Raw genomic sequence first — 72,089 nt, forward strand, 5'->3', positions numbered from 1 at the left:
TTATCCCCGTAACACTCATACGGTACCTTTAACTATCCCGACTCTTGTTTGAATATATCTCAATATTATAATGATATTCTTTGAGGTTGAATTCTCCATGTTGGGTTCTACTATGTTTATCTTACACAATCTGAAGACTCGTCTGTAACTTCCTGTTTAACCATAACTGATATCTTCCTGACCAATTACTAACTACTCATTGGCCCATTCTCATATCGATATTTCTTGTAATCTTTCTTGGGTTATTTCCTTTGTCTTAACTTACATCTCACACTGGCTCCTTATTTATCAAAAATATCCCGGGTAGGAACCCTTACTTTCTTTTCTTGATGTCGTGCTTACATAATATTCTGGAATCATAGCATATCTGTAACATTTGAATAAGTACAATTTCATGCCTTTCTCATTCTTATCGCGTTCTTCCTTTATCATTCCATAGTCAATAGAACCACTTAATTCTGACTTAATGTCACATCACTCCATATTCCCCCTTTAGGGTTGTACTAAAAGTTGAAGCCACGAGCATCTACGTATAGATGTTTTACCTCTTCATTTTTGGCGTCGTTTCTCAACATCAATGATCCTTACTCGCTTTGCGGTAATCCTTCTGTACCAAGGATGATAAATTCCCTTACTCGCGAGGGTGACACTTAGCGTAACTGGCACATACAGTCTCTTAAGCTTAACTTTGCTCACATTGCTTGCTCTAGGAAAGCATCTCCCTGAATGACCATTCTGTGAATTCATCGTGAATCTTCTTATGTAGTCCATTCTATTACTGCCGGAACAGAATCTAAAATTACCATGATGTTGAGTATTTTCCAATCATTCAGTCCCTAATTCATATTTAGTTTATCTTATTTACCAGTCCATATTGATCTCTGTTACTCTGAGGATTAACTCTCCCCTATGGTAGTCGTGTTGGAGTCGCGAACTTATTTCTCGAAATGAGGATATAACCTTATGGTCTATACTCTTTTGGTATCTTAAGGCCCATCATCTTTCGTCTCTTCCTTCATTTGACTATAGGTTCTGTAACACTCTATTGTTTTCATCCATGTATCACACCTTATTCATAATGCTTCTTTAACTCTCTTCTTATCTTCCACTAATTATCTATGTCTACTGCTTTATTCTAAAAACTCAAACAAAACATTCTTTTGCCTTTGGCTCCCCTTGCTCCATCCCTTGGCTCTTTCAATTGCCTAACATTCTTTCTTTACTAGGGCGGGAGCCACACTAATGTAATATTTATTCCTTCAAGGCTTCCAATGCTCTTATCTAACTTTAATATCTTAGGGTGCACTATCTAGGTGTCTCACGAGGAGATAGCACACTTGCAATATCTTTTGGAAATGTCATCTAACACAAACAATCCATTCACCATAGGGTCCTGATTTTCCTTCCTTTTCTTAAACTACACTTGTTAGCCCTCCCCAGGGCACAACGAAGGTGGGTATGGCCAATTGTACATATCTATGTTACTGTTGAGGATAACTCTTAATGCTTATATTTTTCTATTGGAACTGTAATACCGTTAATCTTCATTAACTGGGTGCATCGTACCCTTTTTCACCTTGTTTCTTTTGCTTTTTAAAAGCATTGTCTTTTACCATAAAGGTGAATAAATATTCTTGCCTTAAGGTCCTTTATCAAGAGGCTTACACCTTTAAATACATCTATGATTTGCTAAAGATCTCACTTTTACTTATCATAAGCAAGATGCAAAATCGAGTTCCTCTAAATCAATAATCCCACAGCTGTTGTGAGCACGTGATTTTTGCCCTATGAGAACTACTCCTAAAAAATTTAAAAAAATAAAATGGTGTTGTGTTATTTGTGATTTATTTGTATTTTGTCTGTGCATGTTTATTTCTACTTTAATTAAGAAAAATACAAAAAATATATGTTGCATGCACATTTAAGATTTAATTGTGCACTTAGGAATTAATTGAACCATGTTTTGTTTTTAAGAGAAAGAAAATCACAAAATAATGTATTTTTGCATTTTTAGCATTTCATGTCCAAGTTATGTGATTTTATTTGATTGTGTGTGTTAATTGTTATTAAAAGTTAGTTAGTACTTTTATAAATTAATCTAGTCCTATAAGTTAATTTAGGATTTTTGGAATTTTTAGTTTTATTAGTTTAAGAAAAGAAAGGCAAAATAAAAGAGTGTTAAGTCATATTTAGGCCAAATCAATTTAAAGTCCATCATCCCAAATAATTTTTCCTCCCCTTTGAAATTGAAACTCAGATACCCAGCTCATACCCCATCCCCGACCCGGTCTGCCCCATAGCCCAAACGACCACCCCCCCTTCTTCCATTTTTCATTTCTTATTTCCAACCCCTAACAACAAACCCTAAACCACCCGCCCCCTCTCCTCTTCATCTTCTCCAAACAGCTCATCCAGCTCCCATGACCACGTCCATGGCTGCCCTCCGTCTTCTTCTTCTCCAAACGACCCCTCCAGCTCCCACGACCACCCCCATGGCTGCCCTCTTCTCTTCATCTTCTCCAAACGACCCCTCCAGCTCCAAACGACCTCCATGGCTGCCCTCCTTCTTCTTTTTCTAACCAACGACCCCTCCTTCTCCCTCGACATCCATGGCAGCCTTCTCCATCAGCTCGTTCGACCACCTGAAATAGCCCGCCTCACCTTCTCCATAGCCACCCTGCAGTCCAAAACGAGACCAACCATCCGAGGTCGTGCTCAGTCGTACGTCGAGGCAGTGCGTTGAGGTTCCGTTCGGGTCCGTGTTTGTTAGTCAAGCGTCGAAACAGGGTTGTGAACGAAGCTGTGTTTCATCGGAAGTTTAGCATTGTTCGACGTCGGATCGTTAGCATAAAGGTCAGCCATAGCTCGTTCACGGATTTTTGCTTTTTCTTTGGAGTTTCGTTTTCACTGTGCGTAACGGAGCAAGAAAGTGCAGTAGTAAAGGTCATATCTCTTACCTCGAATCTATGTTATTCACGGATCTATTTGTGGTTTCGTTTTAATGTGGGTTCATTTTGATAAAGTTTTCGCATGAAGTATCCTACTGCATATTCGTTGAAATTATATGTGTATGCGTTTTGACGACTTTCCTACTGTTTTGAGTTCAATTGATGATTGTGTTTAGTGATTTGGATATACTTGTTTGTTCTGTTAAGTTTGTTCTGATATGAATCTGGCCTTGTTGAATTGTCCTAATGTTGTTGATTGGGAGTTAGTTTCATGTGTTTAATTAGTCAATTGTTAGGATTTCTCAATTAAGATTGGTTATAGCTGCTATAGTTTGGTTAATTGATTAGGAGGATTGGATATAGCTGATGGGGTAGAATGGTAATTTCGATAGTTTCAGGGGTATTTTGGGATTTAAAGTTTTAAAAATGATTAATTTGAGTGCTCTGTCCACTAAGTACTAATAATATTAAAATAAGGCATTGTTTAATACATATTAGGGGACAAGACATTTGCTAGTGGGGAACAAGACATTTGCTAGTGGGGAACAAGGCATGCAAGTGTGGGGAACAAGGCATGCAAGTGTGGGGAACAAAACATAATGGTATGAAAAGCTTAAAAAGGATTGATTAAAATATGTTGCCCATACCTGTTTTTGGGTTATAAAGAGGGTCATTTCAAGACAGAAAGGGGGTTGGTTTTTGGAAGGAAAAAGGATAGTTCTCTTTCAGTCTTTTTTCAGAGAGTTTAGGCTGGATTTTTAACATTTAAAAGTTCAATAATTTGAGAGTAAAAAACAGGCTGGTTTTTAATCCTAAAAGGTTTAGTGTTTGGAGAGCTAAGAAACTGAAAAGTGAGTCTTTTCTTTTACTGCTGAATATCAGAACTAGTACTGTTGTTGTTTCATTGGTGTTGTTGTTTGGTATTTCTTGGGTTTCAATTGATTCTTCATGAGTTTGATATTGGTTATTGGCTACTGTTTTCATTGGGTGTTGATGGAATTCTGTTGGTTCCTTCCTTTTTAATCTGTCACAGGGTTATTTTGTCACTGCGTTGCTGTGTTATTACTGTTGCTGACTGCTCCTTCATCTTCTTGTATTTCCGTTATCCAGGTACACGTTCTAAAGCTCTCAAATTTAAGGGAAAGAAAGTAAAGAGTTGTTGGAATGGGTTCTGAATTTCCCCTGTTTTTTTGTGTTTAATTTGATGTATAAGCAGTAGTTCACTTGATATTTCATAGTATGTATTGGAATGACTTTGGAATACATAAAATGGACTGATTGAATCTATTTCTACAAACATGGAATATCAATTGTAATTAATCTTAGTTGGTGATTACTAGTTATGAAATATACTGTATTTAATTCTTTTTTCAGTAGTTGTGAAATAGTTTCAAATAGTTTATGTCACAAAACAGGTTCAAATAGTTTATGGAAATCAGCATGTTGGTTTAATAGGTCTAATTCTGAAATTGTGAGTTCACTTGAGTAAATAACATCATTTTAAATAGCAACGTAAATAATGTTAGTAACTAATGTTAGTTCTCAAATGTTAGTGATTAATGTTAGCTTGATGACAGTTTTTAAGCATTGATGCATTTTTCAGCAAATCGTAAAAAGAGCTCAAAAAATGGCTTTGTATTCCACATAGTTAATTCCAATAGTCCAATTCATATAATAAAGCTAAAGTTGAACTGAATCGAAATGGTAACTAGTTTGTCAATATTTACAACGGCAGGCGGCGGATCTTAAGTTAGGTAGCGGGTTTAAACTAGAAGGTGTTTCCTTTTGTTTGGACCCGAACTTGAACTTGAAGCCCGAACTTTTAATGCTAATTGATTAGGATTTTTCTTTATTCTTAGAGACAAATAAATAGAAAATCATAGTCGTTTTAGGATATCCTTGAATAAAAATGAGATGAGCCTCGCCGAATAAAAAATACAAAATTATGGGGCCCTCAATAAATATTTGTTTTAAAATACTTAGATTTAGGGACGGGCCGTTTAGCGAATTTCACGGCCTTCCCCAAAAGATAATAACGTGCAAGTCACTTCCGGCGCGCTTTTAATAATTTACTTTCTTAAACTCGGGTGCACATTTATGTGACCCAAATCCAAATTTCAACAGAGTTGAAATGTGTCAATAACCACGGGTGCATTGATGTGACGTGGTTCAAGGTGTATTTTCACGACGTTGCAATTCTCGTTAAAAATAATAATAATAAAAGCGGTAAACAGTTAAAATTTGCACATATGTTCAACATGTATTAAAATCAGATAAATAAACTGAATATGACAGTTGAGCGACCGTGCTAGAACCACGGAACTCGGGAATGCCTAACACCTTCTCCCGGGTTAACAGAATTTCTTACTCGGATTTCTGGTTCACGGACTGTAATACAGAGTCAATCTTTTCCTTGATTCGGGATTCAACCGGTGACTTGGGACACCATAAATCTCCCAAGTGGCGACTCTGAATTAAAAAATAAATTCCGTTTCGATTGTCCTTTAATTGGAAAAACTCCCTCTGCACCCTTGCGGGTGTAGGTGAAAAAGGAGGTGTGATAGCTGTATCTCTTTATCAGTCGTCTTTCTGAATATAGATCGTATTATTAGGAATAGAAGTTCGGGACTCGAATTCTTATAAGTGAGATCTACCACATGATCTAGAGTAAGAAGAAAGAGTGACAGTCCTAAATGCCCTATAGCCTCCTGCTTATAAGTGTGGTGCATGACACACCCATAAACAAGACTCTACTAGACACGACTTATAGACTCCCTAGGACAGAACTGCTCTGATACCACTTTTGTCACGATCCAAACTGATGGACCGCGATGGGCACCCGGTACCTTACTCAACCGAGTACTAACGTAATGTATATTTCTTATTACATCATCATATACACGTGACATACGGGCCTAATAAGCCAACATAATCATTTATAAACTCAAAACATAGGCCGACAAGGTCGTACAATCTTTCACGTACACGACATATGTCTACAAGCCTCTAAGTATACATAAATATCATAAAGGTCGAAACAGAGTCTCGTCATACCAAACAATATACGTCTAACTCATACTAACCAAACAAGCAACCCCGAAGCAAATGGAGCGCACCAACATCTTCCGCTAAGCTGATAGCCTACTTGGAGGGCTCTCGACCTGTCTATCGGGACCTGCAGGCATGAAACGCAATGTTCCCAGGCAAAAGGGACGTCAGTACGAATAATGTATCGAGTATGTAAGGAACATAAATAAATACATAAGAGACATGGAAGACATATAGAGCACATGACTCAACCTGTAAGTCTAAATAACTTTGTAACTCATAAATTACTTTTAGTGCCATGCATATGCGTATGAATGTCATGTCGTGTATAGGTACATATTTCATAACATCATCAGCCTCTGAGGGTCCCATCATATCATATCGGCCACTATGGGTAAAATCATCATCATATACCAGCTGATCAGGTGGTGGTGCATATATAACGCCATAACCTTTCTCATATCCCATATACATATATATATACATACATATATACGCGTATATAACGTCGTTTGAATCATATTTACATATATACGTGTATATAATGTCGTTTGAATCATATTTCAGCCATTGTGGGCAATATCATCATCATATACCAGCTGATCAGGTGGTGGTGTGTATATAACGCCGTAACCTTTTCCATATCTCATATACATATATTTACATATATACGTATATATAACGTCATCTGGTCATGGGTCAATGCACATGTATGAAATGCATGAAAAATATGTAATAATCTCAATATTCCTTCCGGATAAATTTTTTCAATTGCGTATTATTCTGAGACCCATGAATAGGAAATAATAATATTTTTCATGGGGAATCAAGAAAATAAACACCCCTAATAATTCTATGAATAGAGCAATTTATGAAAACTGTGTATTTGCTCGTTTCTTCAATATAATTTGGACTATGCCAAAAAAAAGGGATAACCTTAACATACCTGGACCGATTTTCTTTTACGGAAACACGTAACGGCGGATCCTGTAGCATTTCTCTGTTCTGATTAATCTTTATGATCTTAGTAGACTCAGCTTCACTGGTTTATAAACTTTTCTGAAATAGCCAAGTCACTGTTGTCTTCTGTGAAAGGTAATTCGTGGTACCATATTTTGTTTAATTTGGACCTCTTATTTTAGTTGTGAAGGAATGACCTTCAATTACTATCTTAATGTCAAAATTGGCAAAATAGAGATTTTTCTCCACGATTTGGATGTTTTTTGATTGTTTGCATACGGTTTGCTTACTGATAACAAAAGCAAAATTTTGATAGTTATTCAAAAGACTTTGTAGATAGCATGCGGTATGCATTTTTCCAATAAAGTGACCGGGTAATTTTTATGTGAGAGACCAAGCAATATTTACGTGTAAACAGGTCATTACTTTGTCTAGTGACTCACTTTGTGTAATTTGCCACCTTGGCTAAGCTTATGCCATGTGGCAATTCCAAAAAGACTCTTATCCACTTAATACCCTAATTATCTTCACCATTAATCAATTAACTAGATAATGTCCCATTATCCAATAATTAAATATTATTTCAACTTACTTAAAATACTACTCTCTTTTAACATACCTTATACACCTTATGGTCATATAGTACCTTGTATGACACTAGACCATAAATACCGGGTATTTTAGCTTGGGCCGTATTTTACCCCAAAATGCCAAACTTTGACGAAAATTCATTTTCTTTGACTTGCTTCCCCTTTCACCTTCACGACTTTACTCATCACTTGTAAAATAGCATAATCCTTATAATCTCCAAATAATCTTTTACTTGGACTAGTGTCAATTACCTTACGATAAATTCAACGTACAATACTATATGGTGCAACATCGTCGTAATTTAATACTGCTAAGCGTAACATCACCATAATGTAATACTGCAAGGCATAACATCGTCGTAATATTGCGGGATGTAACAGTGTTAGAGTTTGAAATCACCATGAACTGTTCTACGATAGAAGAGTAGTAGTTAAATCCCAGTCAAACTCTAATTACTAACATATTAAATGTCAGTGTTGTTCTCTTTTACGAGTAATGCACATAAGCAGAAGTTAAACTTAAATTGAGAGCAAAAGAGCAAGGCGATTTTGCAAGCAATTTAGGTGTGATTTGAGTGTGCAATCCTGAAGCTACTTGAACGAGATAGAAGAACCAGTTCCATGTGTCTATCTTTTATTCTAGTTCAACTATAGTAGGTGATTTTACATTGTACCTTTCAGCTTTCATAGAAACAATTGTATTAAGTACCTAGAGTGTTCAAGTTAGAGTTAACTTGAAGTTGTCGCAACAATTGAGGCTGTGTGCCACAACGGGATTAGAGTTAATCCTTAGGTTTACAAAGAGTTTTGTAAATGCTGTTTTGGCTAAGTGATTTTAGTGGAAGTTTGGAAAAATCCTACTGAGTAGTAGGTCGTGGTTTTTTCACCTTTAAGCCAAGTGTTTTTCACGTAAAAATCTTTGTGTTCTTTATTTTCTGTATTTATTATTCCGCAAACAGTAGTAGTTGGAACACCTAGAAGAACTAGGTTTTTCTATAGTTAAGTTAAGCGAAAATTGGCTACCACACAAATCACCCTCCTCCCCTCTTGTGTGGTATTGACGCTTAAAACATCAATTGGTATCAGAGCGGGTTATCCTTGAAGAGGTTAACACCTTAGGAAAAGATCAAGATGAGTGCACCACCTAGAAACTGGGAAGGGAAATCCACTACTAGACCTCCACTCTTTAATGGTCAGTATTATTCTTGGTGGAAGAACAGGATGAGAGATCACATTATAGGAGAAGACTGTGAACTCTGGGACATAGTCACTGATGGTCCCCTAGCGACTACAAAGAAAAATGTTGGACGTGCCAAAGACAAGAGCTGACTGCATTGCTGAAGACTTGAAGAAATGGGAGAATAATTCCAAAGCCAAGAAATGGCTTGTGTGTGGACTGGGTCCAGGCGAGTACAACAAGATTCAAAGTTGTACCACTGCCAAGGAGATATGGGACACCTTACAAGTGGCTCATGAAGGAACTCCTCAAGTAAAGAGATCAACAAGAACACTATTATATTCTCAATATGAGAATTTCACTATGAAGGAAGGAGAAACTATCCAGGAGATGTACACAAGGTTCACAATACTAACAAATGAACTTAAATCTCTTGGGAGAATTACCCTTGAAGAAGACTAGGTTGAGAAAATCTTGACAAGAGTCTTACCGGTGACTTGGGAAAGAAAAATCACTGCTATTCAGGAATCAAAGAACATTGCTACTCTCAAGCTGGATGAACTAAAGGTGTTTAACGGGCCGGGTTGACCCGTAACCGGACTGGCCCAGACCGGTTAAAACCGGAACCGGACCGGCCCGGTACATAGGGGGCCGGGTGGGCTGGGTAGGAGGGGTAGAAGGGGTTGGTTCGTTTAAATTTTGGTAACGGTTAACCGGACCGGTCAAACCCGATCCACGTGAACAGTACCGTGTACAGGTTAAACCGGCCCGGCCCGGCCCGGTACAATTTTTTTTTTTTAAATTTTTTGAATTAAGTGGGGCCCACTAACCGTTGGCAACGGTAAGACCTGGCAGGGATCCGTTGCCCAACGGGTTAATTGCATTAATAGCCTCTTTTTCTTTAAAATTTAACATTTTTTCAATTTACAAAATTAATCTTCTCTAAAACTATAAATACACCCCCTCTTCTTCATTTCTTCACTCAACTCTCATTTCTCAATCTCAATTTCTCTCATTCTCCAATTTTCAAGATTTCAAGACTCAATCTCAAATTCTCAATTCTCAAATCTCAATTCAATTTAAATCATGCCTCGTACTTCTAGAGTGCGCTCATATGTTTGGCAACACTTTGAGGTGGTAGAAGAAAATGAAGAAGGTCAGAAAGTAAAGTGCAAGAACTGTGGTCAAGTCTTAAATTTTCGTTCAAAGTCTGGCACAGGCAGTTTAAGGAGGCATATCAAGTATTGTCTTGAGCGTCCTCCGGAAATTCGTATTTAAGATTTTAAGATAATTTGTGTTATTTTAAAATTATTAGACGTATTTATGCTTAATGTTTTAGTTTGTTAGATTAATTTAAAGTATTGTTAATTTATTATGCATGAAAATTTTGTTTTACTATTTTTTGTTAATTTACTTTTTAAATGCAAACTTTAATTTTGAATTTTAAAATAAATGTAGCACTTGCAATTTATATTAATACTTTTGTATTAATATAACTTGTAATCTTTTAATTAATACAAAGTATTAATATAACTTATAATAGTTATACAAAATACAAAAAAAATAAAAAATACACTAAATCCGGCCCGGCCCGGCCCCCTCAACCCGTAACCCGTACGGTTCAATTTTTATCCGGATGAACCCGAACCCGTTAAACCCGTTAATCCCCAACTCGTAACCGGCCCGGACCGTAACCCGTACGGGTCCAAAAAAATAGCAACCCAGCCCGGCCCGGCCCGGCCCACCCGTTTAACACCTTTAGGATGAACTGATTAGAAACCTCACTGCATATGAACTGAGAAGGCAAACCATGAAAATGGATGCACCCAAAAAGGAAAGGAGTTTGGCTCTCAAAATAGCTGAAAGTTGATCACACACATCTCACCTTAGAAGAAAACTTAGGAAAAATGAAGGATGAGTTATACAGGAAAGATGAGTAGATAAGAGTCTTAAAAGAAGACCTAGGGAAGGTAAAGCATGAACTAGACAGAACTTGCAAATGGAATAAGGCTTCTGATGCACTTTTCTGGCTTCAAGAACATCACAGTAGCAACAAGAGAGGACTTGGCTATAGGGCTCAAGCACCTAAGTGGGACCCTAAAAGCAAGTACCTCACTCTTCCTGACGAAATTTGCACACACTGTGGCAAGACTAGTCATTACAAAAATGAATGTAATGCAAAAGAAAAGGTCAGTTAAAAGAACAAAGCCTTTGTTCAAGAGAAAAAAAGGTTGCTTGGGTGGGATAAAAGGAATTTGATTTACCCCTTTGCCTATAGAAAGGGATCCAAACTAGTCCGGGTTCCTAAGACTAACCCCTGATTTCTTTTTGCAGGTCTAAGTGAAAGAAAGTAGCCAAATATGGTACATGGATAGTGGTTGCTCAAAACATATGACTGGAAGCAAGAACCAGTTCATTTCACTTGAGGACTTGAAAGGAGGTAATGTCTCTTTTGGAAATGGGAAGAAATGTGAAATTATTGGGGTTGGAAAGGTAGGTAAGACAGACTCACACTCCATTGAGAATGTCTACTTGATAGATGGCTTTAAATATAGTCTAATCGGTGTATCACAACTTTGTGATAGAGGTAACCTTGTAGCATTTACCTATACCAAATGCTTTGTGATTAATCTTACCACTGACAAGATTGTTTTGCAGGGAAAAAGAGTTAACAATATTTACATTGTAGATTTGTCTACTCTTTCAGAAAACGAACTCACTTGCTTGAGTGTGTTAGTCAATGATCCCCTCCTGTAGCACAACAGACTTGGTCATGCAAGTCTGAATCAACTCAACAAATTAGTCTCCAAGGACTTGGTGATAGGGTTACCTAACATCAATTTCAAGGAAGACAAAGTTTGTGAGGCTTGTGCAAGGGGGAAGCAGGTAAAATCATCTTTCAAAAGCAAGAAAATGGTAAGCACAACCAGGACGTTGGAACTGGTTTATATGGATATTTGTGGTCCAATAAGAACATTGAGCAGAGGTGGTAAGAAATATGTGATGGTACTTGTTGATGATTATTCTAGGTTTACCTGGGTACTATTCTTAACATCCAAGGATGAAGCTTTTGACATGTTTATTGCCTTTGTTAGAAAGACTCAAAAACAACTAGGTAATCAACTTGCATCCATCAGGTCTGATCATGGAACTGAATTTGAAAATGCTAAGTTTACTAAATTTTGTGATGAGCATGGTATAGATCATAACTTCTCTGCCCCTAGGACTCCTCAACAAAATAGAGTAATTGAAAGAAAGAACATGACTCTTGAATATATGGCTAGGACTATGTTTCTTTCTAGTAAACTGCCCCACAGCTTCTGGGCAGAGGCTGTAAACACTGCATGTTATATCATAAATAGATGCATGACTAGACCTATTGTAGAGAAGACTCCCTATGAGTTACTTAATGGGAGAAAGCCAAATATATCTCATCTTAGGGAATTTGGATACAAGTGCTTTGTGTACAGTAATGGTAAGGACTCCCTAGGTAAGTTTGATCCCAGAAGTGATAAGGGAGTATTCTTGGGATATTCTTCACATAGCAAAGCATATAAAGTGCTCAATAAAAGAAATTTATGTGTAGAAGAAAGTATGCATGTAGTGTTTGATGAAACTAACATTCTTTTTGAGATACAGGAACATGAAGATGAATCTATTGGGCTGGTAAAAGATTTGACTGAAGTCTCAGCTCAAGCTAAAGTGGCACCAAAAGAAGGAACAAGTGATGGAACATGTTCTTCTATCCAGGGCAACCTAACAGGGGGAACTAATCAAAGAGGAACTGAAACCAATCCTCTAAAGGAACCTGTTCATAACCCTATTCCTCACAACAGAACATGGGAGAAACATCAAGCAGAAATTAGTTGGTTGTGAAACCTCACAAGTATCAAAGTTCTCATCCTATTGATAACATAAGTACTGATCCAACCTCTGGAGTCAAAACTAGATCATAATTAAAGAATATGTATGCCTTTGATGGTTTCTTATCTCTTATTGAACCTAAAAATGTTATTGAGGCTTTGCAGGATGCAAATTGGGTAAATGCAATGCAAGATAAACTCAATCAGTTTGAGAGAAGTCAAGTTTGACATCTAGTTCCAAGACCCAAGGACAAATCAGTAATTGGAACAAAATGGGTCTTCAGAAACAAACTTGATGAAGATGGAACAGTTACAAGAAACAAGGCAAGATTGGTGGTCCAAGGTTACAGCCAAGAGGAGGGTATAGATTATGATGAGACTTTTGCTTCAGTTGCAAGACTAGAGGCAATAAGACTCCTCATAGCCTTTGCAACACACATTCATTAAATGGATGTCAAAAGTGCCTTCCTGAATGGCTACCTAAAAGAAGAAGTGTTTGTGAAATAACCTCCAGGGTTTGAGAGCAAGGAATGCCCTGAGCATGTGTGCAAATTAGACAAGGCTCTCTATGGACTCAAGCAGGCTCCTAGAGCATGGTATGAACGATTGTCCAAATTCCTGCTTGAAAATGGCTACGAAAGAGGTAAAATTGACAGTACTCTATTCTTGAGGGAAAAAAGTAAGGATCTTCTTGTGGTACAAATATATGTTGATGACATAATTTTTGGGGCCACCACTGACAAACTAAGTAAGGACTTTGCCAAATTAATGAGGAGTGAGTATGATGGGTGAGCTTAACTTTTTCTTAGGCTTACAAATCAAACAAATCCCAAATGGAACCATGATCCATCAGCAGAAATATGCAAAGGAGTTGATCAAAAAGTTTAAAATGGATGAATCAAAGGAAATAGACACCCCCATTGCAACTGCCATTAAATTAAACATAGATGAACATGGTTCATCTGTTGATCAGAAGTTGTATAGGGGTATGATTGGTTCGCTTTGGTATCTTACTGCCAGCAGACTTGACATAGTTTTTAGTGTAGGGCTTTGTGCTCGCTTTCAAGCTAATCCAAAAGAATATCACTTGATTATTGTCAATAGGATACTGAGATAATTGAAAGGCACTACTGATCTGTGTCTTTGTTACCCTAAAGGTAGTAATTTCAATCTAGTAGGATATGTTGATTATGCAGGTTTCCTTGTGGATAGGAAAAACACCTCCAGTATGGCTCATTTTCTTGGTTCATGTCTTGTATCATGGGCCACTAAAAAAGCAAAATTCAGTGGCCTTATCCATTGGTAAGGTTGACTATGTTGTTGCTGCCTCTTGTTGTGCTCAATTGCTATGGATCAAACAGCAGCTGGTAGATTTTGGCATTGAAGTTAATTGCATTCCTATATTATGTGATAACACTAGTGCTATAAGTATGACAAAGAACCTTGTTCATCATAAAAGGACTAAGCACATAGATGTTAGGCACCTCTTCTTAAGAGATAACTATGAGAAAGGATTGATCTTCATAGAATTGTGTGCTACTAATAACCAAATTGCTGACATCTTCACTAAAACACTGAGTAGAGAAAACTTTGAGAGGAACATGTTGGAATTAGGGATGATTAAGATCGCTTAATAGGTTCAGCTCAGAATACACAATGAAAAAAAAATATGAAAAAAAATTGGCTAGGAAATCTGAACTTGTGTAAATATCTAGATTAATTTTTACTCAGCTTCATAATATAATTAGTATACTCCTGTGACATGTGTTAATATGACTCACTGATCTCTTACAAAAAAATTCTCTATTATGGTAAATTGAGGCATGTTCAAGAGAATTCTAAATGAAGAACCTGGTTCATCAGTATGGGTTCATCTGAAAGCCAAGATATGTTTTTTATACTCTGCACAATTAGAAATATAAATATTTAAACCATGAGCATAAGTCCTACAATTGTTTAATTCCTTAGAAAATTCTATATGTTAGCTTTGAACCAGTTCTGGCAGCCTTAGAACTCTAAACCACAAAAATTGCCTAAAATCTCGGGAAGCTTAAACAATCATTCAAACATGCAATTTCAGGTTGATTAGACCTCTAATTGACCACTGCTAAAGCTGTCGTTACACATTAAATGTGTATTTCTCTTTAAATACACATCATTCCTTCAGCCATCTCCATAATTCCAAACCGTCAAAAATTCCTCTTCACTTTCACTTGCCCTCTTCTCCAAAATTCTAACTCACAAATTCTCTCAAGAAACCAACGATCGTGACCAACCCACAAGACAATCCTGGAACTCCTCCACCACCCACTCCCTCTAATTCATCTACACCTCCTTCACCTAATACATCTCCCAAACCCAGGCTAAGAAGGGTGAAAATGCTTGCTCGAAAAATAGTAGCATCTGAGGCTCTGAGGAAGAAATTAAATGAGAAATTAAAGGCAAGCCAGGCCCAAGACTCGGACTCCAACTCTGATTCTGAGTCATACAAATCCTCTAGTGAGGGGAAGGACCTGGGTATTCTGACTCTGAAAAAGATCGAGAATCCCCTTCTAAGGTAAGTTCTTCTGTGTCTGAAAATCTAGAAACTAGGTTTGTTCTGGTTGGGCCTGTTAAGGATGTAGAATTACCCGAGTTACGAAGGAGTGAAGGTAAAAAGAATTCTGAAAAAGAAAAAGAGAGAGAGGGTGCATGTGGTGAAGATAGGGGAAATGGGAAAAGAATGGTTGATCATTCACCCACTGTTGATTTGCCTATGCCTGTTATATGTGGGGTTGAACAAGAAAGGGTAGAAGAGAGTGGAAAGAAGTCTGGCGAAAGTGGTTCTGGTGAAGCTGCTGAGGGACTGATTAATCTAAGCACACAGGGAGATGAACCTGGTTCATCTACTGAAGAGACCCTAACAGACCTGTTGAAAAAGGTTGGAGCAAGTTATGACCCTAAGAAACTAAGAACTCCCACACTAAAAGCCCCCAGTGTTCCTAAACCTTACAAATAAAGAAAGGCTTCATCCCCAACAACTACTGAATTTTCATTGCCAAAGGGTAGAGCTACAAGAAGCAGGGTGAAGCAGAGTGAGAGTGATCTCCAAAAGGCTTTTGCTGAGAGTAAGAAGAAAAAGCATGTTAAAGGAAAAATGAAGGTTATAGAGTCCTCCGAGGCTGTGGAGTTGAGGAGATGGAACAGGTCCATCAGGAGGAAGTTCAACCAGTGGAAGTTCAGAACCCCAAGCCCAAAATGTCCAAGACTTCTTCCAAGAAGTCTTCCTCTGTGTCTGAGGCTGCTAAAACTTCACTAGCCAAGAGGACAAGGTCTGTAGTGAAAAGTAAATAAGTGAAAATTTCTGAAGATGAGGAATAGAGTGGAGAAGAAGCAGAAGATGATTCTGATGGTGAACAAGACAAGCTTGCCATGTTTGGCAAACGAAAGATTTTGAAGGGTAGACTACTGAAAGACCTGGTAGAGCCAGGAATGATGAGACTGTGGATGCCTTAGCTGCTCAGGGGTGGAAGTACATGGTCCTTCAGATGGATGGTAGGCTATCCAGGAATGAGATAATTGAGTTTATAGCAAATGCAGAGGTTAAGGATGACAAGGTTAGCAGCCTGGTGAAATGAGTTCAAGTGTCCTTTGATGCAGAAAAACTGGGAGAGATCCTTGATATACCCTCTGAAGGGTTTGATGACTATACTAGACAAATGTGGCCTTGTCTGGACTCCCTTCCTACTGCCCTTGAAATTACCAGGAGGATTTGTGATGCTGAAGATGTGAATGAAGTCAGGGCTGTTCAGAAAAGTGAAATGAGGCCTCAGCACAAGGTCTTATTTGAATTTGTCAATAAGTGCCTATTGCCCAGACAGGAGAGAAGACATATTACCAATTATATGGACCTGGTTCTTATGGAGTGCCTGGAAAATGGAAGGCAATTTAATTGGCATGCCTTCATCATTAAGCTGCTGGACAAAGTCATAAATGGTTCCAAGGCACATGCTATCCCTTATGGCTTTATTCTGACTACGATTTTGGATAGATGCAATGTGCCTCTTAAAAAATGGGATATGGACTCAAGCAAGGATCATTTTGGCATTAACACTCTGATTGCTTGTGACTACTTAGCCATTGTCATCCCAAATGAACCTGGTTCATCCAAGAAGACTCATATCAAAAGCAAAGTCAGAGCTCTAGTTCAGGAATGTGAAGCCAAGGATGCTGAGATAGCTAGGCTCAAGACTCGTGTGGCAGAGGTGGAATCTGAAATGGATGCTCTCAGAACTGAGTTTACCAACGAAAAGGAGAAGAATGATGGAATTCTTCATAATATACTGAATCTTCTCCAAGCCCAAAACCAACCCTCTAGCTCCCCCAAGCCTTAGGAATCCTAGTTTTTGTCTCCTGAACTTGTCTAATACCTTTAGTGGCCCAGATTAGGGATTTTTTCTATCTTTTTGCTCATGTTTTAAATGTTTTTTGATTTCTGGTTGTGGATTATGATAGCAACATATCTCTATCAATGATATCTACTGTTTTTGCTTTTGTTCAATGTTAATATTTCCTTGATAGTTTAAATATGTTTGCTTGACTACTGATGATTAAATTATGATTGCACTTGCAGTTACCCTAGTGGCCATGAGTACTTATTAAAATCTGGGACTCACACTTTGTATGCAACTTTTCGATGATGCCAAAAGGAGGAAGAGATATTGTGCTTTATACATTATGAATAAGTGATATTTATAACCTAATGGACCTGGTCCTTGATGATAAGTGAATTTTCTAAAATTTGTATTGATGGTTAAGCTTAGTTCTTATAGGATCCAAGTAAGTAAAAAGCACAGAGTTTGTCATCATCAAAAAGGGGGAATTTATTGGCCCAAGAACATGTGAAGTTTTGAAGATTGACAAAAGAACTCAGACATGGACCAGGTCCATCTTGTGAAGCACAGTCATGATCAACCTATACATGTAAGATGCACGTGAAGGAGATAAATCTAACTGATCAAGAAGCAATATCTCCTAATCTGATCGAAAAAGTTGCACATTGGATAAGGAGAGAAAGACTCCTTACATGAAGAGAACATAGTTTAGGATGAAGATAGTGTTAGAGTTTGAGATCACCATGAACTCTTTTACGATAGAAGAGTAGCAGTTAAATCCCACTCAAACTCTGATTACTAACCTATTAAATGTCAGTGTTGTTCTCTTTTACAGGTAATGCACATAAGCAGAAGTTAAACTAAAATTAAGAGCAAAAGAGCAACGCCATTTTGCAAGCAATTTATGTGTGATTTGAGTGTGCAATCCTGAAGCTACTTGAACGAGATAGAAGAACCAGTTCCATGTGTCTATCTTTTATTCTAGTTCAATTATAGTAGGTGGTTTTACATTGTACCTTTTAGCTTTCACAGAAGCAATTGTATTAGGTACCTAGAGTGTTCAAGTTAGAGTTAACTTGAAGTTGTCGTAACAGTTGAGGTTGTGTACCACAACATGATTAGAGTTAATCCTTAGGTTTACAAAGAGTTTTGTAAATGCTATTTTGGCTCAGTGATTTTAGTGGAAGTTTGAGAAAATCCTACTGAGTAGTAGGTCGTGGTTTTTTCACCTTTGAGCCAGGTGTTTTCCACGTAAAAATCTCTGTGTGCTTTATTTTCTGTATTTATTATTCCGTAAACAGTAGTAGTTGGAACACCTAGAAGAACCAGGTTCTTCTATAGTTCAGTTAAGCAAAAATTGGGTACCACACAAATCACCCCCCCCCCCTTGTGTGGTATTGACGCTTAAAACATCATATAATACCTGTCGATACCATAGAAACTAAATAAGGTTTGACTTATGAACATGTACCTATAGAAATTCTCGATAGGCAAGTAAGAAATTTGAGAACAAAAGATATAGCATCGGTAAAAATTTTGTGGAGTAATCATAATTTAAAAGAGGCTACGTGGGAGGTCGAGGAAGATATGAGAGAGAAATATCCATATTTATTTGAGGAAAAATGTATGTGAACCTAAGTTTGGTTTGACATTTATATTTCATTTATTAAATACAAGTTAGCAAGTGTTTATATCCTTCCTAGATTATACTTAGTTGTTGTAGTAACTTAGTTAATTCCGTAGTATATTTAATTCATTAAAGTGATTTACTTGTGCTAAAGTTGTTGTACTTTAGATTCTTGTTAGTTGTTGTGGTACCTCCTTGCCGGAGTGTGAGTAATTAATTTATGAGTTATGTATGGTGCATATGAATGGCGTGTTATGATATATTTGGTTGTTGTTCATGTAGTTGTGGTATTTGTAACAGGGATACTTTTTTTAGACACTCCAATTTACAAGGAAAACTTTGCCGAAATTTTTAAAATTTTAGAGAGTTAGCCAAAATTTTGAGTCCCTTGCAAGAGTGAGTAGTGCTAAGAAAACTTAAGAGGTTCAAGGACCTAAGAAATGATTGTTAGCTTAAGAATAAGACCCTAGCAACATTCGAGGACGAATGTTTTTAAGGAGGGAAGATTGTAACACTCCTTAAATTTATATAAATTTCAAGACTCGCTAAATATAGAATTTAAATTTTTTCTCCTTAAATTATACTTTTATTACGGATTTAAAACCTTGTGAGTGATTTTGAGTTACATCTATATTTATAAATAAGTGGCTATACAATTAGGGAATATTAATAATTTTAATATTATTAATTATTAAAAGTGGGTATCATTAATTATTAGTTTAGTTATAAAAAATAAAAACTAAAAATACAAACAAAAAAAGGGGACAAAATAACCAAAGCCCTTAAGCCCATAAAAGCTGTTGAAAAGCGTAAGCAGGCTTAAAGCCTTATGCCTTCGAACGAAAAAGAAACTCCAAGCAGACTTCTGCGTATAAGAAATAGACGAACGTCCCAGCGAAAGTACTTACGCAAGCAACGGAAAATTCTAGGGTTCTTACCAATCACTAATTCTTGATCTCAGGTATGTGAAATTCCCTACTGTCAATTACCCTATAGTAGTAATAGGTAAGAATTGAATAATTAATTCCTTTCTTTCTTTGTATCAACATCAAATTTCATGTTTAGATGTGAAGCTTTAAAATCAAATAAAACGCACTGGTTGTTGTAGAATCAATTATTTGACGGGTATAAATTGGTATGGGGTCTATGTATTGGCTCGAGAAGTTTTGAGGTGAGTTGATATAACCCTTTGTTAAAGTGGTTTAACTCACAAAAGCACGTATGTAAGGTGTTTGATAAATTGCTTAAAAGAGTTTATATTTACTTAATTGGAGCGAGCGAGTACCTATTAACTTAGAATTGTTCTAGCAAAAGTTTATATGATTTATTATGATATATGTGTGTAAATTTTCAGATTTTTGTGTTATTTTTATATGCTATTTTCATGTTGAAAATTTATGAAGAAGCAAGAATCTTTAGAAATACTTTTACATGTTTATTTCATTCTTATGCCATGCTTTATATTTAAGGATACCAGCATGAGCATGTACATGATGTTCTACAAAGAAAAGATTTAGACTTGAAAAGTCATAAGAAGAAGTTTTAGAAAGAAAAGATTTTTGGGAGTATCCTTTATTCTGAGAAGGGGTCATCGTCCAGGCCGAGGGTCCTGACCAAGGCGTTGACTTCCTGAAACTACTTGTGCCAAAGTAGGGAGTACACGAGCCGAGGGTCTTGTTGCTGAGAATTTACTTAGCCAGGCTGAGGTATGATACATGAGCGTTGAGAACCATGAAGCGAGTGACACCTCGTGGATTGTGCCTATTCGATCAGGTTGGGATCGAACCCGTGCCGATCACACGGTGACTGAGACGGAATTAAGTCATGATAGTTGGAACTTACAAAGTATAAGGTGAAGAATTTTTTTATAAGAAAGAAAAAGAAAAGAATTTCTTTTAGAATATTTATAAACTGCTATTATGCAATTATTTATAATTATTCTTATAAGCTTTATGTTTTACATGCATTTAGAACCTTTGCTCATAATGTATATGTTATTAAAGTTTTCCCCCCTGTTGTTGAGATTGACTGAGTATAATGGATGGTACTGACGTTCTCTTTTGGGAACCTACGTTGGTCTGCGGTACAACGTAGGAACCGGTTTTGCAGGCGAGAAGGCTACGGGTTAGAACTTTCTTCTCTTCCAGTGCTAGTGGTGAGCTCCGCTTTTGTTCATGAAGTATTCCTTAGAGTCATCTTTATTTAGTTATTTCTTTGTTTACTTAGAGAACTGGCCAGGAAATCTCATGTCCTGAGTAGTGCGTTAGTTTATCAGTAGAGGCTTCATAGACATAGTCGTTGGGTTAAGATTCATATGTTTTTGATAATAACTTAGCAGTAATTCAGTAGTTACTATGAATAAAGTTTTGGAGTTGATTTATTTAAATATTTAAAATTAATCAAAAGTATTTGGTTAGAGCATTGCTTTGTTACATATAAGGTTTGGAGTTATAATAGATTTGATAAGCAGAGATGGTTCGCTCGGTCATGTTTAGTGATCGAGTGCCAGTCCCGGCTTGTTCAGAAAATGGGTCATGACAGATACTCTAAGTCTCCCACCTGGCAATGCATCCTCAAGGGCTGTGATACTTGCAGGAAGGCAATCACATGGGTGGTCCACAAGGGAAACAATGTTAGCTTTCTGAGTGATGCTTGGATCCCCAATCAGCTAGCCATTAGGGACATGATAGAAGACCCCCTTACTCAGAATGATGAAATTTCCAAAGTAGACACTATCTACAATTTAGGGGTTTGGGTTCTCTCCACCATCTCTATGGATCTGCCCTCAAGTATTTCTAACATGATCAATTCTCTCTTCATCCCTCCAAACCCTACCAAGGATGACAAGCTAATCTGGAGACTGACTCATAGTGGGTCCTTCACCAACAGCTCTGCCTACTATTTCCTTAGCAAAACCAAAAACAATGTCGAAATAGACGAGGAAGAGAATTTTAATTGGATTTGGAAATTACACACACCTAACAAAATCAAAAACTTCATCTGGTTTCTTACCTACAAAGGGTTACCTACTGGAGGTTACCTCCACAGAATTGGGGTTAACTATAACTCACAATGTTGTTTCTGCCACAGTCTTAAATAAACAAGTGACCACATCTTCTTTGAATGCATTAATGCAGCCTAGTTCTGGCAAGACTTACTATCCAAGGCCTCAATTGAGAGTAGGCAATATAACCCCATCTTTTCATCCCAACAATGACCCTTCACTTGGAACAAGCTTAGGAACACACCTTTTAATGATCGCATTCCTTGGAAAACATCATTCCTTTTTGTTTCTGGCATATATGGCTATGCAGAAACCACAACTTGTTCAACAATGAAAAAGATAGAATCAGCATCGCCAACACTATCTCTAAAGCAACTGAATACTTTATGTTGGTAAAACATACAACCATAAAAAAAAATCCAAATCACTGTAAAATGGGAGCCCCCAAGAAGAAGTTTCTTTAAGCTGAACACTGATGTGGCAGCAATGGGTAACCCATGCATAGGAGGAATAGGTGGAGTATTCAGGAATCACAATGGGGATTGGATTATTGGGGTATATGGAGAATATACCACATACAACCAACACTTTAGATGAATTGAAAGCTCTCCTAAAAGACTGCAACTTGCTGAACAAAATGATTGGATCCCGTTAGACATCAACATTGACTCGGTAGAATTAATATAAATGCTAATTACATGTAACCTAACATATGAGCCTATGACTTGTGAATGCAGGTTGTTAATACAAAGGATGGTGAGGGTCGTGGTAAAGCACACATATAAGGAGCCGAATAGAGTGGCAGACGCAATGGCAAAAGAAGCAGCAAAGACAACATTTTTTGGGTAGATTTAGCTTACTAGCAGTTCCTCTGATGTTTGCAAATGATGTATTTTGGGCAGACATCCTAGGAACTGAAGTTGTTAGAGATTTTCTGGCATGTAATATTGACTTTATATCTCATAACATCGCACTGTTGGGGGAACTACAGTACCCCAGCAATGACAATACTGTGTAACGTATTTTTGGTCAGTAGTTATATAAATATCCGCCCTTTAACAAAAAAAAGAGAGATATTAAAGGTTAATATGATCAATTTTATTGATAATTAATGTTAAAAGATGAATTGCTTAATATGTGTGAAAACAGTAAAAAAATCACGTATTGTGGACCAGAGGGAGTAATATTTACGTCAAACTATACAAAATTATTATGATTAAGTGATTTAATGCAGTTAAATATAAAGTGAAAGAAGTATAAATACATATTATGTATTTATTTGCTTATTAAAAATAACCCTTGTAAATGATTTAAAAAAAAATAGAGTAGGTGAAATAAAGATTCCCCTCCCTAAACAGCAGTGGCATACTCCGGTATTTTCATGTAAATGAAGGGCAATAAAGGATTTTAATAACTAACCAATGTACTGCTTCTGTGTTCCAAAGGTCGGGCCACGGAAAAACACTTCAGATAAACGAGAGAATAAAAACGAAAGAGAGAAGAGAGAGAAAGAAGAGAGAGAGAGAAGCATAGAAGATTCAATTCACTGAGCAAAATAATTTCAATGGCGGTTAGGGTTTTGAATTGATTCCCCAATTTTTCTATACCTCAAAAAAACCTCAAATACTTCCTCTTCTACCTTTTTTTCTCTCCCCTTTTTGTGCCCACTCAAAAACCCTAATTGTCGTTCCTCGCTATCTAATCTACACTACTGGCGCAGTGAATTTTGAGTTCTAGAAGTTTCCATGGGTGCTCAAGAGAAGTCTACGGGAACTAATAATCCGATGCAGGTTAGCTTCGTTTCTTAAATTCACTCCAAAAAATCGCACCTTTGCATTAACCCTAGCACTAATTTCACAGTGATTGGTTTTTCTTTTTTTATTTGGAATTAATATATTACACAATTGATTAAGTGTTTATCCCGAACTAGTTGGGATTGAATATTCACTATATTTTGACTATATTAACTATTTGCTGAGCTAAAAAAATGGATATTTACTGGGAATTCTGCGCACTGTATGTCCGAGTATTTATATTTCGGTTCAGTTTCCTTGTAGACAGAGGCGGAGTCAGGATTTGAAGCTTTTGGGTTCGGGATTCTAGTATTTTTAAGCTATTGGGTTCTAAATTAATATGTAATTTGTATATATCCAATAGAGTTCTTAAGACAAATACAGTGTTTGTAACTAAACCACTGGGTTTGGCTGAATCCATAACCGAAGAGCTAGCTATGCCCCTGCTTTTAGAAGGTACTTTGTAGTGTTAGGTGGCACAATATGTGTTCTACGTTCTTGGTGGGCCTTACCCGGTATATGTGTTAGGGAGAGGTAGCAGATACCCGGTGGAATAGCTGAGGTGTGCGGGAGTTTGCCCGAACACCGCGTCATAAAAAAAAGTCTTCTATACTTGCTTTGTTATACTGTTAAATTCTTATGGGTTTTGTAATTTATGCTCTGGTTATCCAGCCTTCTACAGTTTATATTAGACTAATTTATGTCTTCTGGTTACTGATCAATCTTAACTGAAGCTAGACCTGTATTAAAAAATCAGCCTCTTTCGGTTGGCGCCAAGGGTAACTTATGATTTGTATATCTAATTGGAAGAGCTCTTGCTTGATAGTTGTTTCTGGTACTTAGTTGTTTTTGCTTCCTCTTTTGTGTAACCTGTGTAGGCCGTAGGGTAAGGCAGCCACTTGTCATTATGTTGATGAATTTTTCAATTTTTTATTTTTTAATAGATTGAGTACCAGTTGTTTCTGGCACTCATCTTTTGGATTTTTTTTTGGAGAAAATCATTTACTTAATTGTTTTCCTAAATTGCAGCTTTTGCACTTTTTTTGTAGAAGGAGGAAAAATAGAGCAAATATCAGTAAATATTTTAGCCCCTTTGGGACGGGAAACATATGCATGTGCCTGGAAATGTCATATGCCCCAAAGAAAAATAAGATTTCTCCAAAAAGCATTCAGGTGAAACAGAGCTGGTTTGATTTGAGTGAACTTGTTTCACCTCTTCTTGTTCTTAGGGTGTCTAAGAATGTCCTCTTTAAGTTATAAAAGTCTTAAGCACAAGTTTCAAAATTAGTCTGCAATTAGATTTTTCCTGTTATTTGGAAAGTGAAATGGATATTTCGTACTGATGGATAAAACTTGCTCTTGAGATAAGGAAATGGGATATGGAAAATATAAGAGAGACCTAATCTATCTTCGGATGATGTTGAAGTATGATTTTACAAAATTTTGAGTGACCTAAGATTTGCTACAATGTGATACACAAGCTTCTAACTTAGCTACAAGTTTGAATTGGTGGTTTTTTTAAAACCCCTCCCAATTTAGGTGGATCTATAGTGTTTCCACACTTCCCCTCCAGCGTGACTCGAGCCCAGGACCTAACGGTCATGGGTGGAGGTGCTTTTACCAACTGAGCAAGCCTCACTTGTCATTTGAGTTGGCATTGATGGTTAGTTTTGTTTCTCAATGGATCTGATATGGAAAGAGTTGGAAAACTTGTGAACAGTCGCATCACGAATCTTGCTAGATTACTGAGGGCACAGGCAAGCAAACTTAATATGAAAAAGCACAAAGCTACTTTTGTCTTAATATTGACACACAATATTCAGTATACTATACCTTTTGTCTATGAGATTAAATAGTGTTAGGGGCTGAAAGAGGGCGTAAATTGAACAAGTTTGGCTTGCTAGTGTTGAGTATTTGTGTAGATGTGCTATTGTTGCTTCAACAGACCTTTTGAAGTTAGTTTGATATTAGATTAATGTTAAATTAGTGGGTAGTCAGCCGAAAGTTGGAACTGAGAGAAGCACTTTACTATGTGAGGATTTTAGGGTAAGTAGAATAAGATACTATTTTTTCTGAAGTGCGTTTCTATCATCAAAAACCATCTAGCAGATGCAAAGGTTACGAAATTGAGATTGAGTCAGCCCAAATATAAAGGAGAGACCAATAAGATTAAGGAGCTGACAAAATCCAAAAATTGATCAGTGTTATTTACAGGGGAAAGGTTAATCCAGTTAAATTGATTAAGCACAGCTAACCCTTCAGGGAGTAGCTTGAAGTTGAGATTCCATCAAAACATATACCTAAAAATACTTGCAGGCACCATTGTCCAGATCTTCTTGTATTTCAGTTTTCATAGGCATCTCTAACACTTAAAGACATAACCCATTTTAGTCCGAAAATAGTGAAAAACATGCTCCATAAGTCTGCTGCAACTTCACAGTGGAGGAATATATAAATTAATACTTTTTGATTTGGATTGACAAATACATCACCTGTTAGCTAGCGGAAAGCTATTCTGATGAGGTTGTTTTGTGTTAAACAAGCTCCATCTAAAAACTATCCAACGAAAAAGTAAGACCCAAAAAAATATATCTAGTACAAGTTTAATTCCAATCAGAAAAATGATTGTGAAGTGAGATTATTTAGGATTGTTAGTGCTTAAATGCAGACGACCTAAATATGTGGACTCAGTTTTCCTGAAGAATAGTATGATGGATCATAGATGAAGATGTAGCACATTGAATTAGAATAAGATGGTTGAAATGGAGGAGTACTACAAGACCACTATATGGCAAAAAAATATCTAACTACATGAAATGCAAGTTTGTAAAACGTTTGTGAGACCAGCAATGTTGCATGAGAGTAAATGTTGGACCTCCAAGGCCCAATATATCCACAAGATTAATGTCATAAATGTGCAGATGTTAAGATCTGTATTTTTATAAAGGGGCCTCCTATTATGTAATGTCCACCATTAGCTTATTGCTCGTATGTTTACATTAATAAAATTTTACCTACTTATCAAAACAGAAAAAGAAGATAGGTGTGCAATGGTACAAGTCCGTACAATATTAGATATGATCCTTTATCGACAACGAGAAGTTTTGTGTTGTCTTCTTATTTATCAACAAAGAATATTAAAATGTACGCTATTAGTAGAGGATGCTAAGAGCGAATACATAGGAAAACATCGGATAAGGTCACTCGAGATTGTTTGGTCATATCTTGCATAGATTTCCATATCCATTGGTTGGTACTTGGTAGTTATAGAAGAATATGATGGTTGAAGGTAAAAAGGAGATGTGTTTTCGTTACTTATTAAAAAAGGTAATAAATGGAGACAAAGAAAACCTAAGGTCACACATTGTAATTGTCTCAGAAGGCCTAAAATCTCTCGGAATTAATGCAAACTTAGCTTAGAGTAGAATACCATTTATTAAAGAATCTATATAGGTGATACCAAGTAGTTGAGATTGATTTAGAGGGCCAACTTTTCTTAAATTTCTTAAAAGGAGTTTTATGTAGTATTGGGATGAGCCAATGAATATAGACGATCTACATAGCTTACTCTAACTGATTGGTACACAACATCATTGGTTTGTCAATCAACATATTGGATAGTACGAGCGAAGTTTAGTATAGCATTTGCAGATTGGTAATGGATTGCATCAGTCGAGATTCCATTGGAGGTGACGTTATGCCAATGTAGGATAGTATCTTGGCATTGCTGCGGTAGTTCTTTGGAAAAGTAGATGTTACTGCACTTCCTATTCTTATTACCAAGTGACTTTACCATCTGATATTTGTCGCATAGCAAGTAATCTTATTCTTTTGGATGTGATATTGGGTTATAAACTGCAATTACATTTTCTAAAATAAAAAATAAAAGATATTGGTATTAAACTCTGTCCAGTTTATTTTGATGAAGCAATTGATTTCATTGCTGGCATCAAGAAGATGCTTAATAGTTACAACAGAGTTATAGCAAAAAAGGAATAATGCTAGCTCCAATACAAATGTTGAGGCTAATACTAAGGAGCTAACAAAGTTCAAATAACTATTAAGGGGAATCTACGGTGGGAAACTCTGTCCAGTTTTGTGCAGAAATGAAAAGATCTATCACATTTTTTTCATTTAGAAAGATGTATTAAAGTTGATTAAGGCGCTAATTGGTTGCATGAGTGGAACTGTGTTTGTTTTGCTGTTACCAGCTGAAACTTCGTCTGCAATTCCGGTGTGCAGGAGGTTTTGGAATACTTGTGCGGTTTGTAGCATCTTGTGTTCTGTGCGCTTTTCTGTACTCAATGTAGATTTTCTTTTACATTCTTGTATCTTTATCTCTGTATTTTTTATGAGAATTACCTTGCCTCCCACCTTCCACAAAACAAAAAAGTGAAAAACAAAGAACCTTCCTGCCCTTTCCCAACTATGATTTCGTTACAGGCTGATGAACAATCCTAAGCAGCTTTGACTACTAATATATTTGGCCTTGCAGTTGGTCTTTCTTACTTTCCCATATTAATTTAATTTTGTAAGATTAACCTTTGTCCCATCTATGTTGCAGCGTGTAAAGGTCTACCGTCTTAATGACGATGGGAAATGGGATGATCAAGGGACAGGGCATGTAACTGTGGATTATATAGAGGTGAGTTTTAGTAGAATGTTTGATGTTCAGTTTATACCATTTTGCTTGTGTTGTCAAAAATGATTTATACGAACCAATTGAGAGGGGTTAATTTTATTGCTTGTGATTGTGGATGCTGATGTAGAGATCGGAAGAACTAGGATTGCTTGTACTTGATGAAGATGATAACGAGACTTTGCTTCTGCACCGTATTAGTGCAGAGGATATCTATCGGAAGCAAGAAGGTATCCTCAAGCTCCATAGTTTTGTCCCCTTTCTCCCCTTCTATGACTTCTATTATGTTGTTATTCAGTTTCAGAATAATATAGTCTTCTTTCAGATACAATTATTTCTTGGAGGGATCCGGAGTATTCAACTGAACTAGCTCTTAGCTTTCAAGAGACTACTGGTTGCTCCTATATATGGTAAGTTTTTGGAAAATAAATTTTTACATTTATTTCCTTTTTTCTTGGTTATACTTCCCTCCTTGTTTTTTTAAAAGCTGTTGTAAACATCAGCAAATAACATCTTATGTCATTTTTTTCCTTTGTAGGGACAATATATGTAGTGTGCAAAGGAATATGCACTTCAGCAGTCTTAACAGTAAGTCTTTAACGTAATACCTTTTATACTCTTGAAAAACAGAACATTGTTGAGTTCCCATGATTCTGATTTTTTAAAATTTTGGCTGCAATTATGATATACTCGCATGGGGATAGTCGTATTTCTGGCCCCATGTAGATATATGGAGTATGTACATCGAAAAATTTCGGTCTAATTTTCCCAATTAATTGAGTTGGAAATGGAATTTTATCTTCTTGGTTTAGCATAGATTGCTAAGTCTTTTGGTCCCCAACTCAATTGTCAAACTGGAAATGTGAAAGTCAATTGCAATTTGTTGTCACTTAGTATAAAATTTTTCCCCGACGAATACTTTTGAGTTGCTATTGTTAAACACTTCAATTGCTGTTGTTATGATTGCGAGTCAATTATTCTGTTGGGAACAATTATTAGTTTATGTGAGGCGCATTGTTGATGATTTTGAGATGAGTGTATGTGAGACATGTTATTGACGATATATGATCCACTGGCTGAGTTGGGAGATGGCATGAGAGATACTCTTGAATCAGAATGATTTATTAAAAAAAGTGGATATTGTTGTCTGACTGGTGGAGCTCTTTCTTTAACCTTATTTTCTTTGTGAAGTGTTCATTTTGACGAGGATTACTTTGAACATATAGATGTATTGCTACTACTGTATTCCCTCTTAACTAAATATTTGTAAAAATTAGCTTCCACAGATATTTATTACCAAATTTGTTTCTCATGTTCATATTTCATTTTTTTTTTAAAATTAATTGATTAACTTGGATTTACGAATAGCATTTGTACCATCTTGGTATCTCTTTTATTTAATAAAGTTTTACCTTATCAAGAAATAACTTGGATGTACGAATCGATAATCTTGACCTCATAAAGCTGGGCTATCACGTGAAACGGGATTGAGGCTGTATGTTCTGCTGTCCACCTATATCAGAGATCCTCCAATGGATAGTCTGGGGTTCATGATATTGTAGTCTGGGGTTCATGATATTGTAGTCTTGATTGTTTCTGGAAAAAAGAGAGTAAAACTATAAGTATGATGTCAAAGGAAATAGTAAATTGATGCATTACAGAAAAAGGTTCACATAGTTTCACTCCTACTTCTAGGACACCTGTCATTGGGCGGGCTCTCTTTACAAATTATTGTTGGTTTCTATTGGCTCATTTTTTGTACCTAGCGGAAAAAGGTTTTATGTATTTTACTTATTTATTTCTTTTTTCTTCCTAACTATTTTCAGATGAAACATTTCATAGTGTCAACAGTGACCTGAGGGAGTTGCCCCCGGTTGAGCTTTCTACGCTTTCCCAGATGCTAAAGGTATATCTGAATGTCCACCTTCCAGTTTTTCCTATCTTCTTAAATAGTTCAAATGCCTTTTTCTTATATTGCCCTGATGATCACCTATTCTCAAAGTTGCACCCAAGGGTTTGGCTAGTGGTCAATAAAGTTTTGTGTTTTTTTTTTTCTTGGAGACCTGAGTAGGTGATTTCTTCCCATCTGCTAAGCCTTGGTGGCTAAGTTATTCAGTACCTATAAATAACTGAGGTGTGCGCAAGCTCGCCCAACATTATTGAAAAAATTAGTTGTTCTCAAAGTTCCAATGTCTATTAGGTTTGTGGTTAGTTGCAACCTCGAGGCCTTTAACACTCTCCTTGGTACCTTCCACATCCCAACCAAATAAAAAAGCCTGTAAAAGTAAAAGGTTTAGGGCCAATATCATTATAAGGGATGCAACATAGGAAAAACTCTCTTTTATTTTTTGCGAAGGCAATACTCTTTCGAGTGCTGTAAATCTTTTCATACTGTTTGCTGATTTCTGAAAATTTGTTGTTTATTGTTTGTTTTGCAGACAGTTGTGGAGAGTGGCATTGCTGATCAGTTGCGTGTTACAGAACTAATATTGCATGATGTGAGATTCATGAATCTCTCAGCTCTCTAAGCTTGATTTCTTTTCAGACAATAAATCTTCATTAAAATGAGGGTTGTGTGACCTCATATTAGCATCAGTAATATCTCCCTCGTAGCAAAGAAGCCAAGAGTGGCAATGGTTGTGAAACTGCTTCGAGCTTGTCAGCTTAGGAATTGTTCGCTATCATATTCATCACCTATCTTGAAAATGCAGATGTTGGGTCTTCCCTTTTTAGAAGCAGTTATTGATTACACTAACAATAACGGGATGAGAACTATATTATCTGTTATAGATAAGTTGGAAAAATGGAAACTGAACCATGAGTGGATGTTACCTTTGTTTTCATATATTAGGTATAAAATTTTTGTTGAGTCTCGCACATCGACTTAGGAATGGTTGATCTCTTTATATGGCTTGGGCAATCCTCACCTCACGAGCTAGCTTTTGAGGTTGAGTTAGGCCCAGTGTCCATTTCTTATCAATTTTGATAGGTGTGGTAAACTTTTCAGTGCCTTTAAAATTGTGGTTGTATGTACAGTTTAGTCTTTCGTACTGCCAGGGCCCCTTCGTCAACCACTCTTCACCCCCTGATTTTTCCCACTTTAGCCCTCTTCCCCATCAAACTGTATTCAATCTGGGCCCTGGTAGCTTAACAGAGACCCATAACTCCTTTGGGATCTGCACAGAATTTTCCGTCGCCGGCGAAACTCCGGCGTAATCTCTAGTGATCCCTCAGTTTCCCTCCCTGCCTCTTTCATCCTTATACCAGTCTTGGAATAGCTGGAGGCCTTTGAATCCTTTGTGCTGTTTGTGATATCCTTTATGCAAAGTGCAGTACTCTATTCAAGTTTTTGGTGCACTCTCCAAGGAGTTTCTGATCTATGTAAGGCGAGAGAAAATGCCCCCCCTCCCCCCCACCCTCACCAAAAAAAGAAAAGAAAAGAAGTGTTTCGCACTTTTTATTGATCTTGGATCATCCTAAAATTTGCTTGTTTATTCATTTGTTTTCTGGGTCATGGGTGAATCACTCTGAGTTGGATTTTTTCTTCTGCAGCAAGATTTTTTCCGTAAGCTGATGGATTTATTTAGCATCTCTGAAGATTTGGAGAACATTGAGAATCTTCACATTCTTTTCAAAATAGTGAGAGGAATCAGTTAGTATTGTCTATTTGTCACCCGTTTTTCTTTTGCGAATACTTCTGCTTGTTTTTGTGGGTGTTAACTAATCAGCATGAAGTGGGTTTTTGCAGTTATGCTCAATAGCTCTCAGATCTTTGAAAAAATATTTGGTGATGAGCTGATAATAGATATTATTGGGTGTCTTGAATGTAAGTTTTTTTATCTTATTACTTTCAGTTTTTAGTTAAAATGACTTCTTTTGATCCCAATGGAACTCTATCTTAATAGGATTGCTTGAAGACCTGTAGTGGATGCGCTCCTTTCTTCTATCTTAATTATATTTGCATTTTAGTTGCGGTATATGGTAACCAATTTTGCTTCTTTTACGCATGAGCGTTAGCCGCTAGCTCTATGATTAGAATTTCAGCTTGATATGGTTCATTTTAATTTCCTTATCTACAACAACAACTACGCCTCAGTCCCAAACAAAGTTGGGGTCGGCGATATGAATCCTCACTTCTTTCCTTAAGCTCAACTCATATCATAATCATACCAAAATAAAATAAGAGTAGTACTGAAATTAAGTTTTTTTAATATATATATGTATGTATGATAATAATAATAATAAAATAATATGAAAAGTTGTCTTAACAAATTTAAAGCCTATTCCTAACTAGTAAATATCAATGTATGTTTTGGCAATTCAGTGGAAAGTTTAATTTGCAGATGTGAAAGGTAAATGTATGTTTTGGCAACTGAGTTGCAAATTTTTTATGCATTATGCTGTTAGTTGTTTTATTTGATTTAAAGAGCAGTTTTTTTTTTTTTGTGTGTGTGTGTGTGTGTGTGTGTGTGTGTGTGGGTGGGGGGGTTGATAATTGGATGACAGTAGAAGAGAAAAGGTAGAATATATGCGCAAGGTAAACTAGTGTTTGATTATATTATCTCCTCTACTTGAGAAACTGAGTCACTTATCCGCAAAAAGGGGTGACTGAGTCTTTCATTTGGTGCTCTTTAGATATGCTGCTAATCCTCCTGTTTCGGGGTTTGACCTTGCTTTCTCTTCTGGTATGTGCTTGTTGAAAACTGAAAACTTTTACTAGACCAAGTGCTTAGGTACAATCCTTGTTTATTTACGTCATACTTTAGAATGTTGAACTCAATCTCTATTGTTGTTGAAGTTGGAAACTTTAGGGCTTTTCATTGTTATTGGCGAAGTTTTTTGAGTTGTATATAACAAGGACATTCTTGATGCGCGTATAGCACTGTGGATTGTGAATTTGGGTTTCTTGTATGTGGATAACAATAATCTGTTTGATGAGTTAATATTATTTTCCATTTTCAAGCTTTCATTGCTTACTTGTTGATCTTATTTTGGAACGGCCTGATGCATATTTTGGTCAACAGATGATCCAGATGCTCCTCATGTTCATCATCGCAATTTTCTGAAAGAGCATGTGGTCTTTAAGGAGGTATGTTATGTTTCTTTTCTACTCCATACCTCCTACTGACTTCCGAGGAATGTTTGCTGAAGTGTCTTGTTTCCCTTGTGGGTGTGGTAGGCTATAGCTATTAAAGATCCAATAGTCCTTTCAAAGATACATCAAACATACCGAGTTGGCTATCTGAAGGTGATACTTTTTTTTTTCTTTTATTAGCTTTTAGACCGCATGCTGTACTACCAATGAAACTTATAGTTTGTGGGACTAACATTCAGGATGTCATTTTGCCTCGAATGTTGGATGACGCAACAGTTGCAAACCTTAATTCCATAATCCATTCAAACAATGCAGTTGTAAGATTTGCTCCTGTAGTTAAAATGTTCTATCTTGTGGTTATTATGGTCTCCTGATTATTTGGTTTTGATATAGGTTGTATCTCTGTTAAAAGATGATAGCACCTTCATTCAGGATTTGTTTGGAAAGTTGAAGTCGCCTTCTACATCTGCAGAGTCAAAGAAAAATTTGGTAAAGAAAATTGTTGTTTCCTCTCTTGCATTGCAGCTATTAATTGATTTCTTTGTTCTTTTCTCAGAAGACATTTAATTGTTCACTATCTTGTCAGCTTCTGATAATTGCTTGTCCTTGTAGTCTTTGGATTCTTATCTTTTTTTTTTGTTGTATCATCATTCTTTTATATTCCTTTTGCTTGCTGTTTTGTCAGTAATTGAATTGGTCAAACATAAGATTTGAGGGCAATCTTTTCCCTCTTTATACTCGTTGATAATGATAATAGAGTAATTTCTTGTTAACGATATGGGGAAACACTGCAATCAAGATAGAATACCACGTAAAGAACCTTACAAACAAACATGGTTCTCTACAAAGAGCACCCAAATCTTAAGTACCAACCTTAATCTTAAAGGTGCTCCAAAAATATATAAAAAGCAAAAATATTCCTATAATCTGTTCAAAAGGAATTTCAATCTTTAATGCATTCTCGTTCCTTTCCCTCCATAATGTCCACATGACCGCTAGGGGTGCTACTTTCTGCTTTTATTCTACTTCTCTCCCTGACGACTCCAAATATATTCCACACCATACACCATAACTTGTGTGCAATAGGACAATGACGTAACAAATTGTTGACACCGTCTCCTGCTATCTTTCACATAAAGCACCACCTTGTGTGTATCTTCCTCCTCTGCCTCTATTAGCACCTTGTTGGTGCTTTAGTAACCACATTCTATTAAATACAAAAAAAATACACAAATTGCATCCTAAAGTTTTCCTAAAAAGTCATTTTCACAATCCAACTTTACTTTCATCCTTTTTTTTTTTTAATGTAATGGTGGTGTTCGAGCCAGCTTGCGCGTATCTCGACTATTTCACGGGGTACCTGCTATCTCTCACCAGCGTAGGGTAAATTTGTCTACCAAGGCTTAGGTCAATGGGCAAAATAACCTAGTATTTTTTTGTCTCGGTTGGTGAGAATTACATGCATTCCACCCTCTCCTCCTGGAATTGATTGTGTCGAGCGCCTCTTCCCTCTTATTACCCTTGGCTTATCACCGACCCTCTCCCCATTCTTGATATGGGTCATTTATTAACTGATGAATCCCAATGGTCTTCCATATATTAGATCAATTCAGGATCTCATGATTTCTCCCGACTCATGTCTAGGTTACTAATCTTGAGCGGAGTGGGAGTGGGAATATCAGCTTGCATATAATAAATAACCCAATCCAGAGATTGTAAATACTCAATGTTAAGTTGCAAAAGACAATTTCACTACATTGGACTTTGTGAATCATTCAATGGAAGCCATGCGTGATGTCATTTCTCTTTATATTAAAGACGTTTCAGTAGTTGCATCTTTTTCCTTTTTGGTGGGAGGGGGGTGGTAAGGGTCATTTTTCCAGAATTTTTTGGGTTTATTTATAAACAGCAAGCTGAGGGATTTCTTTTTAGTTAGTTAATTTCCATTCGAATTGTTTAAAGCAAGTGGAATACGAAACTCTTGGTATCCTGGCCATATAAAAGAAAATATTTTCAATCAATTTCTCATCAGGGCTAGATCTTCCTTTTCCCTTTTAAGCCTAGAAAGAGTGTGCTGGTTAGATATAGAAGTTGCCTGGCGCAAATGTAGGAAAATTTCGAACTCAGGTGGGAGTAGAATTTGCAGAATTATATATCGTAGTGTCTGTCTAACATTAGTTCCAAAATTTACTTTTTATGCTATTCACCTGTAGTGAGATTGCAAAGAGTAGTTGAGCTTGTTGGATGACAGGCTAGAAAATTATTGTCTTTTCTTCCACCACAAATCCAAAAAATCTGGAATGCACAGGTTGGAGTCAAGCCTAACTCCTCCATCACTATGATGGACTTTTGATTTAAAAAAAATCCAAAAATCTGTCCCTGGCAGCTCATAATATATCCTTTATTGAGCTATGATAATAATAGGTAAATCATGTACTTATTCCTCTTTCAGCCATCCCTAAAATGTATGGTAGTAACTTTACGTCTTGACCTAATACTTTTCTGTTCCTTATTCTTATATTTGGCGGGAGACCTTGATAGGGTACTTGTAGTCTCATCATTGTTGCACTGAATGTTTCCTTTTCTTGGATTTGGGTAGGTGCACTTCTTGCATGAGTTTTGTACTTTGAGTAAGAGCTTGCAAGTGGTCCAGCAACATCGGCTATTTAGGTATGCATCACACATGAATGTCTTTAGTATGAAATATCAGTCCAAATTATCTTATGTTGGAAGGAGGAGCGAAACAATCAACCTATTGATATTGGAAGAATCCGTTACTTGGAGCAATGGTCAAGTTGTCTCCGTGTGACCTATAGGTCACGGGTTCGAGCCGTGGAATCAGCCACTGATGCTTGCATCAGGGTAGGCTGCCTACATCACACCTTTGTGAGGGTGCGACCCTTCCCCGGACCCTGCATGAACACGAGATGCTTTATGCACTGGCCTGCCCTTTTATTTATTTATCTTATGTTGCTTTTATAGCAAATGAGGTGATAGAACTACAAATACTATTATGGTTGCAGGGATCTTGTTAATGAAGGGATATTCGATATCATAGCTGATGTTTTGCAGAGCCAAGACAAAAAGCTAGTTCTGACGGGGTAATGGACCATATCGTTATATTTTAGCAAGTAGACTCTTTTTCTTTTCCTTTTCCTTTTGTCTTTGCATATCATTGTGGTTGTCGCTTCCCTGAAGTTCTTATCCGAAATGATTCTAACTGATGCAGGACAGACATCCTCATTCTATTCTTAAATCAAGATCCAAATCTTCTGCGATCTTATGTAATTCGTCAGGAAGGCCTTGCTTTGTTTGGACTTCTGGTGAGCAAAGATTAGGTTTTTCTTCTTTTCTTGTTCCATAGGTTATTAAAATCAGTGTGACTCTAGCTGTTAGTTACCTGCTCCTAAAATGCATTCTTTCATGTAACATTTATTCAACTGTTGGGATGTGCTTCAATATACGGATTTTGTTATCTTATGCCTATCCCCTTCAACATGTTAAGTTGTGAGGCGTCTGCTGTCGTGTGAGAATGTTCAGTTATTCTATGCTGTGAATGTGGTATGTGATTCATGAGATAAATAATTGGAGAAGGTGGTTTGTCTTTCCTCCATTTCTCATTTTGATGTTTCCTGTTTCCATATGCTGGATATTTTCCTAATAGCAGCACTAAGACGTGTCCTTTTTTTTCCGGCTTAGACGATACTTGTTAATTTTACCTCTCACATTTTTTTCCCTTGGCTTTACATTCCTCTCAAATGGAGGGTAGCCGTGCTTGTTGCCATGCAAGGTACTAGAAGTAAATAATAGCATGGTTTCAAATTTGCAGGTCAAAGGTATGCTAACAGATTTTGGGGATGACATGCATTGCCAGTTTCTTGAAATTCTGCGCAGTCTCTTGGATTCATATGCATCAGGAACCCAGGTGCTTTTCCCATAACTTTTCTGATTTTTCCATAATAGTTTTAATTTTCTGTTAAAATTTAGTATCTTGTCCAAAAAATTCAGGTTAGTCAAGTTAATGACAGGATTGGCTTTTAAAACATGGATATATACAATGTCCTTTTTTCTCCTACAGATCTAGAATTTTGTTTCTTATGTCTTCTCAAGTATTGTGATGGTGAGTGGAACATCTTACGCAATTCTATTTTTGACTGATAATGTCTGACCTTTCTAAGCGGGGAAACTGCATTTCAATATTCTGACCATCTGTAACTAGGGGAAGGGAAGGGTAAGGAAGAAACTGTAGAGGAAGAGGAAACACAGTTAAAAACTAGAGGGAGTAGAAAAACCATTATCCTGGCACCATATTTTTTCTCCTTCCTGAAGTTCTAAGGATAAATCTTTGCACGATTTGGGCTAGCAAATGAGTTTTAAACGAACGAGGCTGGGAGGACCTATAGGAAAATGGATAAATAATGATAACAGTATTTGGATAAGGTTGTTCTCTCTAGTCAACAGCTAATTTTGACTTTTATTTGCTTCAAGCTCTTGATTATCTTCCTTAAATTTGTTCCAGAGAGAGGCCATTGTTGAAATTTTCTACGAGAAGCACCTAAGTCAACTCATTGATGCTATAACATCATCCTGCCCGGCAGACGGTGCTGCAGAAACTGTCCGTAACTCGGAGTGCTCTGATGGAGGAACTGAAAAGCAAAGCAGCGTCAAGCCTGAAATACTACTAAATATTTGTGATCTCCTATGTTTTTGTATCGTGCACCATCCTTATAGAATAAAGTAATCTTCTCATCTTGGTATGCTTTTACTTGGTTCCTAAATGCTAAATTTGATTCTTTGGTTTAATGTTGATTCTCTTCTGTGTCGCAGGTGCAACTTTCTTCTAAATAATGTGATAGATAAAGTTCTCTTTCTGACACGAAGAAAAGAAAAGTACCTGGTAGTTGCCGCTGTTAGATTTATGAGAACTCTTATTTCGCGCAATGTGAGTTGTTTACTTCTCTTAAGCAAGAGAACGTTGTCTGTGGACATGACTTAATTGACTCAAGTTTTGATTTATTTCTCCTCTATGGTCAATGTGTTACCCTGTGAAATGAGCTTAGATGTTTTGAGAAGCAGCCCCCAAGGCTTCGGACCAACAGTAAAGGAATTAAAATGCGGGATATGTGGTAGGAGCACGTCACGACTTTGAACCATACCTAGGACTAAATCCTGGTCTTTTAGTGGTTGGAGGGTAGAGGGTGGGTCTGTACTCTCCTGAGTTTTGAACTTGTCCACCACCTGTGGTTGGGCCAGCTAATCCACAGGGGATCTGTGGACCATTTGGAAAAGATATGTTTTTGCATAGTACTGTAGATGGGCATGTAATGTTTCTTTTAATGATCCCCCATTTTCTGTTTTGTTCTGTTAGTCTTATGGTGATTCATGAGTCTGTGAAGGCCCAATAGACTTGGCAAACGTCGAATGAAACTGGTTGGGATCTTATGTAGGTTTTTATCTGATAATAACTAGGTAAAACTGCCAAGACATTAGAGTTGGCCTAAAATTGTATGTAGAGTCAACAGAGAGGTAGAATAGGGCGGAATCAGAATTTAAGAACAATTCTTGTAAAATAGGTCTAGGTTCTACTTGTTACATCCATGTATGCACACACTGAGAGCCGATTTTTGTAAAATATTAAGTAAGATTTTCTGCTAAAAAGTTTAATATTACGATTTTTGAAGCTCTTTTTTCAGCACTTGACAGATAATTTTTCACCCTCTAGTTAGCTAATGTCTTATCCTGCGACTTTTACTTGCGTCAGTGAATAAGTATACTGTATGCATGTTTTACCACGCTCTAGTAACCACAACTAATGAGATAGATTAGTAGGTTTGAGGTAATGTCACTCTGATTGAGTTAAAGATAATCTGTTGAAACATTGAGCTTCTTTGAATTTGTAGAGGATTGTACTGTAGTAGTTGTAATGTCACTCTGATTGAGTTAAAGATAATCTGTTGAAACATTGAGCTTCTTTGAATTTGTAGATGATTGTACTGTAGTAGTTGTAATTGCTTACTAAAATGACATGGAAGATTGTAGGTTTTGTAGGTACTATTCAGAATTGAAGCATTATCTTCTTTTTTGGGTTCGTTAGTGTAAAGTAACTTTCTAAGAATGGTTTCAAAATTTTGGACCAGAATATTATAAGTTATGATTCTTTTTTTTTTTCCTTTTCTTTTGTTCATAAAAGTAAATTATACTGAACGGTCTGATTTAGTGTATGGCTGCGAAGAAACCATACTCTATCCTTTGGGGATAAGAGCTAAATAGTGCCTTCTTTTTGGTTGTACTGCTTAAATGTCCTTCAAGTCGGTTGAAGTTTCTTGAAAGAAGAGAATAATAATAAGAATATTGTGTATAATATTCTTAATAATTATTCTCATAAATTAGAGACACCCAAGACCTTCGAAATTTTCCTTATCTCACATAACCTAAACTCCTATATAGTGAGTCAACTTCTATAACCAACCAATTTCATTAAGAGTTTTTCTCTATTCTTCATATATCTTTTCACATGGCAGTAGAGCTTTTACAAATTTGGCAGAAACTAAGGTGTAATATTATGTTCATTATTTCCGAGTGTTTCCCTTCTGTGTATTTGTGAATATATTCAAATTCTTCTAAGTACGATCAGCAGGATGAGCATTTGATGAATTACATAGCGAAGCACAATCTCTTAAAACCAGTGGTTGATGCTTTTGTTGCTAATGGAGACCGCTACAATCTTCTAAACTCAGCTGTTCTTGAGCTTTTTGAGCATATTCGTAAGGTAGCATCTTATTTCCTTCACCTGCTTAGACTGTGTAAAAGTAAGTGTGACATGGCTTCTCTTATTTCTTAGGCTCTGACATGACTTAATGCAGGATAACTTGAAGATATTGCTCAAGTATTTAGTGGACTCATTCTGGGATGAACTGGTCAAGTTTGAAAAGTTGACATCTATTCACTCTTTGAAAATTAAATATGAGCAGGTATTGTCCATTCCTGCGCGTATTTTTCACCATCGCTCTCTTGAAAGTGATGCTTTGCTCATAATCGGTTATTTGGGTCTAGTCCCTAGATTGTTCAGGAACCAGAAGTGTTGGCGATCTGTTAGACGACCCTAGGAAAAGAGTTAATGAGCGTGGTTTAGAGAAAGAAGAAGAAGAATATTTCAATGAAGACAGGTATGCCTTTTTACTTCTTTGCATGTAAAACTTTATATGGTAGCCACTGAATATGTATTCCTTCAGTGATGAGGAAGATTCTGCGTCTGCCTCTGTGGCCAATGCAAGTAGGGCGCAGGCTCAGCCAGCCTTGCCTAATGGGTCTGCTCCAAGCCCCTCATCTGTGAGGTAAGTAGCTGTTACTGCTGGAATCTAGATTTATTAAATTGAGAGAACATATTGTGAGACACTCATTGTTGCTTTAGATCTGGGGCACTTGTTGATTATGATGATGATGAGGATGAAGAAGATTATAAGCCACCACCTAGGAAGCAATCTGATAATTCTGATGAAGATGCGGAGTCTTTTCCGTTGAAACGAAAGCTATCTCCGAAAGAAGAGCCTGAGCCAAAAAGGTTGCAGCGGATTGCTAAAGGCTCAAAGTCTCGAGACGGTGTTTTCGCTGCTTTGTGCTCAACCTTAAGTCAAGCAGTTTTGCCCTCTAAAAAGACAGTAAGTACAGCACAAGATGGTCCATACTCAGATGTAGACAAGAAGTCTGTGGAGTCCAACCATGAGGAGAAGGGGAATTCTACTGATAATGGGAGTGCTGATTTGGATAATCATGACGACCAAGAACCAACTTGTCCTAAAAGTTTTTCTGAAAGCATGCACAGTTCTCCAGATAATAGGCAGAGGGGAGATGAGCATCCGTTAATACCGCCAAAATCATCTCCTGAAATGGCTGTAAATGGATCATAACTCCTCTTCTGAGACCATCATGCCATTTTGACTCCCAAGTCCTACCGTGGTCTACAAGAATAGCTTAGGCATGTGCTTGCTTCAAATCAGCTCTCTGCACAACTTCAACATGAGGAACGAGCCAACAGGCAATTCCATTGTCGAGTTTCTTAAGTATTGGTGGAGGGGAGTCTGTACAGTGCCGTTGCAAGCGCGGGAAGAGATTAGTATCCCTCTTGGCTTCTCTTTTGTTTAGCATTTCCTATTGGTCCTGTAAAACATTCCATAGCTATAGAGTTTTGCTTTCTCCAATTCTTTGTTTTATCCCTACCCCATCTCCATTCTAACTTTCCTTAATATACAATGCATAGGGCACCAGCTTTTGCCCTTGAAAGGTTATTCTTCGATTTCGTGGGCGTAGTGACCCAGTGTTGCGTTAGAGAGGTCAGTATTGCTTGAGGCCAAGTTTTTTTATTTCAATGTTGTCTAATTTATACGGAATTGTATATTATAATTGTGGACAATCAACTTTGGCTGCAAATATGTACATTAGAGCTGCTCCTTTTTAAAAATATGAATGATCAAACATTCTATATCTCAAGTTATTTTTTGTGAATATGCCTTTCTGGTACTTTTAGAGATATCTCTTCATATATAAGAAATCAAACATGTCGTGATAAATGTTGTCTAATTTAGGTTGTCTTTTACCTATGAAACACTTTCGCGGGATGGAAGCAAAACTCTTGCTCAATCAAATACGGTGTTGATTAGTTTGTTCATCTAGGGTGTGTTTGGTATGAAGGAATGTTTTCTAGAAAAAGTTTTCATGGCCAGAATTTTTTTTTTTAGTGTTTGGTTAGAAATTAGAAAATATTTTCTTGAAAAATTATTTTTTATGCTGCTCTCCTCACCACCCTTCCCCCAAGTCTAAATGTTTCCTGTGCTCTCTCCTCTCCCCCTCCCAAATACCCAACATTTTTAGGATTTTTATTTTTTAAAGAATTTAATTATTCTTATAAAAATTCACACAAACCTAAAGGGGCTGGTGCTTTAATTTTTTTAAGCAAAAACAACATTGGAATTTGTGTGCTATAATTAAAAAGAAGATACTTTTTTTTTGGTTGAAAAAGAAAGTAATCTTTCTACAACATTAAAAGGAAATATTATTTTTACTAAAAAGAAAGAAAATGGTTTTTACTATATCATTTTGTTGAAATAAAAGAAACTATTTTTTTTATATCATGAAAAGAAATACTTTTTTATGTTATTGTTATTGTAAGCTTAACCAACATATAATTGTTTAGTTCCAAAGGAAATCCACGCTCTCGTCGCGTTATAAATTTAGATGCATTTACTCTTATATTCTATGCTCTCTACCTTCAAGGTTGTTTACCCTCAAAATCCGATAACAAATGAATTTATACACGGTTTTAAAGATACGTGATATAATTTGACACAAATTGAGAAAACAGATTAATATTGAAATCAATAACAGAAAAATGAATGCAAACTGTGAGCACGTGATTTTTGCCCTATAGGAATTATTCCCATAAAATACATAGAACAGTTTTTTTCCTTTTTTACAATTTTATAGGATTTTGTGGGGATTTGTACTAATTGTTTGCATTTCTGTGCATGTTTATTTTTGTTAAAATCATGAAAATGCAAAAAACACCATGCATTGCATTTATGTGTCATTTTCATATTTTTAGGATTAATTAGTTAATTATTTGTTTTATTAAAAATAAAAATCACAAAAATGACTTACTTTTACATTTTAACCTTTTAATTTTAAATTAGTAATTTCCTTTTTTTTTAAAAAAAATTTAGGAGCAATTAATTTTTGTAAATATTATATTAGATAATTAGCTTAATTTTGTAAATTAATTTAATTTGAGAGTGTCACGCCCCGAACCTGGGCCTGGACGTAACACGACACTCGGTGCCTGACTACATGTGACCGAGCAAACCAACTGGCTGACTGAATCAACATGTGGTATCATAACATACTGAATGCGGAAGATAAACTAACACATGCTGATATACTGAAAGTCTGGATGATATAAATCAAAGTGCGGAAATATTAATACAATTCTGAAACATATTTGTAGCCAACATAGCTTAATATGAAAAGCCCGTGACTTTGTCTAACTGTTACTCTAGTCTATGAAGCCTTTATTTGATTACTGAAAATACAAACTGTATGTGAATACTGAAGACTGTAGTAATGATAATGCCCCGAAAGAATTGGGGATCACCAAATAGCTGGTACGAGAATCCTAGCGCTCTGAATCATCAACCTGTAAATCATTACATGCATCGTGAGATGCAGGCCCCGGGCAAAAGGGACGTCAGTACATTTGAATTGTACTGGTATGTAAAGCAACCGAAAGAAAGAATTATAAATGCTGATAACTGAGAATTGATAATTGATCACTGAAATGATACCTAATAACTGAACTAAACAAAGGAAGTAAGGATATGAATACTCCTTCTTCTGAATGATGAACAATCTGTTTATCTGAATATTAAACTGCAGCCTCAAGCCCAATATATATATGTGCAGCGGCCTCGGGCGCAAGTATACGTATACATAACTGCGACCTCAGGTCCAAAATGCATAAAGCATAAACTGCGGCCTGAGGCCCAAAGATGCATAAAGCATTAACTACGGCCTCAGGCCCAAATACAGGTGTTCGACATTCAGATATTTAAAATTAGGAATTGAGAATCATACTGCAATACATAATAGTGAAATACTGAATCACGCTGAGTTACATGATACAGGAATACTGGATCACACTAAGTTACATTATACTAAAATACTGAATCATACTGAGTTACATAATACTGGAATACTGAATAGGACTAGAATGAGACATGTATTCTTGAACTGGTTGTGAACACTGAAACTTCAACTGTTTATGGCATGCTGAGTAAGCTATACTGAGACTTAGGGACATCAAACCCAAGTCTATATTGAATACAAACGGAGCTCACAACGTTCAGAATGAAAGTATGAACGAGTTATGAAGCTAGAGAATAGAAGTCCTACAACTATTCAATAAACTAGGCTTAACTATATTTCTGAGGCAATTGATACGTCGTAAAAGAAATGTAGTGTAGGGAGAATCATTAAAATTCCCAGACATAGAGAGTTAGCCTCACATATCTTAACTTCCTGCTCTTGAGCATAATACAACATTCGCCAACCCTTTCAACTTTAATCTATATCAATACAAGTCAAAGGGATTCCAAATTAGCAACAATAGTCATGTTTTGGTCACTTAGGCATTTTATCAAACACTCGATGGCATAAAGTTTCATATCCCTTATTAATGGTATTTCTACACCCAATAACCCATTCTCTTGCTCTTAGATAAATTCTAAAGTCTCAAATGGTTATAAACAACATTATTCTTTATCACCTATAAGATAATCAACACCCATAACCAATAATAACCTATCAACAACCCAAACCTATCACTGTTCATGCTTTTCTATCAAACCCATCAACTCATATCTCATGAAATAGAGTCTATAATCATTAATTCAATGATAGAATCAACTAGAGGGTGAAGATATTACCTTTTTGAAGTTCAACCTCCTTAAATTCAAGTTCTAGGGTTTCTTCTCTCATCAATGATGTTCCAATCGAATATCTAATGATATGGAGGGTTTACCCATGTTAATAAGATGTTGAGAAATTGAAATAAATATAGAATCACCATTAGAACTTACCTTGGGTGGTGGAGAGACACTTGAGGAGTTAGGTTTTTGAGAGTTTTCCTTTGTAGAGCAAGTTTTTATGTTTTGGGGTTGTGAGGGACGAAATAGGGCTAAAAACGACTTCCCAAGTCGTCCACCGTGTCTCGATTGGCGCGGCCGCAGTCCCGACCCCGGTAAATCGCTGGAACACTGCCTCGCCACCGCGGTCGCGGTAAAACGTGGCAGGACCGCGGTGGTTGCATGCCATTATGTAAAACGGGCATAACGTTTTGCACAGAGCTCCGTTTGGGCTCCATAATATATTGTTGGAAAGATATTTCAAAGGCCTAAACTTTCATGCTTTGAGTCTTTCTAGATTCCTTACACAAATTTACTAAAACCTATTGGAAGACAGACCTTCTACAAACTTAGTCGATTTTGCCAAATCTTATGCACCTCACTTTCCATCTTGATTTTGAAATAACTATTTTCTCCCATAATCATCCCGATGGGACTTCACATGTTCAAAATATATACTTACTACTCCTTTAACTCATTCTTACCTAAGCCAAATTTTTACGGGGTGTTACATTATCTCCCTATTGGGATTATTCGTCCTCGAATGATTATCCTGAATGTAACTTCTGCTAACTCCGGATCTTAAACGGGTTTGGTGCAACCATAAACTTTCATCAACACTTGCATACCAAACATAATGAATACATGATTACTGAACTGCTGAGATACTGAACTGAACTGCATTGACTGAATATTGATTTGCCATGAATACGTGAATACTGAACTAACATGGATATCTGAATATTGAACTGGCACGAATATTTGAGAATTGAACTAACATCAATATCAAAGTACTAAGCTGGCATGGATATCTAAGTATTGGACTGATATGAGTAGTTGAGTATTGAACGAACTTGAATATCTGAGTATTGAACTGACATGAGTATCTGAGTACTGAACTGGCATGAGTATCTGAGTACTAAACTGACATGAGTATCTGAGTACTGAACTGACATGAATATTTGAGTGCTGGAAACTTGAATGTTATAACATTACACGCGAAATACTGGTTGTACCACCACTAATTCTGGTGGTAACTCTAACTCATAAGCTAATTAACCGATCCTTTGCAAGATTCTATATGGACCAATATATTAGGGACTATGATTTCCCTTCTTCTCAAATATCATAATGCCTTTCATAGGCGAAACTTTCAAAAACACCCAATCATCAACTTGAATTCTAGGTCTCTATGCCGCACGCTCGAATAGGACATTTTGGCGGCTCTGAGTTTTCTTCAAACGCTCTTGAATCAACTTAACTTTCTCTATAGTCTGATAGATCAAATAAGGTCCTAACAACTCCACTTCTCCAACTTTGAACCAACCAATTGGTGATTTACACCTTCCCCCACACATAGCTTCGTACAGTGCCATCTTGATACTAGAATGGCAGGTTATTATTAGCAAGGCCAATAAGAGGTATGTGGTCATCCCAATTACTTTTAACATCAAGGAAATATCCTCAATTGTTTAAACAATGCGCTCTGCCTGGACATCTTTTTGAGGATGAAAAACGTGTGCCTAATAATTTCTGAAAGAACTTCTAAAAGTTCATTTTAAACTGAGCACCACAGTCCCAAATGATGGACCACGGAGTCCCATGTAATTAGACGATTTCCTGAATGTATAACTTGGTATAATCTTCTGTTGAATCTGTAGTCTTTACTGGCAAGAAATGTGCTAACTTGGTAAGTCGATTTACAATCATTCAATCAAATCATGCTTTTAAAATGAGAAAGATAATACCGTTTATAAATTTCATATTTACCATCTCCATAAAAAATATGTGTATTCTGTGATAAAACACTAGGCTTTCTGCTGCTCGACGTTCACTTTGCCGCAAGTCTGCGACGTTCTTTTTCATGTAGTTCATCCAATCAATCTCCTTGGTCATGATGCATATTTGGGGGACTTGGATCGAAATAATACCAGGAATTATAGGCTTCTAACATGATCTTCCCTTTTTAAGTCCATCTATGTCTGGAACACACAATCTTGGTACCTCAAAGTACCATCATCTCCCCCTTATTCGAAAGCCATCATCTTATACTTGTGAATCTCCTTTTTCAGCTACAACAAGTAGGGATCATCAAACTATTTCTCCTTCACTTCGCCTACTAAGGGGGAACAAGTCATATTCTAGACAACAACTCTGTCATCTTTTAGAGTCCGAAGTTGAACTCCTATCTTGGCTGGTGAACTTCTTTTACCAGAGTTTTCTTATCTACCTCAATCATGAGTTATACTTCCCACACTTTATCTTCTTAAGAACTTCCTAAAAGCACTTATAAAATTGTTGTTAGCTAAGTCTTTAACCAGTACTCCGAAGACTAGAGTCTTGTGCAATGTCACTACCCTCGTGATACATAATTGGGCATGATTCTATAGCTTTTTGTGATCATTTTATCATCAATAACTAAACTCGGTGATCATTCTACTCACTTTGTTTTTCTTACACTTGCTAGACATAATCCGTGTGGTAATTATACAATTTTCCCTCATTACCGAATTGATTTTCTTTTTCATATCCCATGCTACTATTCGAGTTTTAGATATCCAACTGGACTTACTGAAAATTTTCACATCACCCCTTAGACCACATGTCTTGTACTTGTGGATCCTTCTCTTTTTGCTGGGATCCAAATAACTTTCCTTATTCTCTGCAATTCTTTGCACTCTACGTCAATGACGACTCATCTTCCAACTTACTTCTGAGAAATCTTTCTTACTAGGAAAAACTAAATTATTCACTTAACGAAAAGCTAATGTATTCACAGCTATCATATACAATCTTAATAATTTAACTCTGCTCACATTGTCAATCCTGGAGAAACCACATTACGATAATTCCTAAAGGCTATTCTTCTATAGTTTGTGCTCTCACTGCTAGCTAATATTTTTTCCCACTGCTACTGTACTTCGAGTTTAACTTAAACTCTTTGGGTTCTAACATACGTTCGGTATTTCAAACTGTCATCTACTCACTAGAGTTAACCTGGCTAAGTGAATCAATTGTACCCCTACTAGCTCTGCTGAAAGTGCTAATTCATTGTATCAACTCAAAATTTACTTCCTATTCTTTTACTAACCACCTGCTAGCATCATATTTTCTTCTCATGCTTTGAATAACTAAAGTGAAGCATAAGGTTACTCCTAAATTCCCTCATCATCTGACCATATTCTTTTGCTGCACACTATCATTCTTTTCGAACTATGTACATGGATCACACTTAGGGAAATTCATCTGTCTTAAACAAAATTAGAATATGTAACCCCAAACTTTCTATATAATATAAAATCATATCATACTATAAACATCCCGGGTAATCATTTAGTCACATAACCTAAGGGGGAATTACCATATCTTTTATCTTACACCAATAGTTGCTTCTTATAGTAACTTACTAACGTGGTACTTCTAGTTCTGATTTGAATAAATATGAACAACTTAAAATCATTCCCTGAAATTCACTATTGGATGCTCTTAGTTCTCATTGCGTACATCATATCTTCTAGTCATTTGCATGATTTGTACGAAATCACTTCTTTGGTAATAACAAACGTTTCTGACTCCTAGGTATTTTACCCTTAGGCTCTTTTCTGTCCAAAACTATAGTGACCAATGTTGGGGTCTGACATCCAAACTATCATCATCCAACTTGTGGCTCCATTTTCAAGAATTAAAAGAAATTGTTCTCTGAGGTAAAGCGCATACGAATACACTACCATGCACAAATTTATCCTTCAAAGTATACCATCATCTGATAAATCAGTTCTTGCACCATCCCGTGAGTCTAGGTCTTAATCCAGACCTAAAGTATGCAAAGGTTTCACTATAATCACTATTACTTATATTTTCTTTGAGAACCCATATGCATCACTATATACTCATAAGTCACCAGAAATTTCGATACACTGAAAATCGGATATTTGGTAAACATATAACTGAATACTGGAGTACTGAATAACCATAAACTTGTTAACTAAGAAATTACTGAAAGACTGTATAACTGGTAACTAAGGTAAACTGATAACCATAAGACACGATAACTGCTTTTGTACTTTCTGATAAGGTTATGCTTTAATTTGTACTACTATCCATTGCATCCCACTTTTAACGTCTTCTCAAGTCTCATATTTACCAACCTGTACTCCATAATTATAGCCCAATGGAAATTATCCTCTTTAGGACCTTAGATTTCTCATGGGCGTCGCTTGGGCATCCAGTACATTTGGAATTCGATAGGAAGAGAAGATTACCTTTTGCTATAAGCTTCATGACACGATCTAGAGTAGAAAGAATTGAGACAATCCTAGATGTCTTGGTAGTTAACCGTTTATATGAGTGGCCGACACACACATATAAAGGAAACTCCACTAGACACGGCTTCATAAACTCCCTAGGACTCTTGAACCTAGTGCTCTGAAACCAAGATTTGTCACGCCCCGAACCTGGGACTGGACGTAACACGACACTCGGTGCCTGACTACATGTGACCGAGCGAACCAACTGGCTGGCTGAATTAACATGTGGTATCATAACATATTGAATATGGAAGATAAACTAACACATGCTGATATACTGAAAGTCTGGATGATATAAATCAAAGTGCGGAATTACTAATACAATTCTAAACATATTTGTAGCCAACATAGCTTAATATGAAAAGCCCCTGACTTTATCTAACTGTTACTCTAGTCTATGAAGCCTCTATTTGAGTACTGAAAACACTGACTATATGTGAATACTGAAGACTGTAGTAATGATATGCCCCGAAAGAACTGGGGATCACCAAATAGCTGGTACGAGAATCCTACCGCTCTGAATCATCAACCTGTAAATCATTACAAGCATCGTGAGATGCAGACCCTGGGCAAAAGGGACGTCAGTACATTTGAATTGTACTGGTATGTAAAGCAACTGAAAGAAAGAATTATAAATGCTAAAACTGAAACTAAGCTGATAACTGAGAATTGATAATTGATCACTGAAATGATAACTAATAAATGAAATGATACCTAATAACTGAACTGAACAAAGGAAGTAAGGATATGAATACTCCCTCTTCTGAATGATGAACAACCTGTTTATCTGAATATTAAACTGCGGCCTCAAGCCCAATATATATATGTGCACAAACTGCGGCCTCGAGCGCAAGTATACGTATACATAACTGCGACCTCAGGTCCAAAATGCATAAAGCATAAACTGCGGCCTTAGGACCAAAGATGCATAAAGCATTAACAGCAGCCTCAGGCCCAAATACAGGTGTTTGACATTCAGAGATTTAAAATTAGGAATTGAGAATCATACTGCAATACATAATAGTGAAATACTGAATCACGCTGAGTTACATGATACTAGAATACTGGATCACACTGAGTTACATTATACTGGAATACTGAATCATACTGAGTTACATAATACTGGAATACTGAATAGGACTAGAATGAGACATGTATTCTTGAACTGGTTGAGAACACTGAAACTTCAACTGTTTATGACATGCTGAGTAAGCTATACTTAGACTTAGGGACATCAAGCCCAAGTCTATATTGAATACGAATTGACCTCACAACGTTCAGAATGAAAGTCATGAACGAGTTATGAAGCTAGAGAATAGAAGTCCTACAACTATTCAAGAAACTAGGTTTAACTATATTTCTGAGGCAATTGATACATAGTAAAAGAAACGTAGTGTAGAGAGAATCATTAAAATTCCTAAACATAGAGAGTTAGCCTCACATACCTTAACTTCCTGCTCTTGAGCATAATAAAACATTCGCCAACCCTTTCAACTTTAATCTATATCAATACAAGTCAAAGAGATTCCAAATTAGCAACAATAGTCATAATTTGGTCACTTAGGCATTTTATCAAACACTCCGTGGCATAAAGCTTCATATCCCTTATTAATGGTGTTTCTACACCCAATAACCCATTCTCTTGCTCTTAGATAAATTCTAAAGTCTCAAATGGTTATAAACAACATTATTCTTTATCACTTATAAGATAATCAACACCCATAACCAATAATAACCTATCAACAACCCAAACCTATCACCGTTCATGCTTTTCTATCAAACCCATCAACTCATATCTCATGAAATAGAGTCTATAATCATTAATTCAATGATAGAATCAACTAGAGGGTGAAGATATTATCTTTTTGAAGTTCAACCTCCTTGAATTCAAGTTCTAGGGTTTCTTCTCTCATCAATGATGTTCCAATCCAATATCTAATGATATGGAGGGTTTAACCATGTTAATAAGATGTTGGAAAATTGAAATAAACATAGAATCACCATTAGAACTTACCTTGGGTGGTGGAGGGACCTTTGAGGAGTTAGATTTTTGAGAGTTTTCCTTTGTAGAACAAGTTTTTATGTTTTGGGGATGTGGGGGACGAAATAGGGCTAAAAAATGACTTCCCAAGTCGTCCACCATGTCCCGGTTGGCGCGGCCGCGGTCTCGACCGCGGTAAATCGTTGGAACACTGCCTCGCCACCGCGGTCGCGGTAAAACGCGGCAGGACCGCGGTGGTTGCATACCATTCTGTAAAACGGGCATAACCTTTTGCACAGAGCTCCATTTGGGCTTCATAATATATCGTTGGAAAGATATTTCAATGACCTACAACTTTCATTCTTTGAGTTTTTCCATATTACTTCCAAATATTCACTAAAACTTGTTGGAAGACAGACCTTCTACAAACTTAGTCGATTTTGCCAAATCTTATGCACCTCACTTTCCATCTTGATTTTGAAACAACTATTTTCACCCATAATCATCCCGATGGGACTTCACATGTTCAAAATATATCCTTACTACTCCTTTAACTCATTCATACCTAAGCCGAATTTTTTACAGGGTGTTACAGAGAGTCTAATTTAGGTTTTAATTAACTGAAAAGGAAAAGAAAACAATTAGAAAAGAAAAAAAGAAAAGGAAAATTAGAAAAATAGGCCGTTAGGGCCAAATCATTAAAGCCCAAATGAATTCCCCCTCAACCCGTCCAAACCAGGCCTAAACCCAATCCCTACCCGGTCCAGCTTTTCCTACTGACCAAACAACGCCGTTTTGGAGGCATTTAATCCCAGCCGTTGATCTCCATTGATCAAACGGTTGGGAACTAAGGCTTCATTTTATATTTAAGTGTTGGAACCGGTCCCCCCTGTCCAAACCCCCTCCATCCCTATCTTCGTCTCTAACCTCAAGAACCCTAGAGACGCCGCCCTAAAACCCTCCGTAGGCAGCGACGCCCCATACCACTCCAATCCCCACCAATTTAACATCCTAGAATCCCTTTCACCTCCTCTCTCATAATAGCCAAACCATGTCCCTCGAATCCCTCCCAAACGGCTCGGATTTTAGATCTAAAATCAACACCCCAAAATCCTAGTTCCTCCGAATCAACCCAAAGCTTCACCACACCATATACTCACTCCCCTCACCCCTACTATCTCACTGATTCCCCCCAAACAACCTCACAAAACTCCGCAATTCCAAGTCTAAGAGGGAGTTCTGTCTGGTTCGAAGAAAAGCTCCGAGCTGTTGTTCCATCAGTGTTCGAGTCCTGAACTACTTCCTGGTGTTTTCTTCTAGGATTAGGCTTTTAGGAGTCTTCTCTTTCAAACATATTCGGTCAAACCATGCAAGACCGGATCCCTTGAAGGAGAAGACCTCTATTGGTCAATCAAGGTGAGGATGACATTAAAAGCGGTCCTGGGTGTTCTCCACTCTACAAATGGTAAGGTCTCACCGTTTACCCATCCATTTTTCTTCTCTTTTCTTCAGTATTCTTTCAGGTTGTTTTTCCGTCCATAAATCTGTTTGTTCTTCACTTTAAGAGTCGTCCTTGTTCCGGTCTTTGGACGTGTTTAAAATCAGTTTCATAGGGGGTTCGTTAGCTTGGTTTCTATTGATGGTTCATTAGGTTTTCATTCTTTTTGCTATCTTGATTTTGCCTGTTAATCAATAGTCTTAGGGTTCATTTTAGATTTGTTAATTAATTCCAGAGCTTAATCATTAATGATAGTCAGTTTAGTTCATCATTTGAATTAATTCTTGCTCCAATGGTATTTTCTGAGTTTAGCTTATGTGAGAAGGATTTAGGTTTAATTCGAGGTTCAATTGCATGTGTTGTGGTTTATTTGAGCATGTTTTGGAATGCATTAGTTTTTCTAGCACTTGTGAAAGTTCCATTTAGGGTTTCTTGTAACAGACCAGTTCTTCATGAATTAATATCATTCACCAGTTGTTAGATGCATTTCTAGCTTTGAATTTCATTTGTTTTCAATCCATTTGAAGATATAAGCTTGTTTGTTTTCTGTTTGTTTATGTTTGTAAATATTCAGAACTTTAGGGAGTAATTGAATAACTAGGAACTTAAGGGGGTAATTTGGGGATTGTTAACCTGAGAGAATCTTTAGTAACTGATTGGGAAGCTTCTTAAAATGGACAGCTTGCCCAAAATTGTTAGGAGAAAAGGCTGAAAAATGAAAATATCTAAAAGGAAAGGGACAAATGTACATAAATCAGTTTTAAAAGATACACTATGAGGGGTATTTTGGAAAAATCCTATCTCCTTGCCTTGGAAGGCACACAACAGATTTCTGTTGTATAAGTAAGGCCTGCCCCTTCCTCTTTACACACGGAAAACATACCTCAAAAACCTTTCAAAAAAAATCTGTCAAATAATAGGCTTTTCTTTTCTTCTGGACAAAAAATTGAACAATCTTGCTCGATTTTTCTGGGATTTGGAGCTCTTGTGAACTGATACTGAAGCTGTTTTATTGATTATTTGCTGCTTTGTTCTCTACTGCTGAAGTATCTGTCTTCTTTTGGCATTTTAGAGCAGAATTTCAGGCACCAAGGTACACACCATGGCCTTATGCCAAAATCTTTGTAATCCTGGCTTCACATAAATCTTAGAAGTATTACTTGAGTAATAAGATGTGTTATCTTCATTGATTTTTGCTTCACTTTGCTTCACATGCTTAAAAACATACTGTTCTTGTGTTTCAAATGCTTTGGTTGATGTCTATTGTTTTTTGAGTTTAGGTACACTGTTTCATTGATTATTCATGCCTAATATTTGCTTCATGGTTTGAGTTGTGTGTGTTATCCAGGGGTTAGCCTGTGAGCAGCATGGCTCTTGGTGGATCTGATCTCGACATGATCAAATCCATGAGAGTCAGAAGCTAAATTGATATCATTCCTGTGGGGAATAGCTGGCAGCTTTATGAAGGGTTACAATCTAGTGTATATTTGGTTTTAATAGTTTAGATTAATTTTGTTTGTTATTTCATAGGTCAAGGCTTGTTAATTTTCATTTACTAGTTGATTGTTTCTTCAAATGGCTCAAAGTTTTGTTAAATAGTATTGAGCCTATATGTAAGTTAATGTAATGTATGAAGAAGTCATGGGGGTCAGAGGTGAATGCCTTAGTTAATTTCTATTTGATGTTCAAACCTGCTGAAAATCTCAAATGAGCTGTATAATGATTTACGTACTGTTGGCTTTCCAGATTTTGCCTCTATGTTGTTTTGCCATGTTGGGCTCAATGTCAAGCCCAAGAATATTCATCCCATCCCTTCTTCTTTTCCTTGCACTTTACGTTTAATGGGCTGGTTTATAACTGAAACCCAGCGTCCTGATGGACCTGTATTTGGCTTGTTCTCACTGCTGTGCGTAGTTGGCTCTCATTCTGATAGATGGGCTCACCTTCGATCCCAGTTCAATGCATGATTCGTGAATCTCAATTGGTCTGCAACTGGTTCATTTTCTATCGAGCAATCAAAATCATTTAATTACCTCCCCGCATGGCTGTAATTAGGTCCTAGACTAAATTCCGAGTTAGAATAATTTTGAATTGGATTGATTAAGAGCCTTGCAACCTCCTAATTGAACGTAGTTAGTTCAGATTGAGGTGTGCCATTTTAGTTAAATCACCTATGGCCCTCATATTTTATAACTTAGATACTAAAATGAACTTCGTAGTTTGCTTTAGGCACATTGATTATATTATTATCACGGCTATTACTAAAATTCGAGGGTACATTTTATGTGATCCAGTTCTAATTTTTGACAAGGTTAAATAGAACGTATCGTGAATCACTAGTGCATTTCATGTAGCGTGGCTTGCGATGTATTTTAAATAACCTTGAAATAATTCCTCAATTAATTAAAAGCAGTTGTAAAATTAAAAAATGCACATAGGTTTGAAAGTGTTTTAAAATTAGATAAATAGGCCAATAATAATAGTTGAGCGACCGTGCTAGAACCACGGAACCTGAAAATGCCTAACACCTTCTCCCAGGTTAACAGAATTCCTTACTCGGATTTCTGTGTTCGCGGATTATAAAACAGAGTCAATTTCCTCGATTCGGGATTTAAAACTGGTGACTTGGGACACCATAAATTATCCCAAGTGGCGACTCTGAATAAAAAAATAATCTCATTTCGATTGTCACTTTAACTTGGAAAAACTCCCTTATACCCTTCCGGGGGTAGGAAAAAGGAGGTGTGACACAAACCACACAAGTTGAACAGTGTTAGCCTTGAAGGTTGGTCACCCTCGAGCTAGAAATTGCCTCAATAGATGTCAGAACATAATAGCAAGATAATAAGAACTAAAAATAATAATGTATTGCCTTTGGATGCGTATTACAATGTCCCTTACAAATGATCAGACCCCCTTTTAGATAGTAGGGGAGTACTACTCTAGATACAATTCTATAAAAGATAGAAAACCTCATAATTTGATAACTAATTGGCCTCTCCTTGATACGTGCCGAGATTTCTGCCGTGATATCCGACCGATTGCGGATATTTTGGCCTTCTGTTATTTGGCCCGATAAAGTTTTCTCGAACTTGTTCGGAGTCAAGATATGTTCCGGAGTCACGGGTTCGATGATCTAACTTCGTACCTTGGTTCGATATAATCCAGGGTCGAGCTTTAACCCATCATGTTTCAGTTCCGACCTATCATGCAGCAGACGAGCACAGTTTTGACCATATACAGATAGTTCCCTCATTTTTTCGTAGAGTAAAAGACGAGAAACAATATGAGCCCTCGATCTTTGTCTCGATTCTTTGACTGACGAAACATCTTGTCAGACACATCTTAAATGGTGTTAAATGTTCGTCAGTTACTGGTCGGCCATTACAGATTTTGAACCATCATTTGCAAACTATAAATACCCCTTCATTATCTTATTCAAACTTTACTTTTAAAGCCTCTACCCTCGTACACTAGAAATGTTTATATTCCCCAACATCAATTCTCTGATTACTTCTAAGATCACTTCAAAAGAACATTTGCTCTTTACCTCAATTTATTAAACACATCCTTTTAACTTTCTCTTTTCTCTTTGCTTCCCTAAAAATGGCGAAGACCTCAAAGTCCATTCCCCCAAAAAAAAGCTCCCTCTGCTTCGCGACCGGCTGAAAAGGAAAACGTTCCATCTGCTGCTACTGAGGAAAAGGCATCAGAGCCTGATTTGACTATGTTCATTCCTGGGAGGTTCCCAACTAGTGCAAACTTCAAAGTCGAAAAAACCTCTTTCGCACCAGGTCGGTGTGAGCCGGTCTCGAGATACATATACTCGATCACCGACAACCTCCTCTTCAAGGTCAAGGAAATCTGTAATTGTGATGGTAAGCACGTGGTGGTGCCTACGCCCGAGGAATCGATTACTACCTACGTGGAGGGTTTTTTAAGTGTTTACACTTATCCCTTCACATTGGGCACTTTGGACCCGGTCATCATCGCCTTCTATAAAAGGTATGAGGTGACTCTTGGTCAAATTCACCCCTCCTTCTGGAGGATAGTAATTCTCCTCCGCTTCTTTGCAAGTAAAATCGACAAGTATCCTTTCACCATAGAACACCTCATGCATTTATATAGTCCCCGACTCTATCGAGAGGGATTAATAAAGCTTGTTTGTCTGGCGCCCTATTCTCGAGCATAGACGAGGATCGAGACTGAGGCTGGTTGGGTCAATTCGTTTAAGTAAAGACCTTAGATTTAATACCGGCTGAGGATATGCCATTTTCAGAGAAATAGAACATAAAACGTAAGTATAACTTTGCCTTTAAAATTTCGTTTACTGCCTTTCCCTTTTCCTTCTTTCTTATTGATGTTTCGCGGTGCATCTGTTGCTCGGATGTCAGATGCAGTTCCCTGACTCAAGGAGTGGGTCAAAGGCATTATATCACAGAAGCCCTATTCCGTGCACGCGTGGCATAAAGTTTCAAAGGGCTGGTAGGAGGCTCGTTCTCACGGTAAGATTCTTTCCCGAAATAGACATAACTTGTGTTTCTTTTCAATCTTAATCATCTCTTTTCTTTTGTAGGACTTGGGAAGGATGCTATAATGAGACCCCGTCCGTGGATGAATACGTCCTCTCCTAATCACCCGCTCCGAACCAAGCTAAAGAGGAAAATAAAAGGGGCTACGAGTTCCCCAAACTCGGAGAAACAGAAACCAAAAGGAGGCAGATGCGCAAACCCAAGGAAAGCACTAGCGCTCTCCTATAGGATTTAGTCCATCGGCTGAGGGATGAGTTCGAAGAAGAAGAAGAAGAAATTTTTGAGTTGGTGTCTCGGGTGCGAGTTAACACTGTATTGGCTCGAGTTAGGGAGGCTGTTGAGAGGACAGTGAGAGGTCTATGAACCACAGAGAGGTGAGGACGCCTTGACCCAAACTAGGGAGGTCGAGAAGGAGACCATGGCTAGCTCTATTGGGTAAAGGAAAGTGCCCCAAAAGATGCGCTTGGGGTGATTGATATCTCCGAGTCCCCTTTATTCTCCGACTCTATGATCAACGAGGCCGACGTGCTAAAAGAGCATTCACATGAGGGGCCTCAGAGGGTGGCATATCTCAATCACTTCTTTGAAGTCTTAGAATATATCACCTCGGAGGACATCATGAGGTTTGGTGACTTACCGGTGCTAAAAAAAGCACCATCTTTGGGTGCCAGCGGGTCTTCTTCGAGTCCAAAATTAGTGGATCGGTTCCCGACTCCGAGTGATGATCCTGACCAAAAGAGTTCAATAATTATCTCTATCTCGGAGGACACCCAGGTTCTCTCCGTCCCCGTGGGGGTTGCAAGCTATCTTCGGTGCTTGGTGACCGAAGAAGACCAGGCTAATATGGACGAGGTGAAAGCGCCCTTCTTGTTCAATGAAGCTCAACAAGCATTGGATCGGGTAACTTTGAGTGTCTCTTTACTATGTACATTAGATTTTAAGTTGCAAATAATCGTAACACTTTTCTTTATGCTTGCGGGCCTCGGTACTTCATAATGAAACTTTCTCTGATATCGGGAGGAGCGTGAGAAACTCCAGGCCGAGCTAGAAGCGGCTCAGAAGGAGCATGCCGAATAGGTTGAGTAGGTAAGACAAGTACTTGAAGATAGTGATGATGATTTGGACACAGTGGCTAACGGTCCAAATCTACAGGTCCAAAAGAGACTTGAACATATCGGGCAGCTCCAGGCGGAGGTGGATACAGTAAAAGCTAAGGCAGAAGAATGGAAGAAAAACATGGACCTCCTAGCCTCGGAAAAGGAAACTGTACAGGCTCAATTGGCGTCGACTGAGGCCTAGCTCCGGGCTACAGAGAAGAAGTCCTCTACCTATGCTAAAACAATCAAGGAGATCCGATCTCAGCTAAGCTCACTGGTCTCCAGCCAAGAAAATTTGGCCAAGGAACTTGAGGCGGCCAGGTTAGAGATTGGTGAGGTCAAGGCCGAAACTGATGAGAAGGTGGCCCGACATAAGGCCAATGCCGAGGCAGCTCAAGATCAAGTGAAATATTTGGTGGATCACATGAATTGGAAATCCCGAAAGGAGGCCCTCGAAGGAGTTCAAGCTTAAGGCTTCAACCTGCTGGTTAAGATCGATAATGCCAAAATATCTGAGGCCAAGGCCACGAAGCTGGCTTATCTCGAGGAGGAGATCTCCAAAGGGTCTGAAGACTCGGATGAGCCCGAAGGTGGTGAAGACCCCGAAGGCGACGACGGGGCCCTCGGTGAAGATTAGGCACTTAGGATCTTTTTAGACGTTCTGTCTTTTATTTTTTGAGGTCGTTTTGATCGTTGTATATTTTTGTATCGGTGCCATTTGGCCATTGTAAAAAGATTTTTGGATAAATATATATAACGCTTTCTTTCCCTTTCAGCTTTTGAAATTTTCCTTTGTTTTATTATTTGTGTTCACAAGGATCGAAATTACTTAGCATGAAATAGCTTAGGTTATGTTCGAAAGTTCAAACAAACCTCGCTTTTACATTATCTTGTTTTAAGGCGTATTAGGGGTTCAATGTTACCGTAAACTTTCTCCCAAAGTAAGTAATTCAGATTATAGTTTGCCGAGGGTAGCCTTTAGAACTCGTTATAAAATTTTTTCTTTTTTGAAGGCCTAGTATTTTTTATGCGCCTCGGACGTCTCCGAGCCGTGTTAATATGGCCATAGCCTTTTAGTTTGGGAGTCGCCCAGTGGACTTGTTTTCCCGAGCTATCCGGGCTTGTCTGAGATAACATTCCCCAAGCAAGGATGGTTGTGACCTTTAAAATTCGGGGATTGCCTAATAGGTTTTATGCCCCGAGGACTAATAGCTTGGACAGTTCGAGTTTGTTTTCGGATGGTAGTCCCCAAGTGAGAGAGTGATTGTTCGATCTCAAGTTAAGGTGGCCCTTGGGCTTGTCACTTTTAGGGGATCAGAAACAGGAAATTCCTTAAGAAATGTAAATAAGAAAATTTTAAAAGACAAGATAATTGAAAGGAAGATACATTTCTTTATTCTTGTGTAAAACAGTTATACATGTGTACATGCTTTATTCTAGGAATCGAGCAATCTATGTGGGCATGGTTTGTTTGACCGTTCGGACCTTACAATAAATCCTACCTATCGAGACCCTTCTATCATGAAGTAATTTCCTTGCTAAAGTCGGTATTCGAGGGTAATGCCCCCAGTATTCGAGGTTGATTATAGAGAGAAACCTCAAATACTGTTGATGTGATCCTTTACACCGATTTATGACTGGTCTTCTATTCTAAGTTAGCACGATCCACTGTTTTCACATTAAAAGCCTTGCTAGAAAACCTATTTAGGACAAAACTGGTTCAAAGGAAAAAGTGTGCAACACGTGCGTTTAGACCTAAAAATTTGTACGGCTCCTTGTCAGTCACCTACAAGTGTTAGTTCAAAATATAAATAAAAGAAAAAGAATGGGTCGTACCTTAGCAGTAGTATCATTTTAGGTGAGTTACATTCCAATTGCTCGGTTGTCATTCACGGTTCATCGTTCCGAGCTTATAGGATCCTTTCCCGGTGACCTCAAAAATTTGGTACGGTACTTCCCAGTTCGAACTCAACTTCCCTTCATTCGAATTCCGGGTGTTCAGCGTGACCTTCCTTTGAACTAAGTCCCCAATATTGAAGTATCGAAGGTTGGTCCTTTGATTGTAATACCTCTCTATCCGCTGTTTTTGGGTTGCCACTCGGACCAGTGCGGCTTCGCGCCTTACATCTAATAACTCTAGGCTTGTACTCATGGCCTCATCATTCGATTCCTTTTTCACGTATCGGAATCTGACACTTGGTTCACCGACTTCGACTGGTATTAGAGATTTTACGTTATAAACCAGTGAGAATAGGGTGGCCCCGGTACTGAACTTTGAGGTCGTGCAGTATGCCTATAAGACTTCGGGTAAGATTTCCTTCCATTTTCCTTTGGCGTCGGTTAACCTTTTTTTAAAGGTTTTGGAGTATGGTTTTGTTGGTCAATTCGGCTTGTCTGTTCCCACTAAGGTGATAAGGCGTCGATAAGATTCTTTTGATCTTATGATCTTCGAGAAACTTGGTCACTTTGTTGCCGATAAATTGTTTTCCGTTGTCACATAAGATTTCGGATGGCATTCCAAACCGACATATGATGTGGTACCAAATGAAGTCGATGGCTTTCTTCTCCTTGACTTTCTCGTACGCCTGTGCTTCAACCCACTTAGAAAATAGTTAGTCATAAATGTCACACCTCCTTTTCGCCCGCAGGGGCGCAAAGGGAGTTTTTCCAATTAAAGGACAATCGAAACGAGATTTATTTATTTATTTCAGAGTCGCCACTTAGGAGATTTATGGTGTCCCAAGTCACCGGTTGAATCCCCAATCGAGGAAAAGATTGACTCTGTATTACAGTCCGCGAACCAGAAATCCAAGTAAGGAATTCTGTTAACCCGGGAGAAGGTGTTAGGCATTCCCGAGTTCCGTGGTTCTAGAACGGTCGCTCAACTGTCATATTCGGCTTATTTATCTGATTTTAATACATGTTGAACCTATGTGCAAATTTTAACTGTGTACCGCTTTTATTATTATCATTATTATTTTAACAGAGAATTGCAACGTTGTGAAAACGTACCTTGAACCACGTCACATCAGTGTACCCGTGGTTATCGACACATTTTGATTCCGTTGAGATTTGGATTTGGGTCACATAAATGTGCACCCGAGTTTAAGAAAGTAAATTAGTAAAGGCGCGCCTAAAGCGACTAGCGTATTATCATTTTGGGTAAGGCCGTGAAACTTTACTAAACGGCCCATCCAAGAGTCTAAGTAATTTTACCAACACGTATAGAGGGCCCCGCATCTTGTGTATTTCTATTTGTCGAGGCTCGTCTCATTCATTATTTAAAAAGGAATTTGTAATGTCGTGGAAATGCATCTCGAACCACGTCACAATCAATGTACCCGTGATTAGCGACACATTTTGACTCCGTTGGGATTTGGACTTGGGTCACATAAATGTGCACTCGGGTTTAAGAAGGTAATATTATTTAAAGTACGCGCCTAAAGAAACTAACGCGTTGTTATTTTGGGAAATGGCTGTGAAACTCGCTAAACAGCCTATCCCGAAATCTAAGTATTTTAATATATACAATTATCGAGGGCCCCGCAATCTCCGCGCTTTATTGGGCGAGGCTCATCTAGTCATTTTTATTTAAAGGCCCAATCCTAAAGCAATCTATAATTTTCTATTTTATTTGCCTCTAGAACAAAGAAGAAGATCCTAATTAATTTTGCATTATTTAAGAATTAGAAAACATGGGTCTATTGAACTCATACGAAATCAAATTTTATTCGCCTTAGGTTCTGAATGCAGTCCATATAAATAGACCCTTATCTAAGTGTGTACATAGAACAAACCAACTATAGATCTGGGCCCAGGTCCAAATGAACATGCAGTCAGAACTAGACCTGGGCCGTTTGCGACAGTACCGAAGCCCATCCAAAGTGGACCACTGACCTCAGCTTCAATTCTAGTCGAACGCAGAATTACTGGAACAACTTCAAGTTATTTAACGTGCACTCAACAAATTATGAGAAGGGAGAATCACGTTTATCTACTCAAACTAAGGAACAATTGACCATTTGAATCTCATATTAAAATTCAGCTTACTCCACCTGTTTAACTAATGGTGATTCCTAATGAGGGATCGAGTTTTGGACTAAACAGCTCAATTATTTGATTCTACTAACATCCACGAGCAGATTCAAAGCAGTCTTATTAATAAGGCATGTTCAATTCGATTAACTAATGCTATGAACTATTAATCCAGAATTACCAACGCTTATACTATAACAATGAATTCCGGGCCATCAAACTTAAAGTGGTTGTCATACTGATTTCAAAATCAACTATATCCTAGAAAAACAATTTAGTGGAATATATATAAAAGCAAACTGAGATTCCATTAATCAACACAAGTTAAATCAGACTGTTAGCTATAGAACTCTTATGCTTCCAGGAATACCCATCTAATTAGTTTAACTAAATCAGATTGATGTTCTAAATTCTAGAATCTATCATAACAGTCCAACACAGTCCACAAATTAAAACAAACAGTCCATCACAGTCCATTGGGGTTCAGAATACTTAACTACAATGAACAAATACACGCATCATAAACAAATTATCCATATATGCAACATAAGTTTTTCACTATAATTCTGCAGCAGGAAACTTGCTTCATTTCTATTTCACATTCGATACGAGGTGCTACATCAAAGTCTCGAAGTGTACCTAGTATTGACAATACAAGAAGGGGAAGAAGAGGATCAGCAGCAGCAGTAGCAATACAATACAGCAGAACCAACAGCTAGTGGCAAATGCAGCAGACCCAAGTGGATTTGAAACCAGTTAAAACCAGAATACTCAAACTTCAACAGCTCAAACGACCTCGGAAAGGAAATCAGAAAAATACACTACTGCAATACTACACCCAAACTCATCTTAAATCATCTCAAAACCTATTTAAACTTTGAACTCATTTCTCTCCATTTTCAGATTACTTTCTCTTCTAAAGTCTGCCTAAAAGAAAAGCCAAATCAGACCCAGAGAGATCCAAGCCCAGACTCAAAGAAAAAAAATCCAAAGAGAACTCATTTTCTGCTCCCAAAACTAGCCCCCTATCTCTGTCAAAAAAAAACTCCCTAATGTCTCTACTAATCTCTATATTTAAACCCAAAACCCCAGCCCATTTTCCAACTCTAAGGTGCACTTAGGAAAGTATTTCTGCCCATGATATTCCCTGACAGCCCATTGTCAAGTGTCTTGTGTCCAAAGGCATGGGCAGCTTATAATATTCAATTAATCCCCCATGCTATTATGTTTCCCAAGCCACTACTACTAGACAAAGTATTAGTTTAATGGTTAGTTAAGTACCCTTACGGTCAGACCACAAACACTAAATATTTCAAGCCTTTTAAAAACCCCAAAATACCCCCTTAACCCATGTGTATTACTGCCATGCCCTAAACTTCATCGATCTGTTTTCTAAGTTACAAACCTAATAACTGATTTTAACTGATCACTAAAGTACTACAGCTATAACCAATTCACAATCAAATTCAAACAATGATTCAATCAGAATTGAAGCAGTACGAATCACATTATTATCAGGTTATTTAATCAGAATTGAAGCATGTAAAACTAATCGAAGACACTTATTCAATCGACTACACGAATTACAACACATACAATCAATAGCAAATAAGAATCGAATAGCCACACAGGTGATTCGATCGTATTGATAGAAACAGGGATTCATAATAAAACTTAATTAATCGACGACACTCATCCAAATCGATTATATAGTTTTATCACATTCATTCATCATGACCAGAAAAAGTTCACCCAAATAAAAGGTCATTGAAGAAGGACAAAATCAATCGTCAAAAGAAATGAAAAGTCAATAAAACTAAACTAAACAAATAAACAGATATAAACACATACAAAATGGAACCAACAGGACAGGAAAAATACCTCAAGAACTCGGACACTAGACGATCCTGACTTGGACTCTGACTCAGACCTTTTTTGAGGTCGAACGGACCTTAATCGAGTGTTCTCAACTGAGAACACTTCGACTAGGTCCACTGGACACCCAAATTCCTTTTCTTCGGACAAACCTCAACCTTTGGTTTTCTAGGGTTCTTGGGGGTTCGATTTGGGGTTCGAGCGGTTCTGCTCTGATTCGAACCAAACTAACGGTGGTTTGGTGACGAGGGAGGTCAGGGAGATGTATGGTATGAGTTTGGGGCCGGTTGGGGTAGGCTTAGGTTTTGCTCGAATCTTTGATTGAAGATTCGAGAAGCTGGAGGTTGATTCGAGGCAAGCGGTCAATAGATCCGTAACGCGGGTGGTCAGGGGGTGCCTTGGTGTGAGTTTGGGACTGGTTGGGGTGGATTTCAAGTTTTGCTTGAATCTTCTATTGAGGGTATGGGATTCGTGGAGAGGGTGGTTAAGTGCTCTAGGGGTGTTGGTTTCATGGTCATCGGCGTTGTTGCCGCCGGCTTTCAGGCGAAAGGGTTTCAGGGCGGCTAGGGTTTTGAGGGTTGTTTGGTTTGTCTATGAAGGAGATGATGAACAGGGGTATGGCTTAGGGGGTGTGAGGTGAGAGGTTGGGCTTATATACGGAGGTGGTGGTTTAACCCTGGCCATTGGATCAAGCACAATCAATGGCCTGGATCAATTTATTTAAAGGAAACGGTGTCGTTTGGAGTAGTACTGGGGCGGGGTCGATCCAGGGGCAAGTGGGTCGGGTTGTGGGGATTGTTATGAGGCGTTGGATCAAATGAAATGAATGTCCTGGATCTATTGGCTATATACGACGTCGTTTGGATATATCTGGCGATTGATTGGACCGTTCGATCGAGTAAGATCAACGTCCCAGATTCTTCATGCCCGAACGACGTTGTTCCACCCTCCCCCAAGACTGGTTGGGTTGGACCGGGTAAGAGGGTATTTTGACTGGGCCTGCACTGTCTTTTAATATTGGCCCAGTCCGATTTTCTTCTCTTGTTTTCTTCTTTTTTTCTTCTATTTTCTTTTTAATTCCTAAAAATAAAAATTCCTAATTAAATTATAAAATTGACAATTAACTAAAATATTAACTCTTAATAATAGCTATCACACGAAATTAAACATCAAATAAAGATAACATCACACAATTCGGACATTAAATGTAAAAAATACAAAGTACATATTTTTTGTGATTTAAATTGTAAAATTAAATCCTAAATGCACATGCAACCCATATTTTTGTATTTTTTTCTTAATTAAAGTAGAAATAAACATGCACAGACAAAAATACAAATAAATCACAAACAACACAAAACCATTTTGTTTTGCATTTTTGGGAGTAGTTCTCATAGGGCAAAAATCACGTGCTCACAATAAATAAGATAAATTGAGACTTACCCGGTGCCCATGGAAGATGGCCAATGATGTCCATTCCCCACTTCATGAATGGCCATGGTCACAAGATCGAATGCACCAGTACCCCGGGTTGGTGAATCATCAGAGCATATCTTTGGAATTCATCACATTTTTGTACGAACTCTTTCGCATCTTTTTCCATGTCGATCCAGTAGTATCCGGCTTTGATTACCTTCCCAAACAATGATTCGGCGCCAGCATGATTTCCCCAAGCGCCCTCGTGAACTTACCTCATAACGTACTCGGTATCTCCCCGTCCCAAACATATTGCTAGCGGGCTATTAAACATTCTTCTGAACAAGATTCCGTCCTCGAACAAGCTGAATTGGGCTGTCTTTGTGCGCAAGGCCCTCGATTCTTTTGGATCTGAGGGTAGTTTCCCGGTTTAATACTCTATGTATTTATTTCTCCAATCCCAAGTTAGGCTTGTGGAGTTTATTTCAGTGTGACCTTCTTCTACTACCGATCTCATGAGATGTACGACTACCCCTAAGTAGAGCTCGTCGTCATCGACCGACGACCCTAAGTTTGCAAGGGCATCGGCCTCGCTATTTTGATATTGAGGTATGTGCTACAAAGTCCACTCTTTGAACCGATGCAATGTCACCTGCAACTTATATAGGTACCTTTGCATTTGTTCTTCTCTGACTTCGAACGCTTCATTAACTTGGTTCACCACAAGGAGGGAATCGCACTTAGCTTCGATCACCTCCACCCCCAAGCTTTTGGCCAATTCGAGATCGGTAATCATGGCCTCATATTCGGCCTCGTTGTTAGTCAATTTCATAGTTCTAATGGATTGTCTAGCTACATTGTCTGTGGGAGGCTTTAGTACGATGCCAAGTCCGGATCCCTTTATATTTGAGGCACCATCCATAAAGAGGGTCCAGCTTCCTAAGGACGTCCTCAAGTTAACCAACAACTCTCTTTCGAACTTGGAAGTTAGGGATGACATAAAGTCGGTGATGAAATCTACCAAAATTTGAGATTTAATGGATATCCGGGGTTGATATTCAATATCTTATCCGATGATTTCTACGGCCCTTTTCGCCAATCGTCCCGAGAGTTCGGGTTTATGCATTATGTTTCGCAATAGGTAAGCTGTCACAACACATATAGGATGACACTAAAAATATGGTTTTAGTTTTCTAGAGGCACTTAGCAAAAAGAGCGCCTATTTTTCTACGTGAGGATATCTAGTTTCGGCCTCGCCTAAGGTCCTGCTAACATAATAAATTGGAAATTGCATACCTTGTTCTTTCCGAACTAGGACTCCACTTGCTGCTATTTTTGATACTGCTAAATACAAGTGTGTTCGTTTGCCCTCGGCGTATGAAGTAGTGGTGGGCTCGATAAATATTGCTTAATTTCTTCCAAGGCCCGTTAGCATTTCGGGGTCCATGTGAAGTTGTTTTTATTCTTTAGTAACGAGAAAAATTGGTGGCTCTTATCGGAAGACCCCGAGATGAATCACCTCAGAGTGGCGATGCACCCGGTTAGACTTTGCACGACCTTCACGTTGTCCATTACCATGTTATCCTCCATAACTTTGATCTTATCGAGGTTGATCTTGATTCCTTGGTTGGATACCATGAACCCGAGAAATTTACCTGATCCTACTCCGAACATGCATTTTTTCGGATTCAGCTTCATATTGTACTTCTTCGATATACTGAAGGTTTCCTGCAAATGCTTTAAATGGTCCTCTGCTCGCAGGGACTTAACTAGCATATCGCCAATGTAAACTTTCATGGATTTCCCTATTTGTTCTTTGAACATCCGGTTTATTAGGCGTTAGTAAGTGGCACCAGTATTTTTAATCCAAATGGCATTACGTTATAGCAGTATGTGCCATACTTAGTGATGAATGAGGTCTTTTCCTGATCATTCGTATTTTGTTGTACCCGTAGTAGGCATCGAGAAAATTGAGGATCTCGTGGCCAGTCGTGCCATTGATCATAGGATCGATGTTAGGCAAATGGAAAGAGTCCTTGGGACATGCATTATTTAAATCTTTATAATCTATAGATATTCTCAGTTTGTTCCCTTTTTTGGGGACTACTTCTACGTTTGCTAACCATTTCGGGTATTTGACTTCCCGAACAGACCCTATTTTAAGGAGTTTAGTTACCTCGTCCTTGATAAAAGCATGTTTGATCTCGGATTGGAGTCTCCTTTTCTGCTTGACCAGATGGAATTTTGGGTCCAGGCTCAAGTTCTGAGTGGTGATCTCCAGTGGGATCATTGTCATGTCAAGATGGGACCAAGCAAAACAATCTATGTTAGCTATGAGAAATTGAATGAGTTTTTTCCCGAGCTCAGAGGATAAACCCGTGCTTAGGTATACCTTTCGATCGGGTAGACCTCGATCAATGTGACTTGCTCCAGCTCTTCGAACATTGATTTTGTAGCATCAGAATCATCCGGTACTATAAAAGATCTGGGAACCCCGTGATCATCATCTTCGTCGATCCTCTATTTATCCGATTGGGTTATGGTTGTGAACACCTAATTTTGACCGTATTTGAATTTTTTCCCACTTATCTCTCCAATACCTCACTTCTCACCCATCTTTCCCACTTTCCCTTGTCTCCTACGCTGGTCCCCCCCACTCTATTTTATTTCCTCACATCCATCCTCTTTGTTCCCCACTTCTTGTCCCCCATTTTGTTCTCCACTCACAATCCCACATCCCCACTCCATTCCACTCATAATTCAACTAATCCAATTCCCATTTTCCTCCACTCAAAACCCACGTTCTCCACTCCAAATGGAAGGAACAAAAAATTACCAATTGTCTTCTCTATAAAGAGACAACAAAGACTTAGTGAAAGGGAGGGAAAAAAGAAAAACAATAATTCAAGTAAGAAGAAACGAGAGAAGAAGTTCAAATTAGAGAGACGAAAAAAGGGATGACTTCTTCTTAACGGAGATAGAGGGTATACACTCGATATACGGTCCGTATATATTCTATATACACTAGAGATACTCTCGATATACACTGGATATACAGAGGCAGCCAACAAAAAGAGACTCTTCTTCCTCCTAAATATTCTACATCTAGAGCTTAACATCCACCATGAAAGAGCCATGAGAGATCATCTTTTCCACCTAAAAAACACCCCATAAAACACCCCAAAGTCCTAGCCAAAACCCAACTAAAATACAATGAAATTCCAGTGTGTAATCATAATCGAAAAACCCATGTGAAACGTCACTACTTCAGCCGCATACCAACCATATCTCTCACTAGCTTTGTCCGCACTATCGTCGTCTCCCATCTCTCGTCCATTGTTGCTTCAACCTGAATCTAGCTCCTAAAACACCCTTTAACGCCACGAAACAGCCCCAAGGTCTTTGAAAATCCAACCGTCGTTGAGGTAGTCGTCGTCTGAGGTTCCGTCGTTGAGATCGACGATGTTTGGTTATAGTTCTAATGATTTGCTGTATAGGTTGGAGGAGGATTGTTATCATCATATCAAATAAGTACTTGGCTTTGCAATACTACAGGTTCTCTTCCTTGTGTTTATTTTATCTCATATTCATTTTACTTGTTTGGTGAAAGATCTTGATTATATTTTGCTTCTCTGTATTGGTTTTGTTCATGTAATTCGCATGGTATGGGTGTTTCATCTTTTATTTTGTGTGTATGGTAGCTTTTAGGAGTGGACGAAATACTCCTAGCTAGGTTGAACAAATATAAAAGGGACTATCTCATGAATGCCATTCATTTTCATACAGTTTTAGCACTAGTCAATAATTTTTACACTATAAGACTTCCTCGTTGAATGGATTTAACTATTTGTTTTAAGTTAGGAAATGAGTTCTTCTTTTTGGTTGAGTAATAGTAAGTACTACTGTTAGTGAATTATCTTTTTTCTAGTTTTAATCCTTTGTCCATTGTGGTAAATAAATCATCTTTGAAGGAAGTGTATAATTCATTTTACAAGGGGCAATTTTCACAGAGTTGTAGAAAAGTATATTTTGCAGCCATGTTTTGTGATTTAATCACTCTTTAATTTACTGTTGTTCTTGATATGTGTATATAAGTAATATAGAGTAAATAATATTTTTAGTTTCCTTTAGGCACGTTAATTATATAATTATCATGGATACTAAAATTCGGGAGTACATTTCATGTGGCCCAGTTCAAATTTCCAACAATGTTATATAAAATGTGTCGTGAACAACGAGTGCATTTTATGTAGCGTGGTTTACGATGTGTTTTAAATAATTTTGAATTTTTTCCGGAAATATTAAAAGCGGCTAAAATATTAGTAGTATTTTTTGCTTTTTGCTTTTTGCTTTTAGTACCAATTATGGGTCTGTATGATCCATTTTCACGTTAGGACCATTTTGAAAGATCACTAAATGAAAAAAAGTGTTAGAATAAGATTTTAATTTAATCACAACAATTCATCTCATATATTTTGTTTTAGTAGCCTCTTTGTTAATTAATTTCACATTGAGACTTTGGTACAAAAGCAAATGCACTATGTTGATCCGTATTTGTTCATTATATTATAGTAATTCATATGTGGGGATGTATATTTGTATGATCTCAAGAAAAAAGAAAAGGAAAATAGTCATACTTAATTACTTACCTAATTGATACCACTACTACTGTTGCTTGTAATTCAAAATAAGAAAAAAAGATTAACGCAATAGATGGTTGATTAGTCATGAATATCGTTGGTTGATTTGTCCATGTGGTTATCTAATTTAGGAATAATAATAATTCAAGAACATCATAGTTTGCTTTAGGCTCGATTTAGACTAGTATTGTGATTATGTATACGTTCCCGTAACATAATTGCGATTTTAATTCCAAAAAGTAACTCGAGGGATGCGTTCGCGCAATTTCAACCAAACCTTTCTTAATATAAAGAAACCAAGCGTTATTAATTGTGGACACATTTGCGTGACATAATTTTTTGACGCGCCAAAAGAAAAGAGTATACGTACGCGTAACTCAATTCTTTAATTACAAACAAATCAAGTGATTAAAAGCGGTAAAAGGTAAATGCACATAGGTTTTAAAATAAGTAATTAGGCAATTTTAGCCAAGTATAAATCGCTAAGCGACCGTGCTAGAACCACGGAACTCGGGAATGCCTAACACCTTCTCTCGGATTAACAGAATTTCTTATCCGGATTTCTGTGTTTGTAGACCATTAAATAAGAGTCAACTTCCTCGATTCGGGATTTTAACCGGTGATTTGGAACACCATAAATTATCTCAGGTGGCGACTCTGAAATAATTAAATAATCCCATTTCGAATAATGTCACTTTAATTGGAAAAACTCCCTTATATACCTTCGGGTGTAGGAAAAAGGAGGTGTGACAGCTCTGGCGACTCTGCTGGGGAACGAACCCAGAATCCCTGGTTCAAGGTTCAAGAATTTGAGCTTAGAATAATTGTTATATTTGGCTTTATTTTTTTTATCTAGTTTTGTTCACATGTTTGTGCTTAATGTGCAAAATTTTGTTTTTTACCGCTTTGATATTATCTGAACTATATATATAAACTGTTACGAAACCCCTCTTCTTTCTGAGTCTTCTGAATTTATGGTGCACACGTGCGCATGACTCACCTTTCTGTTAGAAGTCATACCAAATAGAATGAAGTTGGGTCAAGTACCTAGGCCGGGTAGACTTTTGTGCTCCCGGTACGTTTCCCCCACTTCGGCTCGAGCTGTCTGCTTGAGTAAGCCAAGTCTAGAACAATAAACCCAGGTTTTAAACCTAGTATAACAAAGCCTCATGTTGGATCCCTAGTAGGAACGCTTGTTTGTATCACGTGCATTTGACTTTGGGGATTCAACACATGGGTTGGGTCCTTCTAGGACAGGTGCACCCAAAATAACAGATCATCTTGATGCATCCTATGTGATACATGTTGCATTTATTCAAGGGTAAAAGGGTCATTTGGCGGACCAATGATAGTTGAGGGCAAATGAAAAATGAAAAAAAAGAAATAAAAGAGAGAGAGTGAAGTGTGGGGATAAAGCGAGTTGGGCCCAATTATGTTGTTAAAAAAAGAACTTGAAATTTCAGGAAAAAAAAAGATTTTGCACTTTTTCATCATTTTCCGAAAATCAGAAAATCAAAAAAAAAAAGAGAAAAAGAAAATCCAAAAAGATTTTGCATGTTTCATCATTTTTCAAGAAAAAGCAAAAAATAAATATGTTATCTCTAAATTAGTTATTTTTTTTAATTATCGCCCGTATCCAATCTGCCCGAACTACGCGAATCTGATTCTCGGCTCTCGAGGCGGGATATGTAGTCAACCCACATATGGTCCGGTCTTCCTAGTAAATCTTAGATTCTTGGCTTTGCGGGGTCTTAGCCAAATTTTGTACTTCGAGCCACCTTTTGGCTAAATAAGTTATTTTGCAAAAGTAGCCTCAATCATGTCTTGCAAGTGTCCAATATGGAGTGTTATTGTCTCACATAGTGTTAGTTTAAAGTTTTCTCATACAGGTGTGGCTTTACTTACCGGAGTTTGAGCAG

The 72,089-nt window shown here is 37.5% G+C and overlaps 1 protein-coding gene across 2 annotated transcripts; it reads left to right on the forward strand.

The window, feature by feature from the left end:
- The first annotated feature begins 23,042 nt into the window (after positions 1-23,042).
- LOC104219950 (uncharacterized) lies at positions 23,043-41,619 on the forward strand. 2 transcript variants are annotated; one of them, XM_070160058.1, is made up of 24 exons: positions 23,043-23,380; positions 27,948-28,028; positions 28,153-28,252; positions 28,348-28,432; positions 28,561-28,610; positions 29,849-29,928; positions 30,461-30,520; positions 31,575-31,674; positions 31,771-31,848; positions 33,047-33,111; positions 33,202-33,270; positions 33,357-33,434; positions 33,511-33,606; positions 35,717-35,787; positions 36,141-36,218; positions 36,347-36,440; positions 36,947-37,042; positions 37,637-37,854; positions 37,945-38,059; positions 39,752-39,886; positions 39,981-40,088; positions 40,171-40,283; positions 40,350-40,451; positions 40,529-41,619. In XM_070160058.1, exons 1-24 carry the CDS (start codon positions 23,336-23,338, stop codon positions 41,022-41,024), a joined length of 2,613 nt encoding a protein of 870 aa, XP_070016159.1. In that variant the 5' UTR covers positions 23,043-23,335; the 3' UTR covers positions 41,025-41,619. The 2 variants fall into 2 exon arrangements, with proteins under 2 accessions (XP_070016159.1, XP_009769024.1); XM_009770722.2 differs by having other exon boundaries at positions 23,044-23,380; positions 39,755-39,886.
- The last annotated feature ends 30,470 nt before the right edge of the window (positions 41,620-72,089 follow it).

The sequence above is a fragment of the Nicotiana sylvestris genome, chromosome 10, assembly GCF_000393655.2.
Source record: "Nicotiana sylvestris chromosome 10, ASM39365v2, whole genome shotgun sequence".
In the NCBI taxonomy this organism is placed as follows: Eukaryota; Viridiplantae; Streptophyta; class Magnoliopsida; order Solanales; family Solanaceae; genus Nicotiana; species Nicotiana sylvestris.

Bases quoted from the DNA above. Each gene is read 5' to 3' on its own strand.
- LOC104219950 (XM_070160058.1), top strand. From the start codon at position 23,336: ATGGGTGCTCAAGAGAAGTCTACGGGAACTAATAATCCGATGCAG. The intron at 36,219-36,346 runs GTAATGGACCAT...TAACTGATGCAG, and splicing joins AAAAAGCTAGTTCTGACGGG to GACAGACATCCTCATTCTAT. The intron at 36,441-36,946 runs GTGAGCAAAGAT...TCAAATTTGCAG, and splicing joins TTGCTTTGTTTGGACTTCTG to GTCAAAGGTATGCTAACAGA.